We start from the raw sequence: 72,089 nt of genomic DNA on the forward strand, positions 1-72,089 counted from the left end.
AAGATGTGTTTACAGTACATGCATTCAGATATGTTTTGAAGTTGTAGATGCATTTTAAAATTGTAAGATCCAAGAAATACGAATTAAACCAAAATAGACAATATCTACATGGTTTTAACTTTTCGTTTCCACATACAATATGTTGGTTAGAGGATGAATTAGACGGAAACTAATGAACCTGTAACGATCTAATCCGGATGAGACGAAAAGCTCGAATGCCCCTAAAAGATGATGATGAGACTTGAATTAACTGAATCACACGTCAAAAATGTATTTACACATGTACCAAGTTTTAAAGTGGTGAGAAACTAAAAAATGAGACTTCAACCAAAACTAAGAATATTTACATAGTTTAGACCAAACTATTACATTTATTATTATGAACCCCTAAGTAATTAAATACTTAGGGTTAGCAAAATATGATAGGCTTTTTTATTTAAAATATCCAGCTTGCATTCATATATATATATATATATATGTTTTTTTATGTATGGAAACTTGAAATAAATAAGAGGAAAAAGAACGAAATTAAAATAGTTAAGCAGAAAATGAGTAACCTAGCTATGTCTAGGAGAGAAAAATCGAAGAAGGTCCAGTTTTCCAAAGTCATGTCAGTGCATTTGCTGGAGCACACCATATAATTAATTCTATACATTGAAAAGACTATACATTAATCTTTGTGGGGTGACATAATTAATTATAATCTGTTTTTTTTTTCCCAGGATTTAATTACTGTGTATTTAAATTATTCTGAAAATCTACCTTTATCATAAATGAAGAGATACCATACCAGTACTATACACACTACAGTTTGAATAATAAACACCGATGCAGGAAATGGGAGACAGTTCCGTTATATGTCAAAGTGCTAGTCCTTTGTCAAAAATAAAAAAGTCAAAATGTAATTAGACAATAATATGAAGTTATTGAATGTAATTGAATAATAAGAAAGAGTTATTGAATGCAATTAGACAAAAAAAAATCCTTTAAAAAAATTTAAAATTTAAAAGTTTTGGAACAAAGTGCAACATATGTATTAAACCCTTTCTTAATTATACAATTACCTAACAAATACTAAGTAATTTAAAAAATATCAGCCAAAAATATATATTTTTTTTTTTTGAAAGAATGAAAGAATAGATTAAATATCAGCCCTCAGGGCAGGAATCAAAAAACGGGACGGCACATTCCACCATTCCCCACACCCAGACATAGAACCAAGAGCACCTGTTAGCACATGGGCCGACTGGTTCGCTGATCGTTTCAGAAAGCTAACCTTACATAGCCTAATGTCCCGTAGGATCGTTTGACAATCTGAAATAATTCTACCCACAATATTAAAACCGAGTTTGTCATTTTGAAGTGTAGTAACCAGTAGCTGACAGTCGGTTTCTACCTCAACATTCGTCCATCTCCGGCACTTCAACCAACTCAACACTTCACGAAGCGCCAGAGCCTCTGCGGTAATATGTATAGACATCATCAAGAATGTTCACATAGACCTTAATGACCAAATTCATTTGATCATTTGCCATTAGATCTAGACTTATTATATCTAAGTCATATGATGCTTTGAATCTCTACTCTAGGATTTTAATAAACCTAGATCTAACGGTGAATGATCAAATCTTATATGGTCATTAAAGTCTATATGATAAAAACTGAGACATCATTCTAAGTTTCTCGTGCAATTCTAGTATATTTTTGTTATAATAATTGTAAAAAAGTTAAATTAAAATTGATTTGATTGGTTAAAAGTGTTAAATCGCTTAAGTTAGTGTTATCGAGTCTAATAGATGAAATTTAAAATACATGGCAGAATGTGTCTGCGCTGTACACGTTGCAAGTCCATGAGACATTTACGTGTGGGGTGTGTCAAAAATTAATATAAGATCCATGATTGGACTTTAACTATTGTGTTTAGTTCAAACCGTTTGGATGACAAAATTGTGAAAAGAAACTGATAAAAGAAAGTTTTAAATAAATATGACTTCTTTTAAAAAAAATATATATGACTTTTACAGATATTTATATATAGAAAAATAGGTATTTTTATAAATTAATTATTATTTATTAAATAATTAAATTGAGAATAATTAAGATATATTTTTTTTTTTTTTGATAAAATGCTTCTATATTCATTAGATGAAAAAAGTCCAAATACAATCAGAAAACCATAAGAAATGAAACCTTACAAAATCCACAAAGGGACAAAGACGACTATAGAGAGCAAGAAAAAACTATAAAAGTTATAAAAAAAACACAAAAAACAATGAACCATATATTTCTTGGAAATCCAAATCCGTAGAAGAGCAACTGCAATCCGATCTTCATCATTCAGGCTCTTTCGAACATTCGGATCAGAGTCATTTCTTTTGTTGCAACCATATAGATCTATTGATCCATGTATAAAATAAATCGTTTTCGCTCTTGCTAAATCCGAAAAATGTATAAATAAAAGAATAATTGGGAGCAGATACAATTCAGACAAATAGAGAGATCCGGAAAATATATGAACACTGATTAGAAAGAAAATAACAAAAAAAAACATAAAACCTAGCCCGATGGGAGGAGGAAAAAGAAAGACAAACTTTCTTTTTCCTTCTCAAAGTAGATCATCAGAAACCGAGAAACCGATGAGATTTTAATTTGGAAAAGGAAGAAGTAGAGAAATCTGCAGTTTTTTCCCTTCCTACAGAGAGAAACCGCAATAATTAAGATATATTAAACATGATTTCCCCCCTACCAAAAAAAACATGATTTTGCAAACCGAAATCCCAAACTTGAAAGAATTTAAATCCTTTGTATAAAATATCAATATGAATTAATTATGATTACAGCAAAATTAGGATTGAGATTCTTTCTAACAAAAGCCCATTATCTCCTCCTAAGAAAAGCCCATCAGTCTAGGCTTAAGGAGGATATGGGTGTAACTTAGCCCAGCTCAGCCCCAACTTCATCTTCTTTGATTTTTTTTTTTTTTTTTTTTTGAAGAATTGTTTAATTTGTTAGTTTGTATTTCTCAATTTTTGAGGGAAAAGTGATAAAAAAAAATATCTTTGTTGTTACTAATGAAGTAAGTTTACTCTTTAATTTCATAAATTGTAGACTCTAACGTTAACAAATAATATTATTTCATGTATTACTAGAAAAACTCCAATATTTTCTTCACATATTTTTTTACTAATAAAGGGTCAGATTAGTCTTTAAAGTTGACAATGAATAGTCAATTTAGCTCAAATCAATTTTTACGTATCAACTTAATTCTTAAAATTGGCGTAAAAAGTCTAATGAGTCCATGATCAAACTAGCCCTAAAAATATTATATATTTTTAATACCCAAACTTTATAATGTTTACATTTTAAAACCTAAAATAATAATATTAAGTATTAACATTTTGATAGCTGAACTTTATTATTTTATTTCTTTTAAATAAAAAATCAAATTTTTGGCTAATATAATAATAATATTAAGTAATAACATATAATAAAAATAATTTATGAATATATCTATACTATATATAATAGTGAAGACATAGAGAAGTTGAGGATGAGAGTTTTAGAGGCCTTTTGATGAGTTGTCAAAATAGTAAAATGGAAAAATTAAAAAGATCTAATTAATAACAGATTTGTAATTTATAAAATAATGTAACTAAAAAATTCGAAACTATTAATGATATAATAACAAATTTATAATTTATAGTAATAAAAAAAGGCTTAATGTATATTTATACCTTTAAACTTGATAAGTTTTGCCTTTTGTCACCCTAAACTTTTGAAATAACTTATCACATACCTATAGTTAGTTTTAAAGTTTTATCACACACCTATAGTTGACTTTAAAAACCTATCACACACCTATAGTTAGCTCATCTGGACCTCATGCACACAAAATCGTTGATCTGTCATCTTTGACAAATGAGGTGGCATGCGCATGCTATAGAAAGAAAAGCATGTGAGTTCGTTCTGTATGTCGTCTGATCTGTCAAGGATGACAGATTAATGATTTTGTGTGTATGAGATCTGAATGAGCCAACTATAAGTATGCGATAGGTATTTAAAGCCAACTATATGTGTGTGATAGGTTTTTAAAGTCAACTATAAGTGTGTGATAACTTATTTTAAAAGTTCAGAGTACCAATAAGCAAAACGTGCCAAATTTAACGGTGTAAATATGCATTAAGCACAAAAAAAATAAAAAATCTATTAATGATGTAGTCATATATTAACGAAGCATGTGAAGATATATTTGAACTAAAAAATTTGAATGTATATAATTATTCACAAAATAAATAATCATTATTAGATTTAGTGACTTTTCAACTATAAAACGTTCTAAATAAGTTATTTCATTTAAATTTAATATGTATTATTATTTACAACATCTATTACAATTTATTGTATTATATAATATAAGGATTTTGTGATTGTTTCCCATAAAATTGAAAACTTAAAAGAATTTTCTTAGAGTTATATGATTTTTTTTAGTGTTTAGGTTTTTATGTTGTACTTGTTATTTTGAGGTTGCTTGAAAGGAGACAAAAATAAAGAGGAGAGAGTGTACTCTATGATAACTTTTTCATATTAGTTTCAGATGGTAAAACTTTTAAAAAATTATGTAATGTAAGCACTATTTCTTCCAATTGTATATTTGAAAAAAAATCACTTTGTTGGTTTAAGTTATTATACATTTCTTACAAAATTCAACTCTTAAATAATATAGAAATTAACTTTATTTGTTATATTTTGGTGTGTTTTTTAATGAATTAGTTTTCATGCAGTATGACAATGTTGCAAATCAAATCTTGCATCAACCAAATTAATTACTTGTCTCTCGAAAAAGATACGTGGAAAATAAGAGTTAGGGTAATTAGGTTATGGGAAGCACTTACTGTTGGTCCCGTGTAATATAATATAATTAGTTCCAAGGGGGGGTTAGGAACTAATGAAACTTTTTCGTTTAATTACGCTGACTTAATTTAATTCTTTAATTAACTCCACTCAGTTTTGGTCAGCAAGGCTGAGCGTAGTGTAAGACAGCTTTAGTCAGATGCTGACTAGAACTGTTTCACATGTGAGTTGGGAAATAACACTTGAGGTCAGCTTGCAACTCAGCACTCTGATTACTCAGCGTCGGATTATACAATTTATATACTGAGTAATTTAAGCAAACAACACATACATATATATCAAGAGAAGGGTTAGAGATTACTCAACAGTCTTATCTTGGTTCGGCCTCACCGCCTACGTCCAGTCCCCAGAATCCTTCCGGGCTTTTTCAATCCACTACTGAGCTCTTTAAAGGTAGAGCACAAACCGTTTACAAAGAAATTGAGTATGCAAGAGTACCGTCCTCTATTCGTCTACTCAACCCTACTGAGCGCTATGACCGAATACTCAGATTTTCTCTACCGTTGAGTACTAAAACCGAGTACTCAGCTTCACTCTCTCAACCTTTCCAATTGATACAAAATTTGTTCTCTCAAACGAAGAACACTTTAGATGAATACAAATTCACTCTAGACTTTTACACTGAGATTGGATTTGGGTGTAAGAACTTGCTTTTTCTATTTAGACAGCTTCTATTTTGGATTTTCACTCTTGTGAAGATTTGCTTTTTCTGTATGTGCTTTCTTGTTTTTCGGCCAAGGATCCAAGTGATGAACTTGTCCTTTTATAGTAAAATCTGAAGCTTCAATCATTTGAATCCGGACATATCCGTTGAATTCAAACGGTCTTCTTGCTTCATTCATTAGTCAGCATTCAGATTTGCAGGCCAATCCTGTCGTCTGAATTTAGCAGGCTTCAGGCTTGCCAGTTTCATCTTCTTGTGCCAGGTTTCGTCTTCTAGCGCCAGGTTTGTCTTCTTGCAAAACGCCAGTTGATCCATGCGTCTCGAAAAGGTCTCTTGGCGCAATTCCGAGGCTTCTGAATTGGTGCAGACCTTTGTCGGGCTTTGTCTTCTAGTCAACGGATCATTGGTGCTGTCCTGACGAACACTCAACTTGATTTAATTGACGTTGCCTTCGATCTTTATCTTTGACGAGACTGAGTTACGTTCTACTCAGCTTCTTCAGTCAGCTTCGTCTTCAAGCGTTTGTTCTGAAGAAGACTTTTCTTCTATGATGCTGAGTTGTGTTCTACTCAGCTTCTGTGGCTCATGCTGACTTCATTCCGTCTTACTTTTTATTTCTGTTCTCATTTATTAATATACTCAACATTGAACAAACACATTAGTACAATTAAATCAAAGCACTTAAATTTAATTGTCTTAATCATGAGATTAACTTAAATAATTTTATCAAATCAAAATCATGTGGAAAGGTGTTTCAACAAACTCCCCCATTTTGATGTTGGCAAAAGTATTTAATTTTGGAACTCAGCATTGAGGTTCTCCATGATTGATTTACCTTTTATTCTTCTGAAGTTACTCCCACGTAAGGGTTGCATCTATTGACTTAAATTAACTCTAAACCTTCTAAGATTTAATCGAGTGAAATTAAGACATGCATTTACTGACTTAGTTCAATTCTAGACCTTTCAAGATCTAATTCAGATGAGCCTAGGTCAGCTTTCAGAAGTAGGTCAATGCTTGGAACATTTAGTTATTACTCAGTGTCGCATATAGGTATGAGAGTTGTGTGCTAAGTATATTTTACTGGTATATTCCTTATGTTCACAAGTTTTAATTTGTTGTTCAATGAATAGTTAAGTATGACAGATCAGCATATAAGAACAAGTAAGCATCGAATATATATAAAGTCAGTTTGAATAAAAGATGCCTATAAATCATATAACTCAGCTTAACAAGAACATGCCATAAAATATAAGTTACAAGCACTATAGACTATTGCTAGCACTATTTCCTAATATTGTCTTGAACTTGATTTGACTTGGGTTTGATTTGGGTAGTTTGTCGTTGCTGAGTGTGGGTGCTTGGGTTAGCAGAAGTTGAACCAGGCTTCTGCTGAGTTTCGGCAGCTAGCTTAGGTATCTCCCCCGTTTTCTGCTGAGTTCCAGCAGCTTGCTTTGTTCGGTCTTTCTCCCCCGTTTTGCCAGCATCATGAGATGGAGGAGAAGGAGCATAGAAAATTCCCTGTTGAACAGCACGAGTCAGTTGGGAGGAATACAGTTGGAGTTGACTCGTACTCTCCCTTAGACCTTGGAAGACCTGCATGCCATCGGCCATACTGGAAGCGGGGATCTTAATGTTGGCACTAAGCATACTTAGCAGATACTCTTGAGATTTCCCGATCCAAGTTATCGATTCTGTCATCCGGGCATAGGATTAATGATACATCCTGAGCAACACAGCATCATATGTCTGACGTTGAGCATTGGTATGCCGGACTTATACAAGTGTGGACTAAGTGCACTGCAGAATCTCGTTGGTCTTCACTTGGTCAGTGTCCATTTCCTCTTTACTTAGGTTTAGTAGGTGAATGGCTTCACCAATCTATTCGATGGAGCATTGAGAGGAGGAGGAGATAAGGTCACGAGCTATAGTCAGCTCAGAGGTCAGCTGGGAAAAGTGTTGATTGACCTCAGCAGAGGTTGCATATGTGGAGTTCGCAGCTGATAAGGTATTGAGTTGACCTTGGATAGAGTTCATATTATTCACCATCATCAGCTGGAGTTCGATCAGCTTCACTATTGACTCTTGCTTGGGCTGTTGAGAAACGAAAGATGTCATGACGCTCATCAGTTCTTTGAGACCCTTGATTTTGGTCAGAAGCTGAGTGATAGAGGAGATTTGAGTTGGCTCAACATGAACAGACCCAGCAGCATCGGCGTGAGTTTGATCAATATCCTGAAGGAGAGCTTGAGCTGAGTCGATGATTTTTCTGCCAGACTCAGAAGCATTCAAGTAAGCGTAGGATTCATCAGTGTGTTGCTCAGGGGCCAGAATCTTGTCAGCACCGGATGGAGGAGGTGTTTGGTGCTGTGAAGTGGAGTTGCCAGCTTGGTCAGCAACTGCACTAGTAGTCAGGTCAGCAGCAGGTACTAACAGATTTTCTTTCTGCTTTGAAGGTGCAGGAAGAATCTGATCAGCGGAAATATTAACCTGCTTAGTGTCAGTCTGAAGTTGAGTAGATTTGGGATGTTAAGGCAACTCAGAACTGTCTTAAGCAGGAGTTTCCTTTGCTAGCTCGTTTGATTGAGCAGCATGGACTTCGAGCACTTGCTCAGTGGAAGGTTGAGCAGAAGTGTCGGCAGAAGTTTGACCCTTAGGAACGTTGGGGTCGGCTTGTTCCTCAGCTTGAGAAACAGATGCTTGTTTTTCCTTAATTTGGTCCGGAGTAGGTTCAACGACGTTGGTGAAGAACTAGAACTGAAGTCCGATCAGGTCTGTGATTGGATCTCTGAGTGGGGAGTCATCCAACAAATCGATGAGGTTGGGTTTTTGAGCTTTGCGTTTGAAACGTTTGTCCGTACTGTCCTTAGGAGTTTTGGTTGGTGGAGAAGGATCAACATGAATAGACTCAAGGGACTCAAAGGAGGAGTTAAGGTCAGTATCAAGGCCTTCCACAACCTTGTCCTTCACTGGTGACTTAGCGAGGTGCTCAGCTTGCACAGCATCAACTGGTCTACTTTGGTCAGCATGATCCATCAGGTCAGTTTGAGGCTGATCCTCAGCGTAGCCTTGTTCTTCCTCCTGACTAGAGGGAATTTTCTCCAGATCAATCTCTTGACTCCGCGCGAAGTGTGATTCCTTTGTAATCATGAAGTTAAGCGGGTCAGCTTCTATCGGCTTCAACCCAGAGGTTTTCTTCCTCTTCAGGGGCTGATCAGGTGTCTCCTCACTTTCTTCCTCAGGCTCAACTTGCCTTTTCTGTTTCTCCACTGACTTAGGTTCCCCCTGAGCTTGCTCAGCAGCAGCTTTCTTCGCACTAGAGATAATCCGAAGCTTCCTCGGAGCTGTGTTAATATCTTTGGAGGAGGATTGGTCAGCTTTCCTCTTTTTGTCCTGCCTAGTGCGGTCAGCAGGTTCTTTGTCACCCATCACTTTCTTCCCTTTCTTGGTCAGCGCATCCTGTGCTGCTTCAACCATATTATCCCCTTCAACCATATTATCCCCTTCTTCATTTTCATCAGTGGGATCTTCTTCAACCATAGTCCCCTTTCCTTTTTTGGGCTTAATGGGTTGGTTGTAGGCTAAGCCGAACAGCACTGCGGTAGTGATTTTCGTACCCGAAATCTCAATTTCCTCGACCATGCTGACCTTGTGATTATGCAGTATTTTTGTGATAAGAGAGCCCATCCTGAGTGTCCCGGTACTGCATTGGAAATTACCGATGAGAAATACGGGCATGTTGAGCGGCTTATAGTTCCGCATGTGCCAGATGAAGCACTGCTCAAAGTTAGAAGCTGATGAGGAGGAGTTTACCTTGGGGAATAGGAAGTTGGTCAGGATATAGTGGGCCATCTTTTGAGGCTGACCCATGCAAGTACTAGCTATTTCTCCTTTGTGGTTCTTTGGTTTACAAAACTCAACAGGGTAATCAACGCGCAAATAGTCATTCGTGGTCCTGAGTTCTGAACCTGCAGCCTTCAGCTTTAATAGTGTAGCGAGATAGGATGGAGTGATGGTAATGTCTTTGTTTTTGACCTTGGTCACTAAGTGGTCAACATCATCTTCGGTAACCCTTAGATTTGCGTAAAATTCTCTTACCAACTGCGGGTAAATTATACCGGGGAGTTTGAAGAGTTCGGTCCAGCCGTTTTTGGAGATCCATTCGCAGAAGGGTTTCTCAGCTTCTACGAATCCTTTGGAGAACCAACGGGAGCGAAAGACTTTAAATTTTTGCACGCTTTTGTAGACTGGAAGGAACACTTTTTCCTTAGGTTGCTTGCTCTTTTTCTCCTTCTTCTTTCTTGAAGGAGTTGCTTGGTCAGCTTGGGGTTTTTTGCTAGGAGTGCTGACCTTGGATTGGTCATGTTGACCTTGTTCTTGAGACTCGGTGGAAGTCTCTTCATAGTCCTGCTGAGCAGGAAACGGAGGGTTCAGATCGGAGCGATTGTCGCCGTAATCTTGACTGGATGGGAATCTCTAAACATGATTTTCTTAAGAATTAGAGAAATGAAGAAGTTTTGGGATTTTGAGAGAGAGAGAAATTGAATGCCAAAGATTTCAAGTGTAAAGAGAGTTTAGTGGGAAATCATCCACTATTTATAGTCATTTTGGGTTGATTTTATAGGTCGGAATGGCGGTTTCACCTCGAGTTGATCAATCGACCGTTTTCTCTGGCATTTATGACACATTCGGCGCATGTGTTTTCTATTTATTACGCTTACGTCATCCTAGGTGGCTACTTAATGCGCGTGCTAGCATTTATTATGCAAATGGCTTTACTCAGTATCTAGAATACGAAACGTTTTGAGGTTCTGAGTGCTCAGTTTTACGTAGAAGGGATTTTAGCATGCTTAGTAACTCAGCTCATAGTAATCACTCAGTATGTATGCCTACTCAGCATAAGGTGATTTTATGTTTATTCATATTAGCCCAGCATACAATAGTTACTCATTAAGCACTAATCACTCAGCATGTAATAATCACTCAACATTCATTTAAGCGCAGAAATCTATTGAAGAGGATTAGACATACCGATAGCTTCCCTTAGTATGTTAAATTGCTCACGAGCCAAGGGCTTCGTAAAAATATCCGCAAGCTGTTTGTTGAGCGATTTCCGCAAGTGCACGGTTTCGCTTGTAGTAATAAAAATATCGATCCCACAGAGATACGTTTTTTAACGAAAAACTTATTTTTGAATCTTTAATTTCGAACTTGTTAGATTTATAAAATGTAAATAAAAGTGAAAATTGGATTAATTGAATTTAGGAAATTTATTTGATTGAATTTGAAAACTTTGAGTATTTGAAAATGCTGGAATAAGATTATATATTTAGAATAAATCGATTGTTAGAAAGATCTTCTGATTTTAAGGATGAATTTTACAAAACAGGAACATTTAGAACTTATTAGAAAAAGGAATGAATTTGTTCATTTGCATTAAGCAAAGAAAACAACTTAAACTTTGTATTATTATGATGATGAAATAAATGACGGAACCTCTAATTAATTGGCTTTGAACGCGACAAAACCCTTTCGGGATAGTTGCCCTTACTCAAATTAACACTCTTTCGAGATGATAATTTGCCTAAGTGTTCAACAAAGTTTCCTTGTAATGATTTTGAATTCAAATGCATATTAATGAAAACACCAGCCTCACTTATATTGGATTGGTTACCATAAGTGCTGCATAACGATTTGTCGAATAGAATGGACTTTATTAGATGAAATGTAAATTGATACAAGTTTATAGAGAATAAGGAGCATCGAGTTCTTCGAGGGCGTGCAAGTGAAGGGCTTGATCGGTTCCGCTTCCTTGGGTTTCCTAGGAGGTTGTCAGGCTCGGGGGCGAACACTTTACTCAATCTTCTCGCTGTAACTTCGTAATAGGGATTCGGTCGGCCACTACCATGATGCAAACTAAAACTGGAACAATGTCTAAACGCTACTGAGTTGTAATTAAACTATAAACAATATGTGTACCTCATCTTGTTTTGTACAGAATCTAATTTCTAACTCTCGAAATGTTTTTACTTAGAACTTCGACATAAGTTCTACGCTCTGATTTCTATATCTATATTATAGCATTTCATTACACTTTTTCTCAACATCAACTCTTTATTTATAGATGTTGAAGGGTTGTGTTTGAAGTGATGTATCCGTTGGTTAAGAGTTGTGTCCGTTGTGAAAGGACGTCTTTATCCACTTGAACGAACACGTTTCTTGGATTTTCAGCATGTGTTAAATGCTCTTGGTGAATTTATGCACTTACCGAGGATAGTAATCCGCGGCCGTGAATGACGTAGCACTGAGCTTGAGCGACGGACGAAGGGGAGAATTGGTTGTACCGCGCGTGTCGCGGCCGCGGGTCTGGGATCCACTGTCGCGGCCCGGCATGTTTTCTTACTTCTTGCTTTCGTTCGTGTCCTCGACTTGGCGCTTTCGATTTACGTCGTCTTTGACTCCTTTTGAAGGGTTTTTCTTCTGTTTTTGATCCTTTTTCGTTCCTATTTGGATTTTACCAAATATTCAAGTACCTTGCAAGAAAGAAAGATATTCGAAAGTAAAAGTAATCTAAACAGATATAAATAACACAAATTCGTAATAAAAATGATGTAAATGTTAATGATATTTTAGGTATATTTTGGGCTTAACAAATCTCCACACTTAATCTTTTGCTAGTCCCGAGCAAAATTTCACTGAACTTATTCTTTAACTAATCTCTTTATGAAAATAAAACATATATCTTTGTGTTTACCTTTTAAATTAGTTAAGCCGAAAAGACTAACTTCGTATGGCAAATTTATACGCAAAATATCAAACTAACTTAGTATAAATACGATATATCATTCGTCTTGTATTTCAATTTTTAAATTGAAGTATTCGGGACGATGTAAGCACGCATGTTATTGAGTTTTCCATCTCAAGCCATTTCAAAGCACCAAACTTCCTTTCCCAAACTTGAATTATTATATATGAGTATTTAGTTTAATTTATTTGCTTAGTTACGTCCGTGATAAGGGTGGTCTCGATCGTAACTTTATATGTAATTGTTTTGTGTTCGCTTAAGAGGTACCGACCATGCCATGGGTGGACGCAATCGTTACTTTAAACTTTAAACACGCTTAATTTTTTCTTATTTAAACGTTCCTTCCATACCTCGATTGTGATAAGGGTGGTCGCAACCGTGGCCAAAAGTAAATGGTACTTAATTTTTCTTCCCTTTCATACCTCGACTGTGATAAGGTTGGTCTCAATCGTGGCCAAAAGTTAAGAATACGATTTATTGATTAATTAATATAAATTGGGAAAAAGAAAATTAGCACATTCATCCTATATTGACTTAAAATTCAACATGTATTATGGCTAAAGTTTCCTTAAAAACTTCAATTGGTGTTATTGTAAGACAAAATCAAAACCGAGCTAAAAATTGTTAGTTCAAATTAATGCCTATAAACCTAATTGAAAATTTAAAATAAGATTTATTATATCATGAATTTCATGATATGAAATAGAGATTAAAAATAAAGAATTTTTACTTAAATACATTCACTCGAGACAATTTTACTTAAAATCGTGTCGAAGATTTGTGAAAAATATTTTGAAAAATATTACCCGTATAGAAATATTTATTTCTATCGATAATGATAACCTAAACATAATCATAAAAATTTTAACTTATGATATTTATAAATGTAAAAATGATATTTCAAAAAAAAAAATGTTAAGTTTTTTCATTTGTTGCAATATATTTAAAAGTGTTGCAATATACGTTGCATTTGTATTTTGAAAAACAAGCGATGCATACATTCATTCAGTCGTTTGCATAAAATGATATATGTATATATCTCCTCCCACACTTAAATTGGACCATGTCCTCATGGGTGCAAAAATGGAGATAAAACACTAAAGATAAAACAAACGGAAATGAACGAAAGATATAGCAAAAACATTCATCATAAAATTAAAGTGAAATTAGAAATTGTACGAAACATAATAAATATAAAAATGTACGAAACTGAAATTGAAATAAGATAAGATAAAAATAAAAGATAAAACCTAAGCATGTGGCGGGGAATCCGGAGGTGTTGGTGAAGTTTCCACATTTCGGCGTCGGAAAAATGAAAGCATCCGATGCCGAGTTGAACGATGCGCACGCCTCAAAGTATTGAGGTTGTCATTCATCACCATATTGTTCTCCACCAAATCATCAATTCTCAAATTCATTTGTCGATTATTTGCATTGATTTGGTTCAAAATCCGCCTTAAATCCACCGGATCAGTGTCTTGGGTTGCTTGGGCTTGTGGGGCGGCTTCTCCACCTTCCTCCGCTCCTTCTACATCGGTACCTACATTATGAGAACTAGAAGCACCTCCACCCATAGTGCCACGAAGATGTGCAATACGGGTAGCATACGAAATAAAAACAGGAGGAGCCGTAGAAACCAATAAATGAGCCCGCTCAAGTGCCGCAATGTCCAAAACCGGAACATATCCATGGTAGGTGGACATATCAAAAGTAGCCAATTCATCCCGTGCCCCCAAAACAATAGCGGTGATCAAATTACCGAGAGGGACTTGAGTGGTGTGAGCCCTCGAAGCACGATACAAGTTGTCAAAAATCATTCCAATGCTATCAACCCGTAAACCCTTGAACAAACAATCCCAAACAAACAAATCCCGGACTTGAATCTTCGAACTCTCAACACGACCAAAAAGTGAAAAACTCAAATACTTGTGAAAGAAGAACACACAATTATCCTTAATCAACTTGCTTGAAGTGTTCTTAGAATCAAAAGAAGTTTGGTCAGACAGAGTTTGCCAAAAAGAGTTATTATCAAAATCCCGAGGCTTATCATAAAAGTCACTAGTAGGGAAACCAAACATATTACCCATAGCCTCATAATCAACTGTATAGGTAATACCCTTATTCCGAAAAGAAATTTCAGTCCTCTTCTTGTTCATTGTTAAAGTAACCAAAAACTCAACCACATACTCTTGAATTTGTGGAAAACGCATAGAAGCAAAAGTTTCCCATCCCAAAGTTTCAATAAAAGCAGTAATTTGTGTAGAGAAGTTCAACTTTCTTACCGAATCAAAGTCAAGAAACTGCATATCCACGAACTTACGATTGGCGTTTGAAAAGTGCTTGAAACGTCCAACTTCTTCTTCAGAATGAATGTCGAAATAAGCTCCGCAACTAACCCTAAGGCGATTAGCCTCAGTGACAGCCGGCTTGTGTCCAACACGCTTTGCTCTAGGCATTGTTGTGGTGTTTATGTGTTATGAATGTTAGGGTTTAGAGAAAAAGATGAAAAAGATGAAAAGAGAGAAAAGCTTGAGGTTGAAGATGAAGTATAAGTGTTGTGGATTCTTGAGGTTGAAAGGTGTAGGTGATTGAAAAGGGTAATGATGAAATTGGGAAGAGTAAAAGTAAGGTATTGGGAAGAGGTAAGAGTAGGGGATTGGTTAAATTTGAAGGTGATGTAAGGTTTGTGTAGGTAATATGTATATATAGGGTTTGAATAACAAGGTAAATAGTTAGAGTAGGAATAGGAATTGGAATAGGTAGAGTTGAAATAGGAAGAGTAATTAATATAGTTAGAGGTTGAATAGGAAAAGGTGTAAATAGAGGATGAATAGGAAGAAGAATAGGTATAGGTTAAATAGAAAAGGAAAAGGTATAGGAAGAATGGAAAAATAGGTCTAAAACCGGACCTGGAGTGCCTGAATTACGCGTGTCGCGGTCGTGGATGTATATCCGCGATCGCGGATCACGTTTGTCAACCAACATATCCTCTGAAATTTGAGAAGAAAAATCTGAAGTTACCGAGAATCCAACATTCGCGGTCGCGAATCGCGCTGGGCAGCGAATCTTGTGTCTGAAATTTTCTGGAATTTTTCTGATGTTACCGTGGAAGCGCATCCGCGGTCGCGGATCACCTCGTGGCTACCCAAATTCAGCTTATTTACTTCATTTCGTGCATTTTCTTGATAAATCCTATCCTGAACTCCTTAAAAATGTCATCTGTACTGAAAACATAAATGTAAAACATTAAATGATAAGGAAATCCAAAGGTTTATCCTTATTAATGGAAAATTAAAATAAAAATTGCATTAATTAATGAATGTTAAAATTATGAATAGGAAAGGTTTGGAATTAAAATTAAATGAAGCATTAATGTGCATTTATTAATTGAAGTTAAATGAATCTTATTTAAGGAACTTGAAATGCAATTATTAACATTTAATTAGTCATGAATAGATTAAGTTTGCAATTAATTGATTCAATGGTCTAAATTCATGAAATTAAAATGCAACCATATAACCAAAATCGAAATATAGTGCAAAAAGAAATTTTATTTATTAACATTTATGTACATATATTTACAAACAATATAAAACACAAACTATGCTAAAAATTCGTCCCTTTTAATCGGGATTTTCTTAGCCCTATATCGTTCTATTTTCAACTGCACGAAGGCTTGTCGTTCGGGTGCAGAAAGAAAATGTGGTCCTGATCGAAAAACTCGCTTCACTAGACCTTCAAATTCTAAAAATTCATAGTCTAGCATCGGGAAAGATTCAGCATCACTCCAAGGAACAGAAATACTTCCCTTGGTCCCTAGTATTATTCCACATATAATATTCCCGAACCCAACCTTCTTAGCCTTGGATCTAGATGCGGCAACAAGACCCTCCATCAGAATTTTTGAAGAATCAACCACGTTGCCTTGAAATATATCGCCAAGGACATAAAGATCAGATTCTTGGACGACACTACTGAATGTGCGACCGAACAGGCTGTGACTCAGAAACTTATGCAAATATAGTATAGAGTTGGAATAGAAAGACTTATTATAGGCAAGTTTTGGGTGGAAAGGCCAGATACCAATGAGCATTCGCCAAATATCAGTGGACGTCATATCTCTTCCATGATGGCGTTTGGTAGCATCCTTCAAAGGAAAACCAAACCAAGCATGCAATTCAGGATATCCAAAAGTGAAAGTTTTGCCATCCCGACGAAAACTGAGACGCACACGACGCTTGTTAACAAAACGCACAGTACAGAAAAACTCTAACACCCAGTCTCCAATTATAGGAAACTTCATATCGACAAATCTGGTCCATCCTAGTCGCTCCATGTAACGACTCATATCTTCCTTAATTCCTAATTGATCATTAAGAAAGTCGTCCATGTACAGCATTCCGACAAAGAAAGTGTATCGAAGTTTCAGGAAGCGCCTTCCCTCATCGTGATTGAAGATAGGAAAGTTACATCCATAACGCTCTGATATATCCACATGTTTATTGCGTGAAGTAATAACTTTCTTAGATGAAGTGTTTGAGGAAGCCATGATTTTTGGAAGTGTAAGGAAGAAAAGTTCTGAACTTAGTGTTTGGATTTTATGAATGGTAAGAAAATCAGAGATAGTTCTGATAGAGATGAAAAAAGAAAGTGACAGAAAACTGGACCTCTAGTACCTATATATAAGATCCTAGGACGAAAAGAGGTGTTGTTTCGAAGTGAAAAGGCATGAAACAAACCTTTTAGAAATGAGAAAAACTTAGTGTTTCATTCTGAATAGTTACAACTGCTGAGAAAAGGTTCAATCTGGGCAAAATTTCCCCCGTGTCGCGACCGAGGATGCTGACCCGCGGTCGCGGCACGCTGATTTTCCTGAGAAAATCAGTTGTCAAAACTCTAAACTCCTGATCCTCTACCGAGAATCCTCATCCTCGGTAAGTTCAGAAATTTTTCCCTTCAATTTTCAATCAGAATTCTCAACTGAGAATCTGAAATCCTCTATAAGTCCAGAAATTTTCCTGACTTCTAGCCATGCCTAAATTCTCAACTGAGAATTTGAAATTCTCTATAAGTCCAGAAATATCTTACCTCATTAAGAATTTCATATATGTGAATTCTCAACTGAGAATCACTGAATTTTCTAATTCTCATGAAATTCCTAAAAATTAATTAAAATCATGACTTGAATATATTTTTTTATATATCTAAAATTCTAATAAAATGATATAATCTAAAATAAAACAATAAAAATAAAAATAAAAATAAAAATAATAAAAGAAAAATGAAATGATTTAAATGTCAGGAAATCTTGTTACGAAACTAGTTCCTATTTCGGAAATATTTTCGTAATAAATTTTGTTAAGTTCCCTACTAGCCCAATATTCTTTGTTGTACCTCAAATGGTTTGGTAACTCTTTAAGTTCTAATTTAGGTGGAATTACGACTGAAGGCGGAACTGGTCCATCTTCTCGAATCAAAGGCTCTGGGTCCTTATCTTCTAATTCTTCACCCATTATAGGTTCTATTATTTCTTCTCTTTGAACAATGTCATTAACACATTCTTCAATTAAATCAAGCTTCATACAAGCGAAATCCTCCATAGGATATTTCATCGCTTGATTCATATCGAACTCGATCTTATCGTCACCTATTCGTAAAACTACTTTTCCTTCCGACACATCAACTAGAGCACGTCCCGTGTTCATGAATGGTCTACCAAAGATTAGCGGACAATTAGCATCATAAGCAAAATCTAAGATAACAAAATCAGTAGGAAAAATAAATTTTTCAACTTTAACCAAAACGTCTTCAATTATATCATATGGGCTTTTAGTGGATTGATCCGCTAATTGCAAAACCATATTGGTACGTTTGATGTCTTCTTCTAAACCTAATTTTTCAAAAATAGACAATGGCATCAAGTTTATACTAGCTCCTAAATCACAAAGACAACTTGGGAATTCCATATTTCCCAAAGTACACGGAATGGTAAAGCATCCGGGATCTTTGAGTTTAGTAGGTAATTTGCTTGATACTATCGAACTACATTCTTCAGAAAGTGAAATGGATGAAATTCCTTCCCAACTAATCTTTTTTGAAATTAAATCTTTCAAGAATTTTCCATAGTTAGGAATTTGCGTAATTGCATCCATGAATGTTAAATTTATATGTAAATTTTTAAGTTTATCTAAAAATGATAACAGTTGTTTATCATGGTCCTTATTTCAGACCCTGTGTGGAAAAGGTGGCTTTGGTACAAAAGGTTTCGGATTAGAGTCAATTGGTGTATCTTTTTGTTTTAATGTATCTTCTTTGGATTTTGGTAAATCATTTCCAGGTAAAGTTGAATTTCCGGGCATTTCCGGACCTAAGTAGTTTTTCCCCGAACGAAGAGTGATAGCCTTAACATGCTCTTTCGGATTTTCTTCCGTTTGGCTGGGAAGACTTCCCTCTTTGCGGGATGGAATTGATTTAACAAGTTGTCCAATTTGAACCTCCAAATTATGGATGCTAGATGATTGGTTTTTGATAAGCTGATCGAATTTATTTTCGATCCGTTTAAAACCATCGTCTTGATTACTTACCTTTCCATTCATAGCATCTATAAATTTGTCGATTTTTGAAGATAAAGTGCTAATCGTATCTCTTGTTTGATTTTGATAATTATTTATACGATATTGATTAGCATTTGCATTATTATTATTATTACCATCTTTCCAGTTAAAGTTAGGATGATTTCTCCATCCAGGATTATAAGTGTTAGAATAAGGATTAGTAGTTTGGTTTTGTCCTTGGACAAAATTTACCTGTTCTATCTCGTTCATACCTTCGTAGTCAATGTCTCTCTGGATCGGATCATTAGGATCGCATGGTGCCATAAATTTATCAATTTTGTGCGATAAGGCAGAAAATTGGGCTTGTAACATTGCTACAGGATCAAGATTCATTATACCTTTAACCGATGATGTACATGAGGATGATGGTTTCGCCGTTGGTATATGTCCACGCTCTGCGGGCCACATACTGCTGTTGATTGCCATTTCCTCCAAAAGTTCTCTTGCTTGGGCGGATGTCTTTTTCATAAATAACCCTCCAGACATAGCATCTAATGAACCTCTAGTCGTAGGATTTAATCCATTATAGAATGTCTGCATTAAAAGTGCATCTGGCAATTGGTGGTGTGGGCATAAACGTTGAAGTTCTTTAAAACGTTCCCAAGCTTCATAAAGAGTTTCATTATCATTTTGTGTGAAAGATGTCAACTCTTTGATGACTCTTGCGGTTTTTGCTAAGGGAAAATATTTTTGTAAAAATGCTTGGGCTAATTGGTCCTAAGTTTCAAATGTTGCAGCAGGCATAGAAGTTAACCAAATTTTTGCCTTATCCTTCAAAGTGAAAGGAAAGAGGCGAAGTTTGATTGCTTCTGCTGTTACATCAGTAATTTTAAAAGTGTCACAAATTTCTAAGAAATTTGTCAAATGTGCATTAGGGTTTTCGTTAGGCAATCTGTAAAACGTTACGTTGTTCTGCAACATATTAAGCAAAGCAGGCTTAATTTCAAATTGATTTGCGTTTATACGGGGTTTAACTACACTATTAGTTACACCGGCCATTCCTGGCCTAGCGTAATCCATAAGTGTCGGTGGATCGGCCATGATTTCTGGCTGGACTACTTTAGTTTTTAAGGGTGTTTTGTCTTTGTTTTTGTTGTTTTTCTTGTTTTTCTTAAGTGTTCTTTCAATTTCTGGATCAAAAGGATCTGGTGGCGTGCCCGAATTTCGTGAACTGCGCATCAACTTGAAATTGTAACACGAGCCAAACTACCTTCAAAACAAAATTGAAAGCAAATATATTATAAAACTGAAAATAAATAAAATATAAAAGTTGTATAAAAATAATATATAAACCTAGATTCGAAAATAAAATGCGAAAAATAAAAATTTTGTCAAAAATTTTGGCGTATCACCGGCAACAGCGCCAAAAACTTGTTGAGCGATTTCCGCAAGTGCACGGTTTCGCTTGTAGTAATAAAAATATCGATCCCACAGAGATACGTTTTTTAACGAAAAACTTATTTTTGAATCTTTAATTTCGAACTTGTTAGATTTATAAAATGTAAATAAAAGTGAAAATTGGATTAATTGAATTTAGGAAATTTATTTGATTGAATTTGAAAACTTTGAGTATTTGAAAATGCTGGAATAAGATTATATATTAGAATAAATCGATTGTTAGAAAGATCTTCTGATTTTAAGGATGAATTTTACAAAACAGGAACATTTAGAACTTATTAGAAAAAGGAATGAATTTGTTCATTTGCATTAAGCAAAGAAAACAACTTAAACTTTGTATTATTATGATGATGAAATAAATGACGGAACCTCTAATTAATTGGCTTTGAACGCGACAAAACCCTTTCGGGATAGTTGCCCTTACTCAAATTAACACTCTTTCGAGATGATAATTTGCCTAAGTGTTCAACAAAGTTTCCTTGTAATGATTTTGAATTCAAGTGCATATTAATGAAAACACCAGCCTCACTTATATTGGATTGGTTACCATAAGTGCTGCATAACGATTTGTCGAATAGAACGGACTTTATTAGATGAAATGTAAATTGATACAAGTTTACAGAGAATAAGGAGCATCGAGTTCTTCGAGGGCGTGCAAGTGAAGGGCTTGATCGGTTCCGCTTCCTTGGGTTTCCTAGGAGGTTGTCAGGCTCGGGGGCGAACACTTTACTCAATCTTCTCGCTGTAACTTCGTAATAGGGATTCGGTCGGCCACTACCATGATGCAAACTAAAACTGGAACAATGTCTAAACGCTACTGAGTTGTAATTAAACTATAAACAATATGTGTACCTCATCTTGTTTTGTACAGAATCTAATTTCTAACTCTCGAAATGTTTTTACTTAGAACTTCGACATAAGTTCTACGCTCTGATTTCTATATCTATATTATAGCATTTCATTACACTTTTTCTCAACATCAACTCTTTATTTATAGATGTTGAAGGGTTGTGTTTGAAGTGATGTATCCGTTGGTTAAGAGTTGTGTCCGTTGTGAAAGGACGTCTTTATCCACTTGAACGAACGCGTTTCTTGGATTTTCAGCATGTGTTAAATGCTCTTGGTGAATTTCTGCACTTACCGAGGATAGTAATCCGCGGCCGTGAATGACGTAGCACTGAGCTTGAGCGACAGACGAAGGGGAGAATTGGTTGTACCGCGCGTGTCGCGGCCGCGGGTCTGGGATCCACTGTCGCGGCCCGGCAGGTTTTCTTACTTCTTGCTTTCGTTCGTGTCCTCGACTTGGCGCTTTCGATTTACGTCGTCTTTGACTCCTTTTGAAGGGTTTTTCTTTTGTTTTTGATCCTTTTTCGTTCCTATTTGGATTTTACCAAATATTCAAGTACCTTGCAAGAAAGAAAGATATTCGAAAGTAAAAGTAATCTAAACAGATATAAATAACACAAATTCGTAATAAAAATGATGTAAATGTTAATGATATTTTAGGTATATTTTGGGCTTAACACTGTTCATCTGTTGGAACATAGGTCAGCTTGATCTCACCCTTGAGTACGTGGTCTCTGATGAAGTGATGTCTAATGCTGACATGCTTCATCATGCTGTGTTGAGTTGGATTTTTAGATAAGTCAATGGCGCTCTTGTTGTCGCATTTGACTTCAATTGTTTCTGTTTGTACTCTATAATCCTCTAGCTGTTGCTTAATCCATAGGACTTGTGCCACACAGCTTCCAGCAGCAATGTACTCAGCTTCAGTTATTGACAGGGCCACTGACGATTGCTTCTTACTGAACCAAGACACTAGACAGCTTCCAAGGAAGTGACATCCTCTTGATGTGCTTTTACGCTCCAGCTTGTCTTGTCCATAGTCAGCGTTAGTGTATCCAATGAGTGTGAAGTCATTTGTGTTTGGATACACCATAAACCTGCATTAACTGAGCTCTGCATATATCTAAAAAAAATTTTGACAGCTATATAGTGAGATTCCCTGGGGTCAGCTTGATATCTCGCACAATAACATACTGAGTACTGAATGTCTGGCCTACTAGCAGTTAGATAAAGTAGAGAGCCAATCATACCTCGATATAACTTGCTGTCTACAGACTTACCTTTCTCATCAGCACAAAGCACAATGTCAGTACCCATTGGGGTAGATATGGGCTTACATTCTTTCATATCAAATTTCTTTAATATTTCTTTGGCATACTTGGTCTGACTTTGCATCTGTTTACTAAATTCCTTGCACATAGATTCATTAGTAGCACCAAAGATAATATCATCTACGTAAATTTGTGCCAGCAGGTATCTTTACCCCTCTTCTTAATGAATAAGGTTGTGTCAGCTTTACCTCTGACATAGTTCCTAGTCAGCAGGAAACTGGTCAACCTTTCGTACCAAGCACGTGGTGCTTGTTTCAGGCCGTACATGGCCTTTTTGAGTTTAAAAACGTGGTTTGGAAATTTTGGATCTTCAAACCCTGGAGGCTGACTAACATATACCTCTTCGTTTATAACTCCGTTAAAGAAAGCACTTTTAACATCCATTTGGAACAGTTTAAGGTTCATGAAGCTAGCATATGCACACAATATTCTTATAGCCTCTAGCCTAGCTACGGGTGCAAAGGTCTCACCATAGTCAATGCCTTCTTGCTGACTGTAGCCCTGAGCTACGAGTCTGGCTTTGTTACTGACTACATTACCTTGTTCATCTAGCTTATTTCGAAAGACCCATTTAGTTCCTATGGTCTTTTGATTCCTAGGTTTTGGCACTAAATCCCATACCTCATTTCTCTTGAATTGATCAAGCTTTTCTTGCATCGCATTGATCCAGAATTCATCGTGCTCAGCTTCGGTGAAGTTCTTTGGTTCATGAACTGAGACAAATGCAACATTATTGAGATATCTCCTAAGCTGATTTCTTGTCATCAGGTTGTTCTCAGCAGCATCAATAATGGACTTCTCCGAGTGTCCTCTTGGAATTTTGATCTCTTTGGGCAATGTTGAGTTTTCAGGAGCAGGTGTTTCAACAATCTCTGCAGTTTTAGATTGGTCAGCAAAGGTAATTTCAGGTTCGTTTTTACCTTTGGTTAGCCCGTGTGGTAATGACTCAACGGCTCCATTTTGGTCAGCGGAAGCTGAGCATGGGTCATCTTCGGCAGACTGACTTGACTTTCCTATAGGGTCAGTTTCATCGAACTCAATATGTACAGACTCTTCTACGACCTAAGTTCATTTATTGAACACCCTATATGCTTTACTGTTAGTTGAGTACCCTAGAAAGATCGCTTCGTCAGCTTTAGAGTCAAACTTGGCAAGGTTGTCTTTCGTATTGAGTATAAAGCATTTACAACCAAAGGCACGAAAATATCCAATGTTGGGGTTTCACCCTTCCCAAAGTTCATAGGGGTTTTTCTTAAGTATAGGTCTAACTAAAGCCCTATTGAGTATAAAGCACGTTGTGTTGACAGCTTCACCCCAGAAATACTTTGGATGCCTATTCTCACTCAGCATTGTCCTAGCTATTTCAACTAAGGTTCTGTCCTTCTTCTCAACTACCCCATTTTGTTGAGGAGTTCTAGGAGCAGAAAAATTGTAGTCAATGCCGCTGACTTCACAGAATTCATCAAACTGTTGGTTTTTGAATTCTCCGCCATTATCACTACGAATGTGAGCTAATTTTAAATCTTTGTCATTTTCAAGTTTTCTAATCAGTGTTGAAAACATCTCAAAGGCTTCATCCTTGCTACTCAGCAAGATGACCCAAGTATACTGAGAGAAATCATCTACAATGACCAAGGAAAATCTCTTACCACCCAAGCTAAGTGGCTGGACTGGTCCGAAAAGATCCAAGTGTAGTAATTCCAATGGACGCTTGGTTGAGACAATATTTTTACTTTGAAAAGACTTTTTGGTTTGTTTACCTTGCTGACAAGCATTGCATAATTGATCTTTCTCAAATCTAAGTTTGGGCAATCCCTCAACTAATTGCTTTCTTGCTAATTTGGCAAGGAGGTCCATGCTTACATGACCAAGTCTCCTATGCCATAGCCAAGAATATATTTTTCGAAAACTTCTTTTCTAAACTCAACATGAAAACGTTGTCAACACGAGGGGTAATTAAAATCAAATCATTTGTTTTCCCTCGAGTATCCGACACTCAGTGGCATCAAATACAACCTTTCTACCATTGTCACACAGCTGAGCCACGCTCAATAGGTTATATTTGAGACCCCTGACTAAGGAGACTGACTCAATAGTAGGATTTCCTCCGATAGCACCTGATCCTACTATCTTACCCTTTTTATTGTCTCCAAAGCTTATATTTCCACCTCGTTTATGCACAAGTGTGATGAACTGAGTTTCATCACAAGTCATATGTCTCGAGCATGCGCTGTCAATGTACCATAGCTTTGACTTCTCCGCGCACCTCAGGCTCACCTGCAATTTAAACTATTCATCTTTAGGTACCCAATTCTTTTTGGGTCCTCGTTGGTTAGCATAAACAGGTGAAGCGTCATATTTTATTTTGTGACGGCATACATTTATGGTGTGGCCATCTTTACCACAATAGTCACAAAAGATTACCCTTTGAGGGTATTTCCTTTTTTGGTCAGCACGGTGGTGCTGAGCATGCCAACACACATTTATAGTGTGTCCTCTTTTTCCACAACAGTCACACTGACTGTTCTACTGAGTGTACTTTCTATGCTGACCAGTGCCTTGATACTCAGCATTTGGATAGAACCTTTTCTTAGCCGATGTACTCAGCTGGTTCTGTATAGATGTGATGTCCTTTCTCAGCTTCTTAGAGTCTGATTGGACTTTCGAGACAAACCGATGCATGATTTTTAGATTTTCATCTTGCCTAGTGTTGTCTTGGAGCAGATGTCGGAGGTCACTCAGTTTGACCTCTTCAATCTTATCACATCGCCTGCTGAGTGCTCTTATTTTCTTATTACACTTTTTGGTCAGTGTATAGAGATCACTCAGGGCATTAACCATTTCATTTCTGAGCAGAAGAAGAGATGTTACCTCATTGGAGTGTTCCTCTTGGTCAGTTCCATCTGAGAGGTCAGCTTGCTCAGAATGACAGTGGTCAGCAGATTCGTCAGCCATGAAACATATGTTTGCTGACTCAGTAGCATCAGCTTCTGATGAGATTGACTCATCACTATCGCTCCATGTTGCCACCATTTCTTTTCTGCTACCTTTCTTTTCTTTCTTCAGTGTGGGACAGCTTGATTTAATGTGCCCAGTTTGATGGCATTCAAAGCAAGTGACAGGCTTCGAGCTGTCCTTGTTGTGTCTGCTGTCGCTGGACTCAGCTTTATATTTATCGCTTCTTCTAAATGGCCGTTTGTTGTTCTTGTCATTTTTTCTGAACAACTTCTTCATCTTTCTTGTGAACATGGCCATCTCCTCATCATCTGATGAGTCAGCTTTTGTTGAGTCAGCTTTCATGACAAGAGATTTTTGCTTCTTGTCCTCTGACTTTTCCTTAGCTTCAAAATTCTTCATGGAGATCTCGTGGGTCATCAGAGATCCTATGAGCTCATCATATTTGTATGTGGTCAGGTCCTGAGCTTCTTCCACAGCTGTCTTCTTAGCTTGCCAGCTCTTAGGGAGACTCCTCAAGATTTTCTTCACCTGTTCTTCTTCTGTGAAGTTCTTGCCGAGTCTCTTAAGCTCATTTATGATATTGGTGAACCTTGAGTTCATTTCAGAGATGTCTTCATTTTCGTTCATCTCAAATAGCTCGTACAGTCTCATGTGTTGATTCACCTTGGACTCCTTGACCTTGTTAGTACCTTCATAGGTCACCTCTAGCTTTTTCCATATTTCCTGTGCTGACTCACAACCTGAAATTTTGTTGTACTCTGCAACATCTAAAGCACAGTGAAGCATATTGATAGCCGAAGCATTATTCTGTAATTTCTTAAGGCCATCTTCTGACCACTCAGTCTCACTTTTAACAACTTTCTCATTGTTTACAATTTTGTAAGGAACAAACGGGCCTTGGACTATCGCAAGCCATGCACTCATGTTTGTTGTCTGAATAAAATTTTTCATCATGTTCTTCCAAAATGTATAATTTGACCCGAAGAACAAAGGAGGCCGACTAATAGATAATCCCTTAGGGAGTATCTGTGTTGTTTGATTTCCTGGAAGGAAACGAGTGCTGTTCTCAGCCATTTACAGGGATCAGCTCAAGATAGTTTTATCTTTGAGTAGTGAGCTACTGCGCTCTGATACCACTTGTTGGTCCCGTGTAATGTAATATAATTAGTTCTAGGGGGGTTAGGAACTAATGAAACTTTTTCGTTTAATTATGCTGACTTAATTTAATTCTTTAATTAACTCCACTCAATTTTGGTCAGCAAGGCTGAGCGTAGTGTAAGACAGCTTTAGTCAGATGCTGACTAGAATTGTTTCACCTGTGAGTTGAGAAATAACACTTGAGGTCAGCTTCCAACTCAGCACTCTGATTACTCAGCGTCGGATTATACAATTTATATACTGAATAATTTAAGCAAATAACACATACATATATATCAAGAGAAGGGTTAGAGATTACTCAGCAGTCTTATCCTAGTTCGGCCTCACCGCCTACGTCCAGTCCCTAGAATCCTTCCGGGCTTTTTCAATCCACTACTGAGCTCTTTAAAGGTAGAGCACAAACCATTTACAAAGCAATTGAGTATGTAAGAGTACCGTCCTCTATTCATCTACTCAACCCTACTGAGCGCTATGACCGAACACTCAGATTTTCTCTACCGCTGAGTACTAAAACCGAGTACTCAACTTCACTCTCTCAACCTTTATAATTGATACAAAATTTGTTCTCTCAAACGAAGAACACTTTAGATGAATACAAATTCACTCTAGACTTTTACACAGAGATTGGATTTGGGTGTAAGAACTTGCTTTTTCTATTTAGACGGCTTTTATTTTGGATTTTCACTCTTATGAAGATTTGCTTTTTCTGTCTGTGCTTTCTTGTTTTTCGGCCAAGGATCCAAGTGATGAACTTGCCCTTTTATAGTAAAATCTGAAGCTTCAATCATTTGAATCCGGACATATCCGTTGAATTCAAACGGTCTTCTTGCGTCATTCATTGGTCAGCATTCAGATTTGCAGGCCAATCCTGTTGTCTGAATTTAGCAGGCTTCAGTCTTGCCAGTTTCGTCTTCTTGCGCCAGGTTTCATCTTCTAGCGCCAGGTTTGTCTTCTTGCAAAACGCCAGTTGATCCATGTGTCTCTAAAAGGTCTCTTGGCACAATTCCGAGGCTTTTGAATTGGTGCAGACCTTTGTCGGGCTTTGTTTTCTAGTCAACGGGTCATTGGTGCTGTCCTGACGAACACTTAACTTGATTTAATTGACGTTGCCTTCGATCTTTATCTTTGACGAGACTGAGTTACGTTCTACTCAGCTTCTTCAAGTGTTTGTTCTGAAGAAGACTTTTCTTCTATGATGCTGAGTTGTGTTCTACTCAGCTTCTGTGGCTCATGCTGACTTCGTTCTGTCTTACTTTTTATTTCTGTTCTCATTTATTAATATACTCAACATTGAACAAACACATTAGTACAATTAAATCAAAACACTTAAATTTAATTGTCTTAATCATGAGATTAACTTAAATAATTTTGTCAAATCAAAATCATATGGAAAGGTGTTTCAACACTTACCACAAAAGAGAACAATTTCATAATGAGTTTGGATATGATACTGCTAGATGAAGAGGTATTTGTTTCACATTTTTATATATTCATTAAAAGTGATAATATATTGATATATTTATATAAAAAAGATATATATTGATATAATTTTTATTGCAAAACAGGGGAGATATTTCAAATATAGTTGATGAGATTGATGGCAAAATAGCTCTATAAAAGTTTGAGTTTGTTACTTGTAACAAAGCTCATTGATAAGTGTCAAAACCATTTAGTTATAATTGATGAGGTATTTCAAATATAGTTTTAGGATTTAATTCAGTTTCAAAGTAAATATTAATTTTAATTGATTTTATGATGTTACTTTGCAGATGTTGTTGGAAGAATCACAACTATAAGCTCGATCACTAAAATTGATGTTAATGAAAAGAAACAAAAGAAAGTAGAACTCAAGCTGATGAATTCTGATTACGATTTGTAATTAAAATTTTTGGTAATTTTGTTTAACTTTTTTTTATTGATGAGGAAAGTTTTGGAGACATTTTTTATGAGTTATCAAAATAATAATAAAGAAAAATTGAAAATATTATATCTAATATAATTTGTATTTAATAGATATAATAAAATAATTTACAAAATATCTGAGAAAAAAATTATATAACAAAAAATTGTTACATATAAACAAAACTAAAAAAATAAAACGAAAACGAAAACATAGAAAATATATGAATAATAAAAACTGGAATCAAAAGAACAGAGTTAGACAAATCTGAGGTCTGTATTAGTAGTCTCCTTGAGATAAATTTCGTCGCTATTGATGATCGTCTCTCACGATACAACAAATTACGCAAGCGAACTCTTACCGTGTGTAAATTCGTTATCATCGAAGTATGAAAACATGAACAATATGAATAAACAGAGAGCATAAAATTTGAGAGGATCTTTTTTCCAACATTCTTTCTAGCCTCTAAATTTTGATAGCTTCATTTTGTATGCATAGAATTCGAAAGGACACGTCTGTTCATGAACAAATACGACTGAACACGGACGGATACGACTATTCAAACATGAAGGTGTTTGTTGGTATTTAAATTAATTTTACAATTTTATTCATTTTTGTCCAACAATCCCCCACATGAATAAAATTGGAAATGAGACGCTTACAACATGGTGATAACTTTCTATAGTCGATATCTGCATATGATAAGTAGGAAATGTCCATTGAACTCTTCCAATCCACACCAAGAGTCCTTTCTTCTATATATATGTTTTTGCCTATAATTTTGTTCTACCAATTCCTTCTAATTCTATTTGGGTTATTTTGATTCACGAAGATTATATTCATGGCGTCGAAGCACAGTTTTCCACCATCAAAATCAGATCCACCTCTTAATTATATGCTTTGGTACGTAGCTTCTCTGCATCATTTGCTTCATCCCAATTTGAGATAGCCCTTTTGTAAATTATACCCCTATCATTTTTTTATTTAAATTCAAGTTGACTAATATTTAGATTTTTTTTTTATAAAAGTGCATACATCATTTTATAGATGAGAAACATCAAGTACAACAAGAAAAGTAAGGAATAAAACCTTACATAAGTATAGGCTATGTCTACTATAAAATCCATAAAGGTAAAAAAACGACTATAAAGAGCAAAATAAATCATTAAAAGTACAGATAAAACAAACAATAGATGAAATATATAGTTCTTCAAACACCAAATTTGCAGAAAAACACATGTAATCCCATCTTCAGCATTTAAACTCTTCTGAATCTTCGGATCTGAGCCATTTCTTTTGCAATCACGTAGATGTAGTCAGGGGCGAATCCAGTATGGGGGCACTGGGGGCAGTTGCCCCCACTGACATTTGTATTTTTTTAAAAACCCAGATATTAATTTGGAAGTTTTAGAGCTTTGTCCCCATTCATCAATGGAGGTTTAGGGTTTACTGTTTCTATAATTGAGGATGAAGAATGGTTTTAAATTTAATATTTTCTTTTTATTTTTTTAATTCTATTTAAAAAAAACGACGTCGTTTTATTTAATTAGAACTACGTCGTTTTGTTTACAACAAAAATAATAAAAAAGTAAATATTTAAATGTAAAATTAAATAGGTCCTAAAACAAACCATCGGTCTTTCTTACTCTCTTTAATCTCTTTAGTTCTTCTTCCTCAATTCCTCTTTCTTCTTAAGTCTAAATTGAAATCCCTAATCCTAACTAAGATTAAATCAAAATCGGCAGTCAATCCCTCTGTAGTTGGATCGTTGGTCCGACACTCCATCTCCGATCTTTGCCTCTCTGCTTTGGTATTTTTTGCTCATACTTGAATTTTGATTTGATATTTCTGCTACTATTTTACTTGAACTTGAGCTTTGATCTCTGGTTTTCTATGATTATTATTTTTTGGATAAAAATTATTTTAGTCGTATTGTTTGCCCCTATGGGGGAGAAATCCTGGATTCGTCCATGGATGTAGTGATCTACGTATAACATCTACCATTTCTAATTAATACCAAATAATCATCTTAATTTATCATCTTAATTCTATGATTTCTTTGTCTTTTACAAAGTAATTTTTTTTTTTTTTTGTGTATTTTTACCATTAGATGGTTGGTATAAAATTAATCTAACGTAATTCATATATTTTTTCTCAAATTTATATCAAATTAAATTAAAATATATATAATAAATTATATAATAAAAATGTATGATTTTGAGTCGAAATAGGTTATTTAGCATCGAAAACCCCGTTCATTCCAACTAGGTTGGCATCAGGATAGATACAGATCGAATATAATTGTCATAATGAGAATATAATTTTTTTTATCTATTACCATTAAATAATGTTATGTTATGTTAAAAAATAAAACAAAAAACAGTTAGTTAAACGATATTGTATTCCTGCGCAACAGGCGGTCTTTCGACTAGTTTAAATGAATTTTGTGGTTTTTAAAAATGAAAGGTATTAAACTGTGTAAATGATCTAAATTCGGGTATATTTAAAGGGAAAATTATAAAATTGGGTCAAATGGGAGACCCATTTATATTTTTAACTCATTTACTCAACCTATTACATATCTAGGCTATGTTTGTGTGACTTTTCCAAAATACCCTCAATATGTTTGTAATTTTACGGTGTGACTGTCTCCCTCCCGTCTGACTTCGCAGATTTTCGCGATATGCGAAGTATGCGGAGCTAATGTTTGGTTTAGTTGATGATTTTAATTCGCATATGCGGAATCTGGACGTGTTTTTAACAAAATTCGTGAAGTGATATATGACAAAACAGACCAAACAATAAGAGATTCTAACATTAAAATCATAACATTATCAAAATTTACAACAAGATTGCCACAATAACAACATTAAAATCATAACATTATCAAAATTTACAATAAGATTGCCATAATAAACTCTTAACAAATCACTTCAAAGTGAACGTGATGAATCTGCACGAAAATTTCTCCCTGTACTGGAAGTCCAGACTTTTTGGGATGATAAATGGAAGTCCAGACCTTTTGATATAGACATATCACATGGTACACAACAAGATTGACACAATATCTCATAACTAATTATTTTAAAGTAAATGTGGCAAATCTTGATGGAAATTTCTTCATATACAGGAAGGAAAATAATCTCCCCTGCACCCCAGTACGCCGCCTTCCAGAAAAGGATGTTATGTATTCAACCACCTTCAGAAAAATTTAATCGTGTTAGGTAGAAAAAAGGACGAGTTGGCTTCGCGAAATGAGGATTCGCGAAGCATGCAAATATAAATGTGCAGGGAAGATGATGATTTTACTTCGCGAATCGATGATTTCGCGAAGTCTGCGAGGTCAGAAACGTGACGATCCACTTCGCGAAAACATATTACGCGAAATCTGCGAGTGAAAAATCATGAACTTTTCTACTCACAGACTCCGCGAAATCATCGATTCGCGAAATAGATCGTCATGTTTCAGGCTCTTTCTCATCGCAGATCTTCGCGAAATCATCGACTACGCGAAGTGATTTTCTGGAAAAACGCAGAGAAAACAGTAGATACATATATTTTTCGCACATTTCACCCTTAAAATCGACAATAACAATATGATAAACTGGGAAAAATGATGAAAATAACGTAGAATAACCATTTCTTCGGTGGTCACAAGAAGAAAGAAACCAAGGAACGAGCAGGAACAGGAAGATGAAGAACCATGACTTCGTTTTCTAGGATTAGGAAGATGAAGAATCAAGAGATAAAGAGAGGAAGAAGAGAAATACATGGTGATGTGGAGAAATGGTGCAGATTTCGCGAAATTTAAAGAAAGTGAGGAAGATCAAATGTCTGGGAGAGCAACCGTTTTCGCGTAAGGAAGAAATAGGGGAAGGGGAAAGATGAAAGGGTGAGGGTATTTTAAGAAAGTCACACAAACATAGTCTAGATAGGTAGTCGGTTGAGTAAATGGGTTAAAAATATAAATGGGTCTCCCATTTGACCCAATTTTGTAATTCCCATATTTAAATCGTATCAAATATTGGGGAAACTAAATTAGTAAATACCAGACTTACACCTAAACTGCACCGTTTTGATTGTTAGTTTATGAGCCTAATACCCTTGCTGCTTAAACCCTACTCCGCAAAATGTTCATGCCCTGCTGTACCTGACTGAAGCCAAATTTTCTGGGAAAGTCTAACTTTCTCGGAGAAAGATGTATCTGAAATACCGATTCAGAAGACAAATTTCACAGCTTTTACCTTGTATTTTGAAACGTTAGTCTCTTTCTCTTTCTCTCTATTATGCATATGTTTTGCGAAAATCTAATGGATCCTTAGGTGTTTTTTTTCCCCCAGGCAATCATTTGCTGCAATGGAGGGAAGACATTATTTTATGCTCGGCCTCCTCTTTAATCTCTGTACCACGTTCCCCCAATTACAATGTCTGTGATGCGAACAGAGGGTTTCATTCTCAGAGGTAACTGATTGCAACTTATTTCTTCTTGTTCTAAAGTCATTTAAAGAAAATGGAATTATGTATATTTGAGCTATTTTTGGTAATCTGGTGTAGTTGGTTTTGGCCTAACTTATGAATGGCAGTTATTTTCAGGTATCTAACAAGATACCACAAGTGTCTAATGAGTCCATACCTCCTCTAGTGAATGATATATTGTCCTTCATCCAATCTACATTTAAGGATCCTCAAGGTATGCTTGAAAAATACAGCTTCTTTATGAGCAACATTTATCTTCCCTTTTTTTACGAGTTATCTTGTTTTTTGTGAGCTATAAGAAAAAAAGTGAATAGAAGTTACCACTTTCAGAGCCATTGACTAGGTTTTCTTTTTGTAAAACTTTGGAACAGGCCGAAATCATTGTTGGTTAAATGTGCCCGAGGGAGATAAAGATTGTTTGAAGAAAGATGGAACATTTTTGGTTTTTGCCGGAAACTTGTTTGAGGGTTATGAAACAGTTAGTATGCTTGAAAAAGTCAGGACACTTCAGCAGAGGCAAGAAATTAAAAAAAAAAAAAATATTCTCTCTTTAATTTTACTTTATTTGTTTGAATTGGATTTGGTAGGTGTCTCACTTTGACGATTTCATTTACTTTTCCGTGCCAGATTTCCTCAACTCTGCATTATTGGCTTTCATTTTGGAAGTTCGATGAACTCTGTTGCTAATCAATCTTACCTTGTTGAATTGACAATGAAGGAATACATTACTTTTCCCATTCTATTGTCGAAGAATAGCTTTTTAGAGGTGAGGTATGGGTGCATAAGTATATTTTTTGGGGCATATGTAGTTCTACTCATGTGGATAGCTTTCTTATTAAAGCAGATTAGTAATAGCTGCTAGTTGTGAAGCCATATGCTTTCTTTCTTTCTTTGATTGCAGCAATAATTGTTTTTGTTCTTTAGTCCTCTTTATGCTTTCTCTCTCTTAACATGCGTTTTTTTTACCTTGTCTGTAAATATTTCTACATTAAAATTGAAATTTAGTAAAGGAAATTATGATTGCAGTTTTCAAAAACAAATCATTAATATGTAATTTGACACTTAAAATGGATATTTTTGTATTTTAAGACATATATTTCTAAAATTTGCGTCGAGTAGCGAGGAATGACTTGAAATGATTCTTTAAATTTTTTATTTTGTTGGGAGAGGTATGTATTTTCTGGACTTTTGCATGAACACATACATGTTGATTTGGAACATTATAATTATTAACTGATCTTATCATAAGCCCTGAATTGTTTGTTTATTTATTTATTTGCAAATTGCAAGTTCCTAGCTGTCGTCATTATATGTTAATATTGCACAATTGTTTGTGATATAACTAACAGATTGTTTTATCAATGTACTCAGATGGAAAATGGGCCGTGCTGCATTTTGTGCAAAACTTTTAGGAATCCTGTTTCTTATCACATGAAGGAGTTGGATCTTGGAATGCTCAACAAAGGTATATATGTACGTTACTTTCTTTTAATATCTGATTTGTAAAATATTCTCTTGCAATGAGTTAAAATTCTCCTCTTACGAATGCTGCTATTTAATATGTAAACTTCCCCTCCACATTTCAACTGATATTAGAGTTTCTCTCTTTTCACACGCATTATAAATTAGATATCCTATCAGGCTAGCACTAATTGACAATTTAAAGAATATCATGTACTTAATTACTCTTATGTCGAGGAAATTTTCTTTGAGCTCTTTAGTTTTGGCTACTAGTATTTTCCAATTTGGAAGAATGACAGTCTTTAAAGTTATTATTCATATATCTGATGTTGTTCATTGTTACAAAGATAAAGAATGCTTGAAAAGTGAAGAAAAAATAGGAAGTATGAATTGACTTCATGGTGGTCCCGGCCAATATCTTCGTCTCTTCCTTTCTGTTATCATTTCTTGGATTAAAATTCAAGTGTAGCATGTTTTCATGGATATTAATCTTTTTTGGATATATCACAATAATTCACTTCAGCCATTTCCTCTTGGTCACTATTTTCTTTTTTATTTTATGTTTAACTTGGATGCTTCTACCATTTTGCATGTGGATACAACATGATGTCTAAATTTTTTGTGTCTGCATCTCTGCTTCTACATGTATGCAGCGAACAATACATTCCAAAAATGCCTACATAAATAACATGTTTACTTTCTCATTTGATACCCTTTTGCAGCCATTGAGGAGATACAAGTGCAACAAAATGGGAATCTCCGCAATGGAAAATCTAGTAAGCCCAATTTGAAAAGCACTTGGGTGAAACAAGATGAGGTAATTAAGGAACCAGAGTTGCCTTCTCCTCTGCAGAATTTACTCCTCTACTACCCAGGTAAGGGCTTCAATGGCATAGTCTTTTGTTGCTTTACCATGTACAGATGTAGTTGTATTAGGTTACTGTTTGAGTTTTTTCTGCCCAAGTGTATACCCAAATATCACAAAAGTCAAAACTATACCCTAATGTAAGAACAAAAAAAAAAAAAAAACGGAATGCTCTAAATCAAGTGCTAGCTAAAATCTGTATCCAGTATGGAAGTCTACTTGATGATGGATGAATCCGTAATCTATATTTCTTTTAGTTTAGTTTAGTTTTTTTTTTTTTTTTTTTTGGTGAAGTTGAAATGAAAGTAGGATGCTTTGATTTTTAAAGATGATTGATACAATGTGTTCATCTTGACATTCTTTTTATTGTTTGGATCCGTGAATCAATTGTACATGATAGGGTTGAGATAGGCCTGGGTAAGCTGTTAAATAAGAATCATGCCTTAAATTTTTAAAAACAGTGATTATATGCTATACATTAGGATGTGTAACAAGACTTATTGTTTGATCAACACCTGGCGTCTTTTTTCTTCAGGTTGCGTCTCTGCAGATGAAATTGGTGACCGATTGTTCCTTTCGGACATCAACCATCATCGTATTATCATATCTGATGGAAATGGAAAGATAATGGACTCCGTATGTATTGGAGATTTTATCAATTTCCCTTAAATTCAAATTGCACTTTTTTTTGGAACATACTTTCTGGGATATTAAGTTGTGTGGCAGCACTTTTCTTTTTTCTGAAAAATTGAGTCAACCTAGAATGATTTGTCACTTGCACTGTTGGGCCATACACAACAACAACAACAACAACAAAGCCTTAGTCCCGAAATGATTCGGGGTCGGCTAACATGAACCATCATATAAAACCGTGAAATCAAGTCGTGTCAGCGACACAAATTCACTCCCTCCACTCTGTCCTATCCACTACCGTATTTTCCTCAATTCCCAGTAAACTCATATCACTCTCGATCACCCTCCTCCAAGTTTGCTTAGGTCTTCCCCTACCCCTCACCACTACATCCCTTTGCCACTCTTCGGTTCTCCTAACCGGCGCATCAAGCGCTCTACGTCCACATGGCCAAACCACCTTAGTCGGTTTTCTCTCATTTTATTCTCAATAGATGTGACCCCTACTTTTGTCCTAATTATTTCATTACTCACCCAATCCTTTCTCGTATAACCACACATCCATCTCAATATACGCATCTCCGCCACCGACATCTTATGGATGTGATAGTGTTTCACTGCCCAACACTCCGTACCATATAACAATGCTGGTCTAATTGTCGTGCGGTAGAATTTTCCCTTCAATCTATTAGGCATGCCGGGGTCACGAAGGAAACCCGTAGCACTCTTCCACTTCGACCAACCAGCTTTAATCCTATGAGCAACATCTCCATCTGCTTCTCCATCCGTTTGGATAATAGATCCTAAATACCGGAAGTAATCCGAGGCCTGAACAACTCTCCCATCTAGGGTGATTGTCCCTGCCTCCCTACTCCTATGGCCGCTAAACTTGCACTCCAAATATTCTGTCTTACTTCAGCTCAATTTAAAGCCTCTAGATTCTAGAGTTTGTCTCCATAGTTCCAACTTCCTCTCCACTCCTTTCGTCTCATCAACCAACACAATATCATCTGCAAACAGCATGAACCATGGTATACCATCTTGAAGTGAACTTGTTAGTTCATCCATAACGATGGCAAAAAGAAATGGGCTTAGTGCGGAACCTTGATGCACTCCAATCGTAATAGGGAACTCTTCAGTCTTCCCAACACTAGTACGTACACTCGTGCATGCTCCCTCATACATGTCCTTTATGATGTCAATATATTTCCGCGAAATGCCTTTCCTTATCAAGGCCCACCAAAGTACTTCCCTTGGTACCTTATCATATGCTTTCTCCAAGTCAATGAAAACCATATGCAAGTCTTTCTTCTTATTTCGATAGTGCTCCATTAATTGTCTCATTAGATGGATGGCTTCCATAGTTGATCTTCCCGACATAAAGCCAAACTGGTTTTCCAAGATCTTCACCGTCCTCCTTAGCCTTTGTTCGATCACTCGCTCCCAAAGTTTCATAGTGTGACTCATTAAAATTTGATTCCTCGATAGTTGGCACAATCTTGGACATCGCCTTTGTTCTTATACAAAGGGATTAAGATACTTTTCCTCCATTCTAATGGCATCTTATTGTTTCTCCAAATTTTGTTGAAGAACGTCGTCAACCATTCGATTCCTCTCTCTCCCAAACATCTCCAAATCTCAATAGGGATGCCATCGGGTCCTACTGCTTTCTTCAACCTCATCTTATTTAATGCCATTTTGACTTCACCCTTTTGAATTCTCCGCAGGCATTCATGATTTATCATATCGTGAGGGATACTTATATCTCCAACATCTTGTCTGCGATCTCCATTAAACAAGTCATCAAAATAGGACCTCCATCGTTCCTTGATATCCTTATCTCCGACTAGGACTTTCTGGTCCACATCCTTCACACATTTAACTTTTCCGAGATCTCGCGTCTTCCTATCTCTCATCCGAGCAATTCTATATGTCTCTTTCCCCTTCTTTCGTATCCAATCTTGTATACAGATCCCGATTCACCTTTGCTCTAGCATCTCGTATGACCTTCTTTACTTCCCTTTTAGCCTCTTTGTATTTTTCGTAGTTCTCGTCACTCCTACATTTCCCCAATATTTTATAGGATTCTCGCTTACTCTTTACTGCTTGTCGTACTTCTGTCCACCAAGATGTGTCCTTACCCGGTGGCATGCTACCTCTAGATTCCCCTAGAACTTCCTTCGCTACTTCCTTTATACTATGCTCCATCTTAGTCCATATCGAATCTATATCTAAATCCATATTACAAGTCCAAATATCTTTTTTGGTCATCTCATCCACAAATTTTTGTTGATTCTCCCCTTGCAATTTCCACCACTTAATCTTAGTCTCTACTTGTGGTGTTTGTTTTCTTATACATTTCCTACTTCGAAAATCAAGCACCACTACTCTATGTTGGGTTGTCGTAATCTTACCAGGGATCACCTTACAATCAATATAACTCTTTCTCCAAGCACTCCTTACTAAGAAGAAGTCAATTTGGCTCGCATTACCGCCACTCCGATAAGTCACTAAGTGGGATGTTCTCTTCATAAACCATGTGTTCATGATACTCAAGTCATAGGCTGATGCGAATTCCAAAATATCATTTCCTGCTTCATTCTTCTCTCCAAAACCATACCCTCCATGAACACTCTCAAACCCATCTCGCCTAGAACCCACGTGTCCATTGAGATCACCCCCAGTACCATTTTTTCATCCCTAGGAACCTGTTGGGCCATACACAGTTCTGGAAAAATGTCTGTGACAGATACATTCCTAAGGATAGTCAACGGGTTCAATCAAGTCCAGCTGCGCTTGCAAAGTGGGTCTCTTGACTTCTCCTGTGAATACAATTTAATTAAGTGATTTAAAATGTTGATTTTTGGGTCTCCATGGTTCACAGGGCTTCATGGATGTCACTTTTGGATTTTTTCTTTTATTTGCCTTTTTTTGCTTCATATCATCCTTATTTGATACATGTGATGACAATTCTAAATGATCAAATAAATATTAAGGATGGATAGTTTTAGACTTGCATTTCTTTTATGTCAGATTGGTTCAGGACCAGGTTTTGAGGATGGAGAATTTGAGTCTGCAAAGCTACTGCGTCCTGCGGCTTCCATTTACGATGATGCTGAGGATTGCTTGTATATTGTAGATTCAGAGGTATTGATTCAGAAGCTTTTTTATTAATGATTTATGATATTCTGAATTAATGGGCCTTCATATTTTATGCATAAATCTAGACATGCTCAAGTGTTCGACTGACACTCTATGATCAAAACTGTGCAATGACATTAGTTGAAGCATTTAAATTAATCTGCTAAACCAACTTATATTCCTAACAAATGGTTTTTGGTAAATTAATTATGAGAAATAATGAAGCTGCCTGTTAAATTAACATTCTTCAGCCAATCCATAGGAACCTTAGCTTTCCCTAGCATTGCATTCTCTTTATATTATGATTATTATTTCGAAGAGATACTCAACCTAAACACACAAGCTAGTAGATCAGATTTCCAGGAATGGTTTATGTCTTTACACTCCCCCCATAACAACATCCCAAAGAATCTTATAATTATCGTACGTTGTTGTTAAAGTATAAGTAGTGATATATTTGCAATCAAATAAATAAATTTTATGCATATGCTGGTGTGCTGTGTGTCGTTCTAACAAAATTTTCCTCATGCCTCAGTGTGGCCAAATAGTTATATAGTTGACGCATTGTAGAGTATTTACTGATTTATGATATCAACAATCGCGTTATATAAAAAGGAAAAAAAATACAAGTTGAAGAAGAATCAATTGTTTCATATTTTTGACATTTTGTTTAACTTCATTATTGCTCTTCCTAAGAACAAAGCAATCAGGAGAGCGGATCTGGGGAGGAGAGTTTTAGAGACTCTTTATCCAACTTGTAGCATCCGTAAAAACGAGAGCATGTGGACCTGGATTTTAGACAAAATGGGTTTTGCTAGCAATGACACGAAATCCAAAGAAATTGATTACCAAATGCTGGCAATTCCTTGGCATCTTATGAAGTCAGCAGATGATGATTTATTGATTCTTAACCGCAGGTAAACTATGATGTTCTTGTTTATTTTGTATGCTAAGCAGTAGGCACTATACTATGCTTGTGTCCTGTGTTTTGCTACTCATGATTAAAAGGGGTTGGCGATTCTTGAAAATTTGATCCTACTTTCTGCATATGTCTAAAATTTTGATTTAAACATCAGTTATGCAAGTAATATTTTTAGCTTTAGTTGAAAATTACAGCAGTATTTTACACTGGATAAATTCCAAATGCTTAAAAGAGAAATGATTATAACTTGGGAGGAATAATCCAGAATCAAAATTGATCAGTGAGAAAAGTTGAAAGGGGGAGGCCAGGAAATGGTATTAGTCCTGTTTACTTAGGTTTTGATGCATTTGAAAGTATTGCTTCTTTGATCATCATTGGACCAAATAAAGCAATCATCCGCTCTTAGCTTTAGTTCTTGATAGAAGTCGGACTGGGTTTTCATTTTTTATGTGTGGCAAATCAATTTTCCAGCCGAAAATCCAGAATTGTCCTCAAGAAATCTGATCAACTAAAATGCAAGTGAATGTTATTACCGAAATTGGATAATTTTTATTATTGTCAAATATGACTCTTGAATCTTGATGTCATATAAACAGTTCTATTGTCTCGAAAAGACCATCCAATTAAATTCTTCAAGTCCTTTTAGTTAACCAAGGCTGACCGACTTTCTGCAGGCTGTCCATTCCCAGGAATTACATTTATATGTTGAAGTTTCTGCATGTAAATAACCCCCAACATCTCAAAGACTCAACTTGTTACCTTCATATATATGCTTGTACTTCTTGTATTTGGGTGATCTATGACATGGGGTCTATGCATTTGTTTTCATTTTCAGTTTTGAAATCCTATGGATCATGGATGTGGTTTCAGGCAAAATAAAAGAAGTTATTGAAGGTTCAGAACTCATTTAACTATCGTTATCCCTTTTGACATTGTATTCAACTATATTCTGATATTTTTCTCATCTAATTGGTGAAAAGAATTTCCAAAGATTATGGAGATCTGTGGACACTTGATCACAGAAAAAGTATCCCTCTTGAAGCAGATGCCAAAAGATTGGCTGCAACTGCAAATTAATGCAGATTACTCTCCAAAGGGGCTTCCATTCGGTAGTCACATATCATCTGTTACAACCTTTCAAGATCATATAGTTGTGTGTGATACAAGTATGGTACATTAATTTTTATCTTTTTGTTCATCTATTACTGGGGCTGGGTTATTATTCATGTATCCGAATATCTTCTTGAAGTTGAACAGAGGGTGCTGATAGCAAATAGAGAATCAGGAGTCTGTTCAAACTTCCAGCTTTCAAAATTTGGGACCCTTGGACTTCCTTACTGGGCATCCTTCCCTTTAGAGAAAGTTTATTCAGAGTGAGTTATTGCTATTTAGAACTGAAGTTTCACATGTTTCTATTTTCAACTTGTCCATGTTTCTTTTTGATCCTGCATGAATTGATTATTGTCCCTTATTTCTGGCAAATATGTTAGTTCGAAGTATTCTACTTCTATTTTGAAAACTCTCAAACTTCTTTCCCTAATTGAACAGAGCTCCATCAGGCAGAGGACATATTGATCATATTCAGTCTTTCAGCTTGTTGCCAGGTACTATGTTGTCCAGAGTTGATCTCTGTATTTCATACAAAATGTCTGTTTCATTTTGCTGCAATCAGTTTACTTGGAGTAGAAATAAAAAGTCAGCAAATACTGCATTTTCCTTCCTCCGATGCTTGAGATTTTATTGATGCTGGCATACTGATTTTCCCTACATTATATCATATTGGATTGACACAGTCTCTAAAAACGATCACATCTACAAATGGCCAAGGCCCTCATGAATCATATTTGTTAGTATTTGGAATATTATTTTTGCACGCATGTCTCAAGTTGACTTTTCTGGAAGACATGTATCATGATCCAAATGAATTGAGGACTTATTGGCAATCTAAATATCGCTTAAGGAAGCCATCTGAATTCTAAATGAGGAACTGATTTTTTTTTGGTTTGTTCTTAACTTTGACAACTGCCTGTTTTTTCCATTAATAGTGCAGGAGTTGGGTGTTGGCTGCAAATAATTAGATATCGTGTTTTAACAGGTCAGGTTGACATAAAGTTAAATGTAGACATCCCTGTTGATGCTGAAGTTGTTGAGCCGTTGGAAGAAGGATGTATATGGCGCCAGGCAAGAGGTGCTGCTACTGTAGTCCTGGAAAGAGAGGGTGTAGTGGGATCCTCAGAGAAGGTTTTTAAGTTGAAAAGCTTTATTCTATTGATCATGTGTCCCTTTCTTTTGATTCTGTCATTTTTCTTTCTGTTTGGTATTTCTATTATCTTAGGTCGTTAAAGTTCTAGTTTGTGGATGCATATATGCAGGTCGGTGTTGCCCAAGAGTGGTATGATGTTTTGGATAATCTGGCCTTCTCGCCTGAACCAGAGCTTACAGTCGAAGACAGTGCCACAACTTCAGTTGTGAACTCTGAAGACAAGAAAACTTGTATTAATTGCACTGTCAACATAAGTCCCGGAACAAGTGAGGTATACTTGTTATTTCGTCTGTTTATGTATATGTGTTTGCTCCGCTCTTGAAGTTACTCTTAACATTGAAAAGCAGTTCAGCTGGCTTCAAGTGCCTAGGGCATTGAACTACATCTCGAGTATGTTTCGCTTAGGAGATAACCCATATCATTTTATCAAATCAGTGAAATGGTTATCTTATATGCATACTCAAAATTAAATATTGTAGATTTAACCCAATAAGAAAAGGAAAACAATTAGTAGAATGATAGCTTAGCCTGATTAAGCATTATGCAGGTTCATGTTTTGATTCTTTGTTTATGTAACAGGTTATTATTTACGCGGGACTCTATCTAAAACTCAGCAGACATCCTGATATTGAAGAGGAAAGTCAGGAGAAATATGCAGCAAGGATATTTAAGATTCTGAATATGGAAAAAAGAGGAGGAATTGGAAGAGATTCATGCATTCAACTACTGTTGAAATCAAAAACTGATTTGAGGGATCTTATATTTATGAAACCATTACATGCGAGGATCAGAATAAACTGTCTCGATCACCCGAAAGCCGAGAATGTAAGAGAGATCATTGAAACCAAATCCTCCATTGACGTCAATGTCTCACTGGTAACATGATTTGCAGCTCCATCCTGTTGTTAATTAGTATTGTATCAAAAATTAAAAGGAAGAAAGTATAGGGAAGTTCCATTTTTGTTCATGTAGGAGGAATTGTTCTACTTTTTGTTGTTTTGAACTTTAAGATGTGAAGATGAGATATAGAGAGCATTAGAATTAGAAACTGCTATTCATGTATTTCATGGGGGAGGATGGTTTGAAATCTTCCCCATCTCTGCTACACAGAATTAGCAGGAATACCAAAATAAGTTTCTATTAAAGTCATATTATTCATTTATTTTATTGACATTGGATGTATTATAAATTTTTATCTATTTAATTGTGCTTGAAAATAATAATAGTAACTTTTTTTTATAGTGGTAAAGGCTCTATCAAGTTGAATTTCAATATGAGATTTATTTACAAAATTAATGGTTACTAAATTCTATTTTTTTTTTTTTTTTTGAAATAATGTCAAGTTTTATTATCTTAAATCAGATGAAAGATTATTGCTAAGAAATGGTGGTGGATATGCCTACTTATCCCGAACAAACACAGAATTGACCGTTTTTGCTAGAGCATGGGCAGTCGAATTCGTTCAACGTTTAATAAAGGAGATAAAGTATAACTCTAAATCTCGTAATAAATAAATACAATCAGAAATAATGTCAACTAAATATGAAGGATTTTCTAAAACCATTTGAATTGTTTTGACTATGACGAGACAATCCGACTGAATTTGAATTTTCTCACTAGGGCGATACCTCTTAATCTAACTTAAAGCTTCTTTAATAGTTATGGCCTCGGCTAGGTGAGGACTGAGATTTCCTTGAAAAGCTCACCTCTTAGCTAGAATTGAAAAGAAAAAAGAAACTTGTCAAAAGACAAGATAAAACCAAACTTGTCAGATGATAAGATCTATATCCGTTGAACAACAGCGGATACGAAATTCTAAAATTTAGTTGTTCATTTATTAAATAATCAAATCTCTAGATACTCATTTTGTAATTAATGGTTGAGCTATTGTAAACATGATTTCTCAAGTTGGAACTCAAAATTCAAATCCAAAAGTATATACACGACACTTGATATCAATGGCGGGATCCGTTGGATTAGAATTATTATAGTATTTTTTTCCGAAAAAGATTAGCATATAATATGATCTTTAAATAAGATAGTAATTTCTAACATATACAATACAATTATCACTTTTTCTTGCACTTATATTGTATATAATGTGAATATATAGATAATATAAGACGGTTTTGATATAATAACCTGAATAGTCATCTATATCTTTAAAAGGAAAGAATGAAAAACAATCATGTGAAAAAATTAGAATTTGTTGTATTTCCATCTTTCATCCAACAATTGAAGGTTATATATAGATAAAAATTTATCTTTCCTCTGCTAGGTTTAATTAATGTCTCTAATTAACAAGTAATCATAGAATTTGCCTTTAATATGATTAGATATACATCACTAAAAAACATACTAAATTTACATCTTTACTCCGATAAAACACTTTTGATCCTAAAATTAGAATTCCACAAAAAACTGAAACTCTTCAGAAAAGAATATTAGACCCAAAATTTGTATGAGCAGGTAGAGAGAAGCCATTAATTAAATCTTCAATTTCCTCTCTCTCTCTCTCTCCATTGAAGAAAACGGTCTTGTAACCTCCTATAACTCAACTCCCCCTTCAAAACAGTAAGAAAAAAACTCATATTAGTCACGATTACAAAGCTTCGTCGCTAAAAAAACCGTTTTTGTTTTAATATTTTTATTATTTGTTGGATTCTTTAGGTGTTTTGGAAACAACCAGCTGTATCCATAAATTCTTCTTCAAGATCTTGGTATATATGAAGCTTTTACATTAATCTTTTCTTTCTTGCTTTGATTGAATATATTTCTAATTATATATAGTTTCTGGAAATATATTTGATCAAAGTAAAGAATACATTTGAAAAGATGAATTGTTTCTCTTGCTTTAAATCTCACGAGCCAAGGACACCGAAATGCTCCGACAGCAAAAGGTCGTTTTCCGGCATAGAATCAAATCCTCCACCCCTTCCTCAGCCCTCCGGTATTTTTCTTTTCACTTTCAGAGTGCAATTTTATCACTATTAAATAATTTACGACAGAATTGAAATTCGTCGGTAATATTCGTCGTGATCATTGACAAAACGATATGAATGTTTATAAATTGTCCAGATAATGCGCCGTCAAAGCCGACAAATGATCATCATGAAAATAATAACAATAACAACAACAACAATAATAATATTGCAGCAGAAACATTCACTTTCCGAGAATTGGCTATAGCGACGAAGAATTTCAGGCAAGAATGTTTAATTGGGGAAGGTGGATTTGGAAGAGTTTATAAGGGGCAACTTGAGAACAGCAATCAGGTAAAACATATTAATTAATTAGTTGATTATATGCATAATTAATTAATTAATTAATATTATGGATTATTGGATGATCAGATTGTGGCAGTGAAACAACTAGATAGAAATGGGATGCAAGGAAACAAAGAATTTCTGAATGAAGTGTTGATGTTGAGTCATTTGCATCATTCAAATCTTGTAAATCTGATTGGATATTGTGCTGATGGAGATCAAAGACTTTTAGTCTATGAATACATGCCTTCAGGTTCTCTTGAAGACCACCTTCTAGGTACTTACTTCCTTTTCTTTACATTAATACAGCCGCGCCCGCGGAGCTAGAAACAAATACTCGAGAGTGAATAACGAAAATATGTTAAAGTTACATATTCTTTTGGCAAACTGCGTCATGAAACTCCTGATCATTTCGATTTTAGTGGATTGAATTTTTAATCTTTTATTTCAACTATACCTATTTACGGGCTCCGGTACTCGTCCCTCCCGCCCAAACCCATATACAAAAGGTTGGGCGTGGACAAAGAAAATGACTTTAAGCCCGATTGGCCTATTCCCGTGAAAATCCACCTATATCTAAGATGTGCATGAGTTTTATAAAAATAGCACGGATCGGTCCAGTCCGGCTCGTCCTATATTAATTATCAAATTTTATTTTTAATATTAAAAATTAAATATATATTTTAGGTGAACTTATTTGGATTGCACTTGAAATTTAATTTGAAGCCTGAGTCCATCTAAAATAACATCGGGTTGGGCTTAGGCTAAGCATTTTTTGACAAAAGCCCGTTGAGCCCGACCCAAACTTGGCACAGCCAAACACATGAACAGCTCTAATTTCAACATATACCTTTGATTATCTTTTTTTCCTTCATCTCATTAAGTCTATGTCAAATTAGTTAGTTGTGAACATGTAAATCAATTAAAAAAACGTTACTCATTTCATATATGTAATGAAATTGTATTTTTTTTTTTACAGCTTCTCTTTAGCTATATCACACATATCAAAAATTGCATCCGGACAGTTAAAAATACAATTTTCGAACGCAAATAAATAAATAACGACAATGTTAACTGATTTTTATGTTCAAAACTGACTTTTAGAGTAATTAGGAACTTAATATGATTAAAAAAAATTAGAGATTTGGTGTGTTGAAATGAGAAACCAGGGACACAATCCATCAAAATTAGAATGATCAGCGACGGACAGTGTCGTCAAACTCTGTTTCTGGTGTCAAATCTATTACAGATTCTCAATAGAGTGAAATTACAACAGAAAATATACATTGACTACCCAAATTGTCGTCTCTAATTCTATTTATTTATTCTGATCACAGATCTAACGCCGGAGCAAAAGCCATTAGATTGGGCAACAAGAATGAAAATAGCACTAGGAGCAGCAAACGGAATAGAGTATTTACACGAAAAGGCGAATCCAGCAGTGATATACAGAGACATGAAATCATCAAACATATTACTAGACGAGAAATACAATCCCAAATTATCAGATTTTGGTCTAGCTAAGCTTGGACCTATAGGAGAAAAGTCCCATGTTTCTTCCAGAGTAATGGGTACATATGGCTACTGTGCACCTGAATATCAAAGAACAGGCCAATTAACTGTTAAATCAGATGTTTACAGTTTCGGAGTTGTTCTTCTTGAACTCATCACCGGAAGAAGAGCCCTCGATACTACCCGTCCCAACACCGAGCAAAACATCGTCACTTGGGCACAACCATTCTTCAAGGACCCCAGCAGGTATGTACTGTCTCACATGTGATAACTGTGTTTATGAACTCGGAATGGAGGGTCCAAACGTCTTGATGGATCTTTCAGGTTAATCTCTAAAATAGAACCAAGGGTCAGAGGGGGTCGGAGTCCGCCTAAACCACTCTAATGACTAAGTCAGTTGTTACTTAGAAAGGGTTAAAGAATAAGGACTAAATGTGAGTAGTTGAGTTAACATACCATGCCGTTATACTGTCTATATGTATATATATATATAAATAAGACTGAGCTGAATCACTTGTCTTCCCGTGACCCTTTGTGAGTTAGGATTGCTTCTCGTTTTAGGAGTCTGGTTCTAGGAGAAGCTCTCAATGATGAGAGTCTTTGACCTAGCCGCATGGGAGTTCCTTTTGGAGATGAGATTTACTATGGATCCAAAGATCTGTTTTGAGACACTGGTGAATGATGTGAGGGCTTCTGAAATGCCACGTGTATGACATCACCATGCCTTGAAATTACTCGAACACTAGACCACTTAATCGAATAATAACTTTTATTATGATCTCCAACAGGTACCCGGATCTTGCAGACCCGGCACTTGGGGGAGAGTTCCCGGTTAGGGCACTAAACCAAGCAGTAGGAGTTGCAGCAATGTGCGTGCAAGAGGAAGCAGTGGTTCGGCCCTTGATGACGGATGTAGTTAACGCTCTGAGTTTTCTAGATAACGATCAAACTCCGGCGGCGCCTGCTTCTAGTGGTAATGCAAACGCTAAGAATTATGATTTCTATGATGCTGAAGAAGAAGATGATGAAGAAGAAGGAGAAGACAGCAAGAAAAACAGGAGGAGTGAAAGTTCCAGTTCATTGTAGATGTTCTTGTCTCTGGCTATATATATATTGATTTTATATGTATTCTGTGTGTATTTCCATGTAGAGATGTTTGTTTTTGTACACACAGAGATGAGAATGGTATGAATACTTGGAGCTTGATTAGTTTTTCTGTAAATGTTTACACAGCTGAAAGGAGACAGATATTGTTTGGTCTCTATTAATTGTAAGCAATGAGGTGGATATAAAGATCATAAATTCTTTGTTTTTAGCAATTGCCATCTAAAACATTCCCTTGTTGCTTTACTGTGTATACATGGTGGAAACAATGGAGGCCAGGCACTCCCGAATTAAGGTTGAGAGGGTTAATTAACTCATTTATTTTGTATTTAATTATAAAATCCAATTTGATTAATACATGATAAACCATAAATTTCTCAAAAGGTTTTTGTCTCATACCAAAGTAAGCACTTGGACCTAGCTCAATTAAGACCCATAGACGAACCTAACTTCAGTCAAAACACTGACCTTCGGTTAGATAACATCTCTTCGGACGATGCCTAAAGGTGACAAGTGGACCAATAAGAACGCTAGATTCCAAAGGCATGCTCCCCAAGTTAACATATATATATTTCGGAACAGAAATATAGGGTCCAGAGAACAATCCAATAACGATGTGTCTAGGTACACAAACATTTTGCCTATAAATAGCTTGGAACTCAGCTGTCTCAGGTGCATCACTTCTCAACTAAACTTTTTACGTCATTGCTTAACGTTAATCTAGTATTTCTTCAAACATCTACTGATTTTAGCATCGGATAGGGTTCGCTGGACTTTTGACCCCTTTTCCGACAATTGCGCATTGATTCATGTCATCAGATGCCATTGGAAAACAAATTACACACACACAAAAAATAGGGTAAAGTACGCAAAAAAATGCTCGTGGTTTATCTTATTTGCAAATAGAGGTATGTGGTATGTTTTTTTTTTTACAAAACAAAGTATTTAAAATTAAACTTTTAAGTAATTGATGACAATAATAACATTATTAATTTTTTTTTCAATTACATTTATATATTTATATATTGACAAAACACAAATTTCAAAATCAAATTGCAACTGTGTAAAATGAACTTAAATATCAATTTAGTTCATAAACTGTCAGATTAGTAAAAAACGTAAAATTCCAGTATATTATTTATTGTTTCGGTTTAGGAACTTGTTTTTTTTTTTTTGCAGGGCTTGTGTTTTGCTGATATGTAAGAATAATTTTTTAAAGCAGCCCATTCGTGATATATACCATTGGTTAGGTAATAGCCTATATTATATGTCTTGTTGTTCACAGTAAATTGCATTCTTAATGGTAGTGTATGCTCTATGGAAACTAGATACATCCTTACTAATTTTGTACTAATGACAGGAAGTCGTTTGATCATTCACATCAGGACCTTCCTTCTTCCACTGATTATAGTAATTTGTAATTTTCTTCCAATAATCCTTACTCGCTTGATTTGTAATTAATCATTGACTTGATCATTGCCCAATATGTCTCTAGGTAGGAAGAGATGTGAGACGAGGTTCTTTAACCATTACTTTTCTTCAACTTTGAATTCCAAGGTAAAGATCAGGCGGTAGCTTATTTGCTATTGTTGGTGCTACTGGAGGATTCAAGTCTCGCTTACGAACATCGAAATATTTCGATCCCAAACATCGCAAGATGATGCTAAGGCGTCGGTGCCCTGATGAAATGATGTCTCGTTCAGTGACTTAGTCATTCGAATGTCAATCTGACAATTGGTTTTTCACCCGCCAACTTTATCTTTACTTTAAAAGCGGAAGCACACCACACGCCTTCTTCGTTACAACTCTATCCCCTTTATTGATCGAGCATAAATCCACTCGTCCGCTAGTCAGCTTAAACAACCTAAAGGATTGGCTCGGGGCTAAGTGAGATAAGATTCCCACAGAGTTTATGGATGACTCGACATTCTTATTTTCAGAAAAGGGTAATAGGCCCACACAATCAGGCAACCATTGTTCTTTGGTAGTATGCCTCATGGGGGCGAGTCTTCATCAGATATAGTGCAATAGTCCAACGATCTTGTCCATTTCATCTTTACAACCTTTTAAGAGAATATGTACCGAAAAAATGCCTGGTCGCCCTTTTTGTTGACCGATGACATTGCGACATGTCGGATAGTGGATGGCTTTAGGTAAACCTAGCTACACAACAACTCTTACTCTAGCGGAGGATTTCATTTAGTTCCACACTTCTTTTATCTTACTTATATAATATAAGATAACTAATCGAACACTCGCGCATTGCGCGGATCATATATCGTATTTAACTATTTTGATAATTAGTTATATATTAGTATATTATAATTATGATCATTTTTATTATTTTTTAATAATAATGTCTGGATTATTATAAAAAATGTTATTATTTTTTGACATTATTTTTAATATAATATATAAAAAATAAAAAGTACACGTCAAAAAATATATATATTTATAGCAATAAAACAATAATAAAATACTCATATTTTATATTTAAAATCTTTATAGAATCCACACATCACACTTATTCATATAAACGAATACTACCATGAATAGATTTTTCATAATGTCAATATGCTTAAATTAACAATATATCAACTAAGCAAGAATGTAGTAGCAGTTCTACAAAACCCAAAATCAAATAAACAACAATTATGATTTTTATTGTGAGAACTATCAAATCTATGAATAAAAAATTAAAACAAATGATTATAAATTTGATTTTAAAATTAGTATGAGACTGCATATGACATATCTCTATATCACACACACATCAATATCAAACTACTTTAAAAGTAAAACAACAATAAAATACTCATATTTTATATTTAAATTTTTTTATTGAATCCACGCATCACGTTTATTTATATAAATGGATACTACCATAGATTTTTCATAATATTTGTTCGATGGGACATTGTGTGTCGGCCAAGATGTTGGGGTGGCCTGTGAATTCGCCCTACGCGGGAGTTTAATTTGGCTATGGTGGCGAAGCTTGGTTGGAGGTTAATCACTGAAGGTTCGACCCTTTGGGTTCAGGTTTTGAGGAACATGTATATGAGAGGTACGTTTGATCTTAAGGAGATTCGTGCTAAGCAAAATTCTAGTTATGTTTGGAAGAGCATTGTGCAGGGTTCAGTTTTATTGAATCATGGGTTTGAAAGGCTCGTCGGGAATGGTACTTCAACGAAATTCTGGACTGATAGATGGGTGGGGGATAGCACTCTTGAGGAAAATTGTATTTCAGTGATTCCTGAGACTGTTAGAGGTAGATCTATAGCTTCCTATTGGAGGAGGGAAGGGGGCTGGGATTGGGAGATGCTTCATGGTCTGATTCCGAGCTCTACTTTGCTTCATCTGGCATCAATGGTCGTTTTTCCTGGCGACGAGCAGCAATATTCCTAGAGGTGGCGGCTCACTAGTTTAGGTATGTTTAGCATCAAATCTGCGTTTAGTTTAACCCAAGTCTAGGGGAGGGATTTGATGCATACTAAGAATTGGAAGATGATTTGGAATTTGCAAATCCCGGAGAGATTGAAATACTTTATTTGGATACTAATGTATGAAGCTGTTTTGGTTAATGCGGTTCGAATGGCGAGACATCTGAGCGAGTCTGATATGTGCTTAGTGTGCAGTTTGTCAGAGTCACTATTGCACGTTTTGAGGGACTGCAGTGAGGCTGTGGGGCTTTGGCGGATCCTGATACCTGCTGCGGATTGGATTGAGTTTTGCCGCGCTGATCTTTATTCTTGGTTGTTAGCTGGTCTCAGTAAAAAGGGAATTGGCGTGGTATAGGCTGGAGTACCATGTTTGTCTACACCATCTGGTGGCTGTAACGGTGGAGATTCTCAGTGGTGTTCGATCCTGATACTGCTGTTTATCGAAATAAGCTGGAATTTGTATATGGTAAAGCTGGGGAATGTCAGAAAGCCTTTTTAGATGAGCAGCGCATGAGAAATAGAAGTAGAAGGACTGTCATGGTTAGTTGGAAGCCCCCGTCGAAGGGCTGGATCAAGGTGAATAGTGATGGCGCTTGTAAAGGAGCTGTTGAAACACCTTTCCACATGATTTTGATTTGACAAAATTATTTGAGTATATGTTTAAAAATATTCTAAAACACACTAAGTTTAAATACTTTGATTTATTACACTAATGTGTTTGTTCAATGTTGAGTTAAATTATAAGACATAAAGACTAAAAGGCTAAAGGCCCAAAGGAAAGTCAAAGGCCCAAGACAACTCGGCCCGTGTAAACAAAATGCTGTCGTTGTGGACAAAACGCAGCTCAGCATGAAGAAGGATCTGGAAGACTTTCTTTATCTACTTCGGAACGAAGCTGCTGAGTTGGACGACAAAGAGTACAAGACAGCAGCTGAGTAAGGAACAACTTCAAGACAAAGTATTTCTACTTTGGGTAAAGTTCAGAAGACACAGAAAGCTGTCTGGAAGACTTTGCCATAAAAGGCGAAACATTCTGCCTGTCTGTCTAAAAGCTGCTCAGCACTGACCGAAGACAGAAGATACAATAATCTGATTGACCAACGACATTGAGCGTGTACTGAGTGACAATGACATCAAGCTGTTTCCCTCCAACGGTTATTTTGAAATTTGAAATAACCGATACCTCAAGTGTCACTATAAATAGGCCTTTCAGTTGCTTCATTCGATGCAGATCTTCAACAAGCCATTACGCTGACCAAATTTCTACTCGAAGAATCTGTGTGAAAAAGCAAAGAAAATACTTACACCAATTTCCATATTACTGTGTAAAAGTTTAGAGTGATTATCCAATCATCTAAAGTGTCTTAGCAATTGTTGTTTAGGACAAACTTATTATCATTTCTAGAATTAGAAAGGAGAGGCTGAGTACTCGGTTATAGTACTCAGCAATAGAATAGGAGTGAGTAGAGGTATAGAGGAAGGTACTCTTATTATACTCAGCTTCTTGTTGTAAAAGGTTTGATGCTCTACCGTTAAAGAGCTCAGTAAAGAATTCGAAAGCTCGGAACGTGTTCCAGGGACAGGACGTAGGCGTAGAGGCCGAACCTGGATAAATCTGCTGAGTAACATCATTCTAACCTTAAACTCCTTTAATATATATATATATATTGCTTGCTTAAACAAAACTGACCAAGTAAAGAGGTCACGCTGAGTTGTGTGCATTGAGTATCTGAGTTCAGGAATAGACTCAAGTGCTATCTCTTGACTCAAGGAAAGAAGCTGACTTAGTCACCAGTTGACTAAGCTAGTGTCTTAAGTTCACTCAGCGCGCTGTGTAATTCTCTTTCAAAGAAAAAGAAGTCAGCCTCAACGTACAAAATTTTTAAATAGTTCATATCCCCCCCCCCCTTGGAACTAACTTGTTACGTTATAAGGGACCAACAAGTGGTATCAGAGCTTAAAAGCTCACTGTGAAAGGTTTAACTACCTTGAGCTGATCCCCACTATGGCTGAAAACAGCACTCGATTTCTCCCAGGAAACTAGACAACTCAGATCTTACCTGAGGGGCTGTCCATTACTCGGCCTCCCCTATTCTTCGGGTCTAACTACACCTTTTGGAAGAATAGGATGAAAAAATTTATTCAGGCAACAAATATGAGTGCATGGCTTTCAATAGTCCAAGGCCCATTTGTTCCTGTTGAAGTTGTGGCTGGCCAAACAGTTGTCAAAGCTGAGGCCAAATGGACAGAAGATGATCTCAATAAGCTACAAAACCACGCTTCGGCTATAAACATGCTTCACTGTGCGCTTGATGCTGCAGAATATAACAAGATTTCAGGTTGTGAGTCAGCGCAAGAGATCTGGAAGAAGCTGGAGGTCACCTACGAAGGAACCAACAAAGTGAAGGAGTCCAAGGTGAACCAGCAGATGAGACTATACGAGCTGTTCGAAATGAACGATGATGAAGGAATCTCTAACATGAATGCAAGGTTTACAAACATCATCAACGAGCTCAAGAGACTTGGGAAGATCTTCACTGAGGAAGAACAAGTCAAGAAGATTCTTAGGAGTCTTCCTAAAAACTGGCAAGCAAAGAAGACCGATGTTGAGGAAGCTCAAGACTTAACCACCTATAAGTATGATGAACTCATCGGCTCACTGCTGACCCATGAGATCTCGATGAAGAATTTCGAGGTGAAGGAAAAGTCTAAAGATAAGAAGCAAAAGTCTCTTGTCATGAAAGCTGACTCCACTGATGGAAGCTCAACAGATGATGAAGAGATGGCTATGTTTACCAGGAAGATGAAAAGGCTGTTCAAAAAGAATGACAAATATTCTAAGAAGCCTTATACAAAATTTGATAAGTACAAAGCTGACTCCAGCGACAGCAAGTACAAGAAGGACAGCTCAAAGCCCATTACATGCTTTGAATGTCATCAAACTGGCCATATCAAGTCAAGTTGTCCCTCGCTGAGGAAAGAAAGAAAGAATGGCAAGAAGGCAATGGTGGCAACCTGGAGTGATAGTGATGATTCATCATCATCTGAAGCTGATGCCACTGAGACAGCAAAGATTTGTTTCATGGCTGACGAACTTGCTGAGCCATGTGTTTCTGAGCATGCTGACCCCTCCATTGCATCTGACGATGAGGAACATTCAACTGAGGTAATATCACTACCCTTGCTCAGAAATGAAATGGTTAATGCCCTGAGTGACCTCTACACACTTGTCAAAAAGTGTAATAAAAAGGTTAGAGCACTCAGCAGGCGATGTGACGAGGTTGAGGAGGTCAAACTGAGTGACCTTCGATATCTTCTTCAGGACAACTCAGATTTGCATAGTAACATTGGAATTATGCAAAAGTTTGTCTCTGAGGTCCAATCAGATTCTAAGAAACTGAGAAAGGACGTCACATCCATTCAGAACCAACTAAAGGTTCCAAACAAAAGAAATATTCCTCTGAATACTCAGTACCGAAGTACTGGTCAGCAGAGATGGAATCCTCAGCGGAATGTCCAGTGTGACTTCTGTGGGAAGAAAGGACACACCACAAAGGTGTGCTGGCACGCTCAGCACTGGGGTGCTGACCAGTCAGTGAGACATCCTAAACGGAAGGCCAGCTGTGACTTTTGTGGAAAGAATGGCCATACTGTCCAAGTATGTCGCCATAAAATAAAACATGATGCTTTACCTGTTGAACCTAACAAGCAAGGACCCAAAAAGAATTGGGTACCTAAAAGTAACTAGTTACATTGCAGGTAAGCCTGAGGTGTGTTGAGAAGTAAAAAATGTGGTACATTGACAGCGCATGCTCGAGGCATATGACTGGTGATGAAACTCAGTTCATCACATTTGAGCGTAAACGAGGAGGAAGCGTAAGTTTTGGAGACAACAAAAAGGGTAAGATAGTAGGGTCAGGAACCGTTGGAGGTAATCCTACTATTGAGTCTGTCTCCCTAGTCAGCGGACTCAAATATAACTTACTCAGCGTAGCTCAGCTATGTGACAATGGGAGAAAAGTTATATTTGATGACACTGGATGTAAAATATTCGAGGGTAAAACTAATGAGTTAATTTTAACTGCCCCTCACATTGATAATGTCTTCATGCTGAACTTAGAGAAAAAGTTTTCAAAAACTGTATGCTTAGTATCAAAGGAAGAAAATTCCTGGCTATGGCACATGAGACTTGGTCATGTAAGCATGGACCTCCTGGCCAAATTAGCAAGAAAGCAATTGGTTGAGGGACTTCCAGAACTTAAATTTGAAAAAGATCAACTATGCCACGCTTGCCAAACTGGAAAACAAACCAAACAATCTTTTCTTAGCAAAAACATTGTCTCAACTAAGCGTCCATTAGAGTTACTACACTTGGATCTCTTCGGTCCAGTCCAGCCGCTGAGCTTGGGTGGAAGAAGATTTTCCTTGGTCATTGTAGATGACTTTTCTCGGTACACTTGGATCATCTTGCTGAGTAGCAAGGATGAGACCTTTGAGACATTTTCAAATTTGGTTAGAAAACTTGAAAATGATAAAGACCTAAAGTTGGCTCACATCCGAAGTGATAATGGTGGAGAATTCAAGAACCAACAGTTTGTTGAATTCTATGAAACCAACGGCATTGACCATAATTTTTCTGCTCCTAGAACGCCTCAATAAAATGGGGTTGTTGAAAGGAAGAACAGAACCTTGGTTGAAATAGCCAGGACAATGCTGAGTGAGCATAGGCTTCTGAAGTACTTTTGGGTGAAGTTGTCAACACAGCGTGCTATATTCTTAATAGGGCTCTTGTTAGACCTATACTAAAGAAAACTCCCTACGAACTTTGGAGAGGACGAAAGCCCAATATTGGATACTTTCGTGCCTTTGGCTGTAAATGCTTTATTTTGAATACCAAAGATATCTTAGCTAAGTTTGACTCAAAAGCTGATGAAGCTATCTTTTTAGGCTACTCAACAAACAGCAAAGCATACAGAGTTTTCAATAAACGGACTCAAGTTTTGGAAGAGTCAGTACATGTTGAGTTCGATGAAACTAACCCTGCAGGAAGATATCAGCCGTTGACCGAGGATGATCCACACTCAGTACCCGCTGATCAAGATACAGCCGCTGAGTCATTCCCTCAAGGGCTGACCAAAGGTAAAAGTGAACCTCAAATTGTTTTCACTGACCAGTCTACACCTGCAGAGATTGTTGAAACACAGACAGCACAAGACATCAATCTACCAAAGGAGATTAGAATACCAAGAGGCCACTCAGAAAGTGCCATTCTTGATGCCGCTGAGAATACCCTGATGACAAGAAATCAACTCAGGAGATACCTCAGCAACGTAGCATTCGTCTCAATCCAGGAACCAAAGAATTTCACTGAAGCTGAGTATGATGAATTCTGGATGAATGCAATGCAAGAAGAACTTGATCAGTTCAGACGAAATGAAGTATGGGATCTAGTGCCAAAGCCAAGAAGCCAGAAGACCATAGGAACAAGATGGGTCTTCCGCAACAAGCTGGATGAACAAGGGAACGTGGTTAGAAATAAAGCAAGACTTGTAGCTCAGGGCTACAGTCAGCAAAAAGGTATTGACTACGGTGAGACCTTTGCCCCAGTGGCAAGGCTAGAGGCTATTAGAATTTTATGTGCATATGCATCTTATATGAACTTTAAATTATTTCAAATGGATGTTAAGAGTGCATTTCTTAATGGAGTTGTAAACGAGGAAGTCTATGTTAATCAACCTCCAGGGTTTAAGGACCCTAAGTTCCCAAACCACGTTTATAAACTCAAAAAGGCTCTGTACGGCCTCAAGCAAGCACCACGTGCTTGGTATGAGAGGCTGACCAGTTTCCTGCTGACTAGAAATTACGTCAGAGGCAAAGCTGATACAACCTTATTCATTAAGAGGAAGGGTAAAGATACCCTGTTGGCTCAGATTTATGTGGATGATATCATTTTTGGTGCCACTAACGAGTCAATGTGCAAGGAATTTAGCAAGCAAATGCAGACTGAGTTTGAAATGTCAATGATGGGAGAACTCAACTTCTTCCTTGGACTTCAAATCAAACAAGGAAATAATGGCATCTTCATAAGTCAAGCTAAATATGCCAAGGAGATATTGAAGAAATATGATCTTGAAAACTGCAAGCCAATATCTACTCCTATGGGCACTGACACTGTCCTATGTGCTGACGACAATGGTAAGTCGGTAGACAACAAATTGTACCGAGGTATGATAGGCTCTCTGCTTTACTTAACAGCAAGTAGACCGGACATTCAGCTCTCAGTATGCTACTGTGCTAGATATCAATCTAACCCTAAGGAATCTCATTACATAGCTGTAAAAAGAATCCTTAGATATTTGCAAAGCTCAGTGAACGCAGGTTTATGGTATCCCAACACGCATGATTTCACACTCGTTGGATACACTGACGCTGACTATGGACGAGACAAGCTTGAACGAAAAAGCACCTCTGGAGGATGCCACTTCCTAGGGAGCTGTCTTGTATCCTGGTTCAGCAGGAAGCAGGCGTCAGTAACCTTGTCTACCACTGAAGCTGAGTACATTGCTGCTGGAAGCTGTGTTGCTCAAGTCCTATGGATTAAGCAATAGCTTGAAGACTATGGTGTTCAAACAAAGACAATTGAGGTCAAATGTGACAACAAAAGTGCAATTGATCTATCAAAGAACCCAATTCAGCACAGCAGGATGAAGCATGTCAGCATCAGACATCACTTCATTAGAGACCACGTACTCAAAAGTGAGATCAAGCTGACCTATGTCCCCACGGATGAGCAGCTTACGGATATCTTCACGAAGCCACTGGCTCGTGAGCAGTTCAGCATACTGAGAAAAGCCATTGGTATGTTCAATCCTCTTCAGTAAATTCCAGTTCTAAATATATTCATGCTGAGTGAATTACCATGCTGAATGGTTATGCTATTATTTGCTGAGTGAATAGATGTATGCTGAGTATTTAATGCTAAATGAATGAATATCACATACTGAGCAAATATGCGCACTGAGTAGTTATCTCAAACTGAGAAACCAATTACTTAAACCATCCATTTATGTAAAACTGACCACTCAGAATATAGAACGATTAGAATTCTAACAATGAGTAAAAGACTCGTTGCACTTAATGCTAAAGCACGCGAATAGCCACCTAGGATGACGTATGCACCGAATGTGTCATAAATGCCAGGATCCTTGTCGGTTGACAATCCCAAGGACAAACTGACACATGGATTCGATAAGATCCACCTCTCACCTTTATAAATAATGGGCAAATCCCCATTTTTATCTCTTTACGCTTACAGAATTCTCTGGCATAAATATTTCCTCTCTCAAAAACTTCAAATCATTTATATCTTCTCTGCGAAAATGACGAATGATTCTGTAAACATCTCCGATGTCGGTCATCTATCTGCTGGAAACCCTAAGCCTCCTACCCAGCATGATCAAACCAAAGCTACCACACCGAGCAAGAAAAACCAGACTAACCAAGGTAACTCTTCCAAGGCGAAGAAACCTAAGCAACGAACCTACACCAAGGTCTATGAGAACGTCAGGGAGTACAAGATGGACTACTCAAGGTGGTTCTCGAAAGAGTTTGTGGAAACTGAACAACCATTCTATGAGTGGATCTCAAAGAATGGGTGGACCGAGCTGTTTTCGATCAGCTACAATACCTACCCTGACTTGGTAAGGGAATTCTACCACAACCTTCGTGTTGCTGATGATAACCAGGACTATTTAGTCACCAAGGTGAAGGACAAAACCATCTTCATAAATCCCAACTACTTAGCCAACCTTCTGAAGCTTAAGAATGAAGGAGCCATTCTTAGAAAGTCTAGAGATCAGGACGTTACTGGGTACTCCACTATGTTCTGTAAACCGACTGGCCATGCTGGAGAAATCTCCAGCACTTCAATGGGACAACACCAAAAGATGGCGCAGTACCTGCTGACCAATTACATCTTCCCAAAGATAAATTGCACCAGCTCAGCGACAAACTTTGAGCAATGCTTCATATGGCATATGCTGACCTACACGCCCATCAACATGCCAGTATTCTTGATAGCCGGTTTTCAAAGGAGCACTAGAACTCTAAGGCTGGGCTCACTCATTACCAAAATCCTCCTTGACCACCGAGTAGACCTCACAGGGGAAACTAAGGGCCAAGGATCAGAGATTACTGCCGCTGCCCTATTTGCTTTAAAGTTTAATCAGCCAATCAAGAAAGCAAAAGGTGCTGCTGACCCAAATGCTGAGGGGACGGTAATCAAAAAGGGAAAAAGAACTAAGGCCCCTGCTGACAGGAAGAGGAAAGCTGTGCAAAGCACCTCTAAGGAAGTTGTTCCCGCTCCTAAGAAGATAAAAATTATGTCCAAAGGAACGACTGCACAAGCTGAGCCCAAGTCAGCTGAGAAAATACCTAGGCAAGATGAGCCTGAGGTAGATTCAAGGGAAAACGTTAATGAAGAACCTCTGAGTAAGAAGTAGAAGAACTCTTCAGAGTTAAGTCCAATTGATACCATTCCTGCTGGCTTCTTTGTTCCCGACGACTCTCACTATGCTCAGAGTCAAGGTATTGTCGCTGAGCAACAGAACGATGAAGTTGAACTGGATGATCAGTTCATTGAACAGTTGGAAGAAGAATTAGATGAGGAAGATCAGGATGATGAGCAAGAAGAAGAATGAGAAGAGAGTGGTCAGGATGACATTGAGGAGACAGCAAGTGAAGAAGATGCTGAGCCAACTCACACTGAGTTGACTACAGAAGAAGGTGCTGAGCAAACAGAACAGCAGGATGCTGATGAAGGAGAAAATTCTCCATCTCATTCAATTCACGCTGATCCCACTCCTCCAAGGACTCAGGGAAAAAGAAGAAGACTTGTCAAGGCACATACAACAACAGTACTTGACTTCATGGATGATCTAACGCAGAAAAGACCAACCACTAATCCATCGAATATCAAGCTTAAATTCTTCAGAAAACCTTCTACGACTCTGCCAGAGCAAACTGAAAAGCAAGCCTCTGTTTCTCTTCCACAGGAACAAGCCGACTTAGATGCTTCTGAGAACCCGACCAACACCGAGCCAATTCTCAATGCAGATGCTGAACCTAGCCCTCTGCCGGCTAAGGAAATTCCTGCTCCAGTCAGCACTGAACCTATCCCACCTTCAACAGAAAGTCAGCTTCAGCCTGACTCTGAACCTGCATCCAATGCTGCTGTTCAATCACCTCTCCATTCTACAGAACAAGTGCAGGTTGAAACACTAAGACCAGTCACTGACCCCACTGGCACTACAAATGATGCACTGAATCTCACTCCTCCACCAGCTGGTCAAACTAATGAAGACTCATACAACTACCTCACTGCCACTGAGTCTGGTAGAAGGATAATTAACTCGGCTCAAGACTTGATCCAAGACCTTCATCAAACTTCAGACACTGTTGTTGGGTCTTCCGATAATGAGTCCACTCAGCTTCCACAAGTCACTCAACTTCTCAACGAGGTTCGAGGTCTAAAAGACTTGCTGAGTGTAATGATCAATATCCAAGCCCAACAACCAAAGCAGGAGTCCATAACAAAGCTGGCTGAACTCCAGCTGACCATGGTTCAACATATCAACTCCCTACAGGGACAATTTTAAGCCTTGTCAGCTGCGAACTTAGGGTATGCAACTTCTGCCGAAGTTCATCAGTTATTCACCCAGCTTCAAACTGAACAAGAGAAGACAAACCATCAGCTTTTCTCTTACTCCCAATGCTCAGTAGAACAGATCGGTGAAGCTGTTCGTCTTCTGAATCTAAACAAGGCAAAGATGGACACTGACCAGATGAAGCAGAATGAGATTCTCCAGTATACACATCAAATCTTTACCCATGTCCATCATTCCAACATTCAGCGTCAGTTCTATGACTCATCACTGCTCAAGATGTTTCATCAAGCTTATGCTGCACTGACTGATACACTCACTTGGATGGGCAAATCTCAAGCCTACGCACTGAGGATCCTCAGCGCTGCTGAAATTGGTGTGCCTCAAGAAGTATTCGACGATGGTGTTGCTGTCTTTGATGGCATAAATGAAAGCACCGGTAAGCTGAAGGACTTCTCAGCTTGCATATCTGAAGCTGCTCAAAACAGCACCTTCAGGCCTCCTCCTCCCGATGCTGCCAAAACGGGGGAGAAAGAACAAACAGGAAGAACTCAGCATGAGGCTGTTGGAAGTAGTCAGCTTAAGGGAAAGGGAAAACTAATATATAAGAAGAAATAACTTAGTTAGGATAGCTAGTTTCTAAGTCTTAAGTATCCCTGTTATGTATAATGCTGACTACTTATTAATACTATGCTTGCATCAAATTTTCCAACTTGATTAAAATCTTATGTGATGCTGAGCTATTATGTTTTGCATACATCAACTGTGTTTATCATTCTTAATGTCTTCTGATTGTATGCTGTTAGCACTGTCTTGTATGATTAAAACATTGTCTTATAAGACTCATTGAACAACAAAATACTCAGCGCTCTCTGATAGTTAAATCTTCCGCTTAAAATTGAGTTAATAGAATATGTTTCATGAGCTGACCTTTATTTGAAAACTGACCTAGGACTTACTCGATTAAACCTTAAAATGTTTAGAGTAAAACTGTGTCAGTAGCTCAACCCTTACGGGGGAGTTTATTAAGTTATAAAAGGTCAACTATCATGGGGGAGCTCAAAACTGAGTTCTTCATTGAATAGATTTGCCAACATCAAAATGGGGGAGTTTGTTGAAACACCTTTCCACATGATTTTGATTTGACAAAATTATTTGAGTATATGTTTAAAAATATTCTAAAACACACTAAGTTTAAATACTTTGATTTATTACACTAATGTGTTTGTTCAATGTTGAGTTAAATTATAAGACATAAAGTCTAAAAGGCTAAAGGCCCAAAGGAAAGTCAAAGGCCCAAGACAACTCGGCCCGTGTAAACAAAACGCTATCGTTGTGGACAAAACGCAGCTCAGCATGAAGAAGGATCTGGAAGACTTTCTTTATCTACTTCGGAACGAAGCTGCTGAGTTGGACGACAAAGAGTACAAGACAGCAGCTGAGCAAGGAACAACTTCAAGACAAAGTATTTCTACTTTGGGTAAAGTTCAGAAGACACAGAAAGCTGTCTGGAAGACTTTGCCATAAAAGGCGAAACATTCTGCCTGTCTGTCTAAAAGCTGCTCAGCACTGACCGAAGACAGAAGATACAATAATCTGATTGGCCAACGGCACTGAGCGTGTACTGAGTGACAACGACATCAAGCTGTTTCCCTCCAACGGTTATTTCGAAATTTGAAATAACCGATACCTCAAGTGTCACTATAAATAGGCCTTTCAGTTGCTTCATTCGATGCAGATCTTCAACAAGCCATTACGCTGACCAAATTTCTACTCGAAGAATCTGTGTGAAAAAGCAAAGCAAATACTTACACCAATTTCCATATTACCGTGTAAAAGTCTAGAGTGATTATCCAATCATCTAAAGTGTCTTAGCAATTGTTGTTTAGGACAAACTTATTATCATTTCTAGAATTAGAAAGGAGAGGCTGAGTACTCGGTTATAGTACTCAGCAATAGAATAGGAGTGAGTAGAGGTATAGAGGAAGGTACTCTTATTATACTCAGCTTCTTGTTGTAAAAGGTTTGATGCTCTACCGTTAAAGAGCTCAGTAGAGAATTCGAAAGCTCGGAACGTGTTCCGGGGACAGGACGTAGGCGTAGAGGCCGAACCTGGATAAATCTGCTGAGTAACATCGTTCTAACCTTAAACTCCTTTAATATATATATTGCTTGCTTAAACAAAACCGACCAAGTAAAGAGGTCACGCTGAGTTGTGTGCATTGAGTATCTGAGTTCAGGAATAGACTCAAGTGCTATCTCCTGACTCAAGGAAAGAAGCTGACTTAGTCACCAGTTGACTAAGCTAGTGTCTTAAGTTCACTCAGCGCGCTGTGTAATTCTCTTTCAAAGAAAAAGAAGTCAGCCTCAACGTACAAAAATTTTAAATAGTTCCTATCCCCCCCCCTTGGAACTAACTTGTTACGTTATAAGGGACCAACAGGAGCCCCGGGTCCAGCGGCTGCAGAGGGCGTTGCTCGGAATGACAATGGAGTTTGGGTAGGAGGGTTCGCTGTTAACTTAGGTATTTGCAGTGCTGTGCTTGTGGAGCTATGGGGTCTGTACTTCGGGTTGAAGTTTGCTTGGGATAGACATTTTCGTAGAGTTGTATTCGAAATGGACTCGCTTGTGGTTGTGGATTTGGTGAAGAATGGTAAGGATCATATGCATAGGTTCTTTTGGCTGATTGATGAGTGTCAAAGATTGTTAAAACATGATTGGAAAGAGGTTAGGTTGATTCATGTTCTCCGCGAAGGTAACTATGCCGCGGACTGGATGGCGAATTACGCATGAAGTTTACCCCTAGGTCTTCACGAGTGTGAGGTGCCCCCTGCAGGCATCCTGGATATCTTATTTTCTGATATTTGTGGTACTTGTCTTTCTAGGATGACTAGTATCACTTAGCTTGTTCTTTGTTGTGCTTCGGGGTTTCATCCCCTCCATTAAGATCAAAAATTAGATTTTTCATAATATCAATATACTTGAATTAATGATATATCAACTGAGCAAGAATGGAGTGAATGTAGCCGCAGTTCTGTAAATCACAAGATCAAATGAACAACAATTATGATTTTTATTGGGAGAATTATCAAATCCTTGAAAAAACATTTAAAACAATATCAACCTAGCTAAAATGTTATATCAAGAGACAATAAATAAAAGGGATATGATGACCCAATTAAATAAAAATTAATACATTTTAAGAATTGAAGATATAAGTGAATATACAAAGATGTTACAATTTAACTTATTATCATTTATGATGCATATAAAACTGTTGTAAAACTTAATTACTAAACTAATAATTTACTAACGTATGAAAGTCTATTTGTTCTCTTTCAAAAAATATCAATTTGGTACATTAGATCATCAGAGAAATTTCTTTCATAAAAATAACGAATAAAAACTCTTGAAATATTAATAATTTTGTACAAACCACAATATAATGGTTAATAACTAAAAGTCGATGTTGCAAAAACAACTGTCTCAAGAGTATAATGTTTCAATATGTCTTTAATTATTTTTTTCAATATGTCTCCAATTTCAATGAACAACTATTGTATGAAACTTTATATCAATTTGTACCAAAATGCATAAAAAAAAAATCAATCCATATGAGTTAGATAAACTCAAGTTAAAAAAAATTAGTGGACTTCACTAGATTGTGAATTTGAAAAGTAATCTAATTTCAATTAAACCTAACAATTGAATTCATATAAAAATTCCGAAAATCCAAATTTTAGTTAGAGTTAACACTCTAAACAATTACACCTAGCAACATATACTAAAAAAGAATTCAAATATACAAAATCTTTATTTTAGTTATTTTGATATATATATATATATATAAAAGAAAACATAAATAAGGTAGCGAGATGTGTGAAACAACACAATTGAGAACAAAATAACACTACATATGAAAAAATCGAATAATTACTTTCAGAAACATCACGATTTCCTGTAATTTTTGACATATTTGTTTTTCTAATTTCAATTATCCATACATCTTCTATTTCCATCGGGTTTCTTCAATTGGAGATGTCAAAGACTAAATTCTCTCGATTCTTGAAGAAAATGTTTTTAGTATAGTTTATCAACGCTCCTAAAAAATCTGAATCTATTAATGAAGTAAAAACAAAATTATTACACTATATTATTTGAAATAAGAACAAAATTATAAGATTATATTATAAGAGTATGAAAATAGGAAATATAGGTTTATTCGTACTTTTGGATTTAGTTTCGGTTTGTGTTTTTTCATCTTCTTGTATTTATTTTTTTTACTAGTAATTGATAATAAATAATGTGTTAGTTTTGAGCCGGAACCGGTATCGCCCAATTTCTTTTTCATGTTTTTTCCAATGTTATCAGGCTCGGACCGGACCGGCCGATCAGACTGGTCAGACCAAGAATCGGCCAGACAACCAGTATGAGTCATCACGGTTTGTTGAATCCTCAACAAACTGGAGAGACCCGGGTAAACCCGGGAACCGACGGTCCGCCCGGGTACCGGTGTGACCCCGGGTCTCTGAACTTTTTGTATTTTTTTTAATTTATATGTATTATTTTCTTGTCTAAAAATGAATTAAAAAAAATATTAACAGAACCCTAAAAATAAAGGCTTAATACATCATTTGTTTCCTGAACTTGTCCAAAAAGCTTGATTGGTCCCCTGAACTTTCAAAGTGTCCCAATTGCCCCCTGAACTTACATAAAATATTCAGTTAGTCGCCTGAACTTGCGTAAAATGTAATCAATTGATCACTCGGTTGCAACAAAGTAAGTTAAATGCGGAAGATGTATTCCACGAATCTTAGAATGTTATTACATAATTAAAAAACAAATTAAAAATGACGTTATTATTTGCTCAACTATACAACTTGTCTTCTCTAATATTAGAACTGCATACCCCGATTTTGGTCGTTTTACTTTTTTTTAAGACTCGTATAATACATCTTCCGCATTTAACTTACTTTTTTGCGACCGAGTGATTAATTGATTACATTTTACGCAAGTTCAGGGGGCTAACTGAACATTTTATGCCAGTTCAGAGGCTATCGGGATACTTTGAAAGTTCAGGGGCCAATCAAGCTTTTTGAACAAGTTCAGGGGCAATGATGTATTAAGCCAAAAATAAAATTAGAATAGTTTTTGCTGCTGTGCTGTTCGTTTCTTTCCTTTTCTCCCCCAAAATCGACTCCGCCTCCTTCACCCAGCGACTCCGCCTCCTTCCTTCCCACCCAGCGAATCCGGCGCTTCCTTCCTTCCGACCCAACGCCTCCGCCTCCGCCTCCGCCTCCACCACTTCAGCGCCTCCGCCACTTCACAGGTTTGTCGAAATTCATTTCTAATTAAATGATATGGTGAATTTCTGCTATGGTACGGTGATTTATGGTGATTTACTGCTTGATTTATGATATGGTGAATTTCTAATGATATGGTATTTACAACAGTTAACATTGGAAATCTTAGTATAGTAAGCTTATATGGTGATTTACTGCTTGATTTATGGTGATTTACTGCTTGATATGGTCTATCATTATAAAATCTTCTCCTTCTTCTCTTGCTCTTCAATCGCCGGCGCCTGTGCTTCTCTAAGCCGGCCTGGATTTCCAATGCCTTGGATTTTCGGTTCATCCCTTTCCTTCATCCCTTTGCTCTTTAATTTCAGGTTCGCCTCTTCTCCTCCTTCCATTCCTTTTCTCATTTCTTCGGTAGTTATTTTGACATTGAAAAATAAAATAACTATTATCTACTGTGTTTTAACTTTTAATTATACTGTGTTCGCTACTGTTTTTGTATATTGTGGGTGTTCAAGTTGGTGGAGATGTTCATAAAAAAAAAAATGTTGGTGGAGATGTTTTAATCAAGAATATAATATTTGGGAACTGAATTTCTGAGGAGCTGGACACAATGCAAAATTAATTTTTGTTATGGTTTTTCATATTGCATTTTCATGTCAGACCCTGAATTACAGTTTCTGGTCATTTTTCTATTTCTGTGTAACTAAATAGAATCTGTTCCTATATGCAATTTTGCATTTTACTCGAGATGGCTCACAAAAAATTTATAGGGTCATAATCAGATGAAGTTTGTTTTTGCTTATTCTAGTTTATCTTTTGGATGCTTTTATTAAGGATTTTATAATTAGTAGCAAAACTAATTGATGATATTTACTCTGCATTATTTATTTATTTATTACCTCATCTTGTCCGACCAACCGGAGTCATTTGGTTGAACCAAGTGACCTATAACCCAACTATAAATTCGGTTTGATGTCCGATTCTAACAGAATTGGTTTATTGTCACCTACTAGCACAGTTGTTTGTTGTTTTCCATTTGATCCAATTATGCAGATAAAATGGATTCCTTTGAGAAATATGGGATTTCTATTTGTTGTTATCAATTTTTGATTCATTAGGCGATTTGTTGACTCGTTGCCAATTTTTAGCTTAGGGTACCTGCTCCCATCTGTTATCATCTTATTTCATTCAATTGATATTAAGATAAGCTAGACTGCATTCTGCTAACTTTACCTGAATCTCAATGCCACATTAATATGATCTGACCAAAAACTTTGTAATGGCAAAGAGACCGAATATTTACTCATCCTGCCCAATAAGTGCCCCTCTAAACTAATAGAATCCTTGCAATTAATTGTTGATCAAGATGTTGGAATTGAGAGATGAAAGGTTTTGCTGATACTCCTTTTGAGTGTGCACTCCCTAGATAGGAACTGAGTTTTTTTATTGAACTTGATTGTCCACGCACTATTGCAAATTAAGATGTAAATAAATAAGCAATTTCTGTGTTTGTATATCTGAATTTCCAACTCGATAACTTCCTAAAGGTTGCAATGTCATCACCTTTGTATAGGGTTCATATAGAAAATTCTTCTACTGCTTTCGAATTTGTTCTATTTTGATTTGTTTTTTATTGTCAGGCTTCGGTGTAAACTGTGAAATGGGTTGTGCTTATGTTTCCTTATTGAAGAGTTTAAAAGATATAGGTGTATGCTAAATTTGGAGTGATATGCATATTTGAGCTTCCTTGGAGGATTCAAGAGGCGTTTCAATCAATATTGAATCCTGAAAATATGCAAAAGAACACCTGGAGATGGATTGTAGGATTGATGTACATATTCGCAGTAGCCACAATATGGATAGCTGCTAGTTTTGTGGTTCAATCTGTTGTAGATGCTGGTGTTTCGCCATTTCTCATTACATACATTTGCAATTCATTGTTTGTGGTATACATTCCATTGGTTGAAGTTGGGCGTTATTTGGAGGATTATTATGAAAGCTTATTCTTTTGGAGAAAGAGGAATGGTAGCCATTTGCGAGAATTGGGGGAATCAGAGCAAGCTATTCTTCTTGAAGAGTGTGATTTAAGTGCAAAATCTGATCAATTGAATCCATCTCTCCTCGTTGAAGATGGGAAAATTAATCCTGATGCTGATGATGTTAGTTTACCAGTGAAACCTATTCCAGATGTGCTTGAAAGGATATTACATGTAGAAAAAACTAGTAAAGGCATCGATGAGAAAGGGCGATGGACACGTTCTAGAGTTGCCAGGGTCAGCCTGGTGATATGCCCATTTTGGTTTTTGGCTCAGCTGACCTTTAATCTATCATTGAAGTATACTACCGTGACGGTAAACATTGATCTAATTTGTATCATGTGTTATCATGTCTCAATTGTTTAGTTGGTGCAATTAGCTTATCCTTCCTTTTCTTTTCCCTATTTTCTGCAGTCAAATACCATATTGAGCACTTCATCCAGCCTGTTCACCTTTTTGGTTTCTCTGGCATTCTTGGGTGAAAAGTTTACTTGGCTGAAGCTTGTTAGTGTTCTTCTCTGCATGGCTGGAACTATTATTGTCAGCTTGGGTGATTCAGAAACCGGTCTAAGTGCAGTTGCTTCTAGCCCTCTTCTTGGAGACTTTCTTTCTCTCGTATCAGCAGGATTCTATGCCATATATATTACACTTATTCGCTTGAAATTGCCTGATGATGATGGAAAAAGTGGCCATGTCAGCACGGCGCAGTTTCTTGGATTTCTAGGGCTTTTCAACATCTTCATTTTCCTCCCAGTTGCCGTTATACTGCATTTCACCATGTTAGAGCCTTTCAACATACTCACTGGAGAGCAGTTTGGTCTAATTGTTGGCAAAGGTTTGTACTATAACCGTTACTGTGTTATATTTGAAAATTCTGCTGCATTATACTTGTTCTGTCCTGTTGTCTGTTCCCTGAATCTTGTAATGATACCATGAGGTCCCTCTGCACTTCCCTTAACTCTCTTTGAACATTTAATTGCATTATTGACATCATAGGCTGTAGGAATGTGTTATCGATGGTATAGGCCATTTCAATTTCCTTTTTACTATTTGAATAGAAGTTGAGTTTGAATAAAAACAAAACCCAGCAACACTTGTATTTGCTATGATTCATTCGTTTCAGGTATAAGTTCATGGCTGAAACACAATCTTTACATTTTGAAAGCCTACTTTGTGATAGAACATTTCTGATTCCAAGGAGTTACTCTAAGCATGTTTGTTTGTAGAAATGTCCTGTGTTTTGGCCAGCTTTTTAAATCGTTGCAGTTAATTTTTATCCTCATTTTCATCATTGATTATTGCATCAAGGATACCAGTGATTTCTTGTCTTCCTCCATACAACTGTATTGCATTTGTCTGTGATTATATCGTTTGTGGTTCGTAATCGTTGTAAACTTGTGATATAGTTGGAAAATGAGATGATGCAGATAGGTTATTTACACCCAGGACAGTGATAGAAAGTCCGTCATGGAATCCTTTTGATCAGGTCATCATTGTTTGATTGGAGCTATCTTCCTTTTAAGAAATGATGATATCCTGCATATGATATGCATAGCAAATTATTACAAAACTGGTATAAAAGATGTTGATGGTTTGTTCATAGTTAAGTGTCATTAATACCAGCACATTCTGAACATGTCATCTTTTTTACCTCGAGGGGATACATCATTCTCAATTTTCAATCATTTATCGAAAATGAAAAACGAAAACTAGAAAATGCTGGTTGATGTTTAGTGGATTTGAAGAATGTGTACTTCCTGGCAACTGACATCCAACTGTTTTTTTTTCTTTTTTGTTAATTTTTCCCATCTGAACAGGTCTGTTAGACAACGTGCTTAGCGACTATTTATGGGCAAAGGCTGTCCTTTTGACAACAACTACAGTTGCAACGGCTGGTCTAACTATTCAGGTTCCCTTGGCAGCAATTGTGGATACTTTGACAGGGCACGCCCCTAACATTACGGGCTACCTTGGAGCCTTAGCTGTGATGATTGGATTTGCTGGAATTAACATACCTTCTGATGCTTTTAACCAACCAAAAGAAGCAAGTGTTCTATTAAAAGAAGCAGGTGTGGAATCAGAAAGTGAAAACATCAGCTCATCTCATCAAGATCACTTGTCACCATCTCAAAGTGCAGCTAACATTTCCTAGCATTATTTGGCTGGTTTTGCTGGGTCTGTAGATATTAGAAAAATATACGGTATACCGTATACGGGCCTCCACAGGAACTTTTGAAAAATGTTACAGAATTCTGATTCTTTTAGTGCAGCTTTTTGATAGAATGCACACAGGAACTGTTGAAAAATGATACAGAATTCCGACTCTTTAAGCTCAGCTTCTTGATAGAATGCACGCCCATGAAGCATTCAAGGGATTAGATGAACTCGCTCTATGTAGAAAGCATTACATTTTGTCTTTTACTTTTTCTTTTCATAGAGAAAGTTTCAGTATCATGAACTGTAGCAAAGCAGAGGGCAGTGTCTGAAGAAATAACACATTCAACAATTGGTAACCGTTTATTTATTCAACACTTTTGTATACAATTTTGTCATTCTTTACACTCAAACCAAATAAGATATTATTTCATCTTAAACACAATAAAGTATTTCATAATCTATTACCAATTTTATCATAATTTAATGACAATCCATCCAAAGACAACATAATTGTTACATCAAACCTTCTAAATATTAATTATGTTTAAGATATTTAATGTGTTAAAATGTTATGTTTGCCATATAAATTAATTACAATTTTTTTTGTCAAAGTGTCTAAAATGTTTAATGATTTTAATATGTTATTAATACAATTACAAACAACCAACAAAAAAACATATTTATTAACAAATTTGTTTGAAATATCTAATATGACAACTAAATATCAAACTGGTTTGATAACATAGAACTGAAATTGATCTTGCTTAAAATTTCATACGTTAAAAGTTAAATACCAAACTTATTTCTTATAGACAGTTTTTAACCGAACTTATTTCTTATAGGCAGTTACCAGAACCAAAATACAACTTGTTTCTTTTAGACAATTATAGGAACCAATATAGCTGTTCCAGTCTAACTACATCAACTCGACCACAACAATTTCAATTTCTACCATTCGTGTCAATAAATCAAAGAGACTTTCTACTATATAATTTTGATGTAACACACTCAACCAATGAAAGAACGGATGCATAACTATAATTGACGTTAAAAATACAAGTGCACAAATGGCACCAATTCATTGGTAGGATGTTATTATACAAGGAGTGTAGTAGAATTTTTCATTAATCAATATGTTTCTATTTCATAACAAGAAAAGAGACAAATGTTTAGATCAAAAGCTCAAGCAGAAAAATACTTGATAAAAAATAATACATTCTTAAATGCTGCAGTGAAGGGTAATGTCCGAGTTTTGTTTTCCTACAT

At 36.4% G+C, this 72,089-nt stretch overlaps 4 protein-coding genes and 1 non-coding gene across 7 annotated transcripts in view; 4 read left to right on the forward strand and 1 right to left on the reverse strand.

The window, feature by feature from the left end:
- Positions 1–19,550: 19,550 nt before the first annotated feature.
- Positions 19,551–19,657, forward strand: LOC136231508 (small nucleolar RNA R71). The gene has a single exon (XR_010689884.1). It is a non-coding gene; the product is annotated as a small nucleolar RNA R71 (small nucleolar RNA).
- A 13,052-nt stretch (positions 19,658–32,709) lies between these two features.
- On the forward strand, positions 32,710–43,555 carry LOC136229529 (uncharacterized). The gene is made up of 17 exons (XM_066018385.1): positions 32,710–32,844; positions 32,926–33,046; positions 33,169–33,275; positions 33,433–33,577; positions 33,689–33,827; positions 34,433–34,526; positions 35,245–35,397; positions 35,923–36,023; positions 39,051–39,164; positions 39,855–40,075; positions 40,916–40,974; positions 41,061–41,246; positions 41,330–41,453; positions 41,629–41,684; positions 42,176–42,321; positions 42,453–42,614; positions 42,923–43,555. The coding sequence occupies exons 1-17, from the start codon at positions 32,784–32,786 to the stop codon at positions 43,226–43,228; spliced, it is 2,295 nt and encodes a 764-aa protein (XP_065874457.1). The 5' UTR covers positions 32,710–32,783; the 3' UTR covers positions 43,229–43,555.
- A 1,365-nt stretch (positions 43,556–44,920) lies between these two features.
- Positions 44,921–48,354, forward strand: LOC136229530 (probable serine/threonine-protein kinase PBL25). The gene is made up of 5 exons (XM_066018386.1): positions 44,921–45,293; positions 45,422–45,618; positions 45,697–45,886; positions 46,947–47,367; positions 47,910–48,354. Exons 1-5 carry the CDS (start codon positions 45,179–45,181, stop codon positions 48,205–48,207), a joined length of 1,221 nt encoding a protein of 406 aa, XP_065874458.1. The 5' UTR covers positions 44,921–45,178; the 3' UTR covers positions 48,208–48,354.
- Positions 48,355–66,501: 18,147 nt separating this feature from the next.
- LOC136229790 (thiamine-repressible mitochondrial transport protein THI74) lies at positions 66,502–71,210 on the forward strand. Of its 3 annotated transcripts, none has more exons than XM_066018679.1 (5): positions 66,502–66,656; positions 66,781–66,998; positions 68,271–68,981; positions 69,081–69,501; positions 70,484–71,210. In XM_066018679.1, the coding sequence occupies exons 3-5, from the start codon at positions 68,424–68,426 to the stop codon at positions 70,816–70,818; spliced, it is 1,314 nt and encodes a 437-aa protein (XP_065874751.1). In that variant the 5' UTR covers positions 66,502–66,656; positions 66,781–66,998; positions 68,271–68,423; the 3' UTR covers positions 70,819–71,210. The 3 variants fall into 3 exon arrangements, with proteins under 3 accessions (XP_065874751.1, XP_065874752.1, XP_065874750.1); XM_066018680.1 differs by having other exon boundaries at positions 66,927–66,998; XM_066018678.1 differs by lacking the exon at positions 66,781–66,998.
- Positions 71,211–71,932: 722 nt separating this feature from the next.
- LOC136230244 (uncharacterized) overlaps positions 71,933–72,089 on the reverse strand; it is a 3,037-nt gene continuing 2,880 nt past the window's right edge. The window contains exon 5 of the mRNA XM_066019252.1: positions 71,933–72,089. This exon is cut by the window's right edge and continues 540 nt beyond it. The gene's annotated coding sequence lies outside the window, so the exon portion shown is untranslated.

The sequence above is a fragment of the Euphorbia lathyris genome, chromosome 5 (genome assembly GCF_963576675.1).
Source record: "Euphorbia lathyris chromosome 5, ddEupLath1.1, whole genome shotgun sequence".
Lineage (NCBI taxonomy): Eukaryota > Viridiplantae > Streptophyta > Magnoliopsida > Malpighiales > Euphorbiaceae > Euphorbia > Euphorbia lathyris.

Bases quoted from the DNA above. Each gene is read 5' to 3' on its own strand.
- LOC136229529 (XM_066018385.1), top strand. From the start codon at position 32,784: ATGTATCTGAAATACCGATTCAGAAGACAAATTTCACAGCTTTTACCT. The intron at 33,828-34,432 runs GTGAGGTATGGG...CAATGTACTCAG, and splicing joins CGAAGAATAGCTTTTTAGAG to ATGGAAAATGGGCCGTGCTG. The intron at 41,685-42,175 runs GTACTATGTTGT...GTGTTTTAACAG, and splicing joins GTCTTTCAGCTTGTTGCCAG to GTCAGGTTGACATAAAGTTA.
- LOC136229530 (XM_066018386.1), top strand. From the start codon at position 45,179: ATGAATTGTTTCTCTTGCTTTAAATCTCACGAGCCAAGGACACCGAAA. The intron at 45,294-45,421 runs GTATTTTTCTTT...TAAATTGTCCAG, and splicing joins ACCCCTTCCTCAGCCCTCCG to ATAATGCGCCGTCAAAGCCG. The intron at 45,619-45,696 runs GTAAAACATATT...TTGGATGATCAG, and splicing joins AACTTGAGAACAGCAATCAG to ATTGTGGCAGTGAAACAACT.
- LOC136229790 (XM_066018679.1), top strand. From the start codon at position 68,424: ATGCAAAAGAACACCTGGAGATGGATTGTAGGATTGATGTACATATTC. The intron at 68,982-69,080 runs GTAAACATTGAT...TATTTTCTGCAG, and splicing joins TGAAGTATACTACCGTGACG to TCAAATACCATATTGAGCAC. The intron at 69,502-70,483 runs GTTTGTACTATA...CCATCTGAACAG, and splicing joins TGGTCTAATTGTTGGCAAAG to GTCTGTTAGACAACGTGCTT.